The sequence below is a fragment of the Ambystoma mexicanum genome, chromosome 3p, assembly GCF_040938575.1.
Source record: "Ambystoma mexicanum isolate Mex_15411 chromosome 3p, UKY_AmexF1_1, whole genome shotgun sequence".
Classification (NCBI taxonomy): domain Eukaryota; kingdom Metazoa; phylum Chordata; class Amphibia; order Caudata; family Ambystomatidae; genus Ambystoma; species Ambystoma mexicanum.
The window spans coordinates 295619104-295691192 of NC_090925.1; positions in this window are offsets into that span (position 1 = coordinate 295619104).

The following is a 72089-nucleotide window of genomic DNA, read 5'->3' on the forward strand; positions in this document are numbered from 1 at the left end:
CACGGGCTTAAATGTGGGGTAGGCTTGGCCTGGGGGAAGAGAGGGAGAAATGAAAGGAGAGGACGGAATGATCGCTCCAGGAGAGAGGCGTCGTCAGAGGGATGGAGAGGGGGAGGTCATAGGAGATAAAGATATCAAGTGTGTGCCCTGCAGAGTGAGTCAGACCAGAGGGGAGGGTGGAAAGGGAGAGGAAGTCGCAGAGGTCACAGAAGAATACAGAGGAGGAGCAAGGAGAGTCAAGATAAATATTGAGGTTACAGAGGAGGAGGAGTTGAGTGGTAGAGGCCAGGAGGGAAGAGGAGAAGTCTGCCCACTCTGAGAGAAATTAGGTGATTTGATCAGGATGCTGGTAGATAGTAGCCACAGTAAAAGATTGGCTAGGAGAGAGAGCCTGCAGACAAGGCATTCAAAAGAGGAGTATGTCTGTGTGGGAATGAAAGAGACAGGAATCCACTCAGGAACAATCAGGGCTACACCCCCACAGGACCGTAAGGATTTGGGTGTGGAGAGGATCTTGTAGCCATCACGGAGGAGAGTGTCAAAGCTTGTGACAGAGATGGCCGTGAACCATGTCTCAGTAAGAGCAAGGACATCGAGGTCAAGTTCTTCAAGGAGGTGGCAGATGTCAGAGGAGTGTTTGACAGCAGAGCAAGAGTTCACAGGGGCAAGATGAAGAAAGTTGCCAGCCTTAAAGACCTTCCGGGGTACAGATCAGAGGTACGCACTGCAGAGGAGAAGGTGCACTAGGTGGGGCAGAGGAGGAGGAGAGAGAGAGGACAAGTTAGCCAAGGTGGGAGAAGGAGGGACAGCAGGAGATGAAAGGAAATTGATGAGGTAAGGGAAGCGTCTATCGAAGAAGAGGAGATTGGCCTGGGGCCTTGGACCATGACCATGGCATTAAGGTAGACATTAATGATGACTTTAGAGTAGTCAAAGGAAGACATGAGAACTTCCCTGCTTGTGCCACCATTGATGGGAGAGGAGGAGACAAGACAGAGCACAGAGTTCATATGAAGAGTCCATAGATCTGGCAAAGGAACCACAAAGAGGATGTCAGTGAGGGTCTGTCAGGAGGAAGCGTTGGAATATGTGTTGTGGGCTACAAGTAAGGCTGTTGCAGAAATCCCCTTCAATCAAAAAACCACATGGAAATAAGGCAGAAAAACTGCTGCACTTTTCGTTCCTTGGCACAAATATGTGACGGGCACTAAACACAAGAATGACACCAAAAGAAGTGCTCAGCATTGTTTTACCTCCATTTGAAATCATTTGAAAATGATCTACATGCAGAACGACACCACATTTGTTGTTCTGTTTTCTGAATATTAAAGCTGCACACATGACATCCAAGACTGCTTTGCAATGTTCTCTTGATTTCATTTTAAAAATCACAAAGTTGTGCCCTTCATTAGAAAACCAACCTGGCATGTTTTATTTCTGCTGAGCACCAAGATGTGAGGCAATACATTTCCAGAACAGCTAATGTACTGGGAAATGACTTGAAAGGCAAAGAATTTGGTTTTCCATGTAAACACAGATTGTGTTTTCTTTTTCTATAAACCATCGCACACAAACTGCTCTAAATGAAAGAAATAACACAGTTGGGGTCATTACGAGTCGGGCAGTAGAGGATACCGGGCACCGGTAAGGAGACCAGTGCAAGTAATCCCCTACCGCCCGATTCTGAGGTGCCCTAACGGGAACCCTTACGGGTCCTGTTAGGGGACCAGGCCATTAATTACGGGCCTGCTATTAGCATGCCCGTAAATAGCACCTTCTCCATTCCCATTGAGCCCTATGGGGGCTCAAATGGGAATGGGGAATAGTTGGTGCAATGGGGACTTACCGGTCCTGCTAGTTTCAGACTGGACCGGTAAGTCCCCATTGCACCACACCGGACTCGGCCCCGTTATTGGAGGCAGTCATGGCGCAAATAGCGCCATGACTACCTCCAATCTCGTAATGACCCCAGTGTTTCTTTTTCTCATGTCAATTTCCAAGAAATGTTTGGCAAAATATTTCTTTGTGTCATGAAACTGACCCTATCTGTAAAAGCATTCTGGAAGGTTAATTAATAAGGAACTGTGTGCTGCAAAAACTGCATTGGTAAACTCAAAATTAACTGAAATAAACACACATGTGAATTTGCTCTTCTGAAAATCAGGAAAATGGTGTTCAAAAGTAAAATGACAAATGACAGTGTTGTTTGCATAGAAACAGTATTGTATATGTGGGGCTTTACAGTGACATGGCTACCTAAAATGTACTTTATATTTATTCCCAAATAGACTTGGTTTCTGTTAAAAGAAAGAAAAAAAACCGTGGAAACCAGCAGTACAGGTTGGCCTAGGCACCTACTTCAAAGTTGTCCTGCCTTCCATGGGAAAAGAATTACCTCCACAAATGAACCAGCCCCCATGGGCACATGAAAGGGTCAAAGTGTGGGAGTTTGCAGCCTCGTCAGACTGGCCAGCATCCCTACCAAAAGGAACAAAGAACCCAAGGGGAAGCAGCATTTTCACTGAGAGGTGTGATTTTCTTTGACACCCCTCCCCAGCCCATCTGCCTGGCTTCAAAGGGCGTCATGGAAACCCTGTGTTTAGGCTGACCCAGGGGAAGTCAATTTGGTTGTGGGGGTGGCAGTAAATCCCCCTCACTGACAATGAAGATATTTTTCCCTGCAATCTGAATAAGCAGCAATGTGATATTAGGACAATTTTCATGTGATTTTTAAACAAGTACAATGAGAGCATGTGCATCCTTCTGGCATGTGGTGGACTGGAATGGCAGGAAAAATGCATTTCTAACTGAATTATAAATGGCACAGATATTAGACTTGATGAAAATATGTGAAATAGTACTGGGCATATGTGTAGCCATTTGCAGAATTTAAATATTATGGTTCTCATGGAAATGGTGAAATGGTGCCAAAGGGCGATGCAACATCACACAGAATTGGCGTTTGGACTGGCATATGCATATCTGCTTTCTATGATGGTGACTAGTATAGATTTGAAGTTTTGCTCCATAACTCATTTTTGTAAAAAATAAGCTTGTGAGACAAGGGGGGTCATAAAATGCACACACATAAAATGATGTAACTTCCCCTGAACCAATCAGCTTGGAGGGAGGAGTGGACACCAGTAGCCTGGCCTATCCCAGTAGATGGTAAGTTCAGAGTACTTCCCATCAGATTGTAAAATTCTATGATGCCACTCTGCTATATAAGGGGGAGACAGTGAGACACAAGGGATTTTTTAAATATTCAAGATTCCAGATTCAAAGACTCAAGAACCAGATCCCGAGGCAGCTGATTCTATCCAGGCAGGACCATCAAGATCCAGGCAGAACCACCCGTCCAGGTCCAGGCATACCCAATAATCAAGAGAGAAAGGAGGATAGGCAGCTGATCCCATTTAGGAGGATCCAGTGACCAGAACCTTTGCCCAGCTGGCCCATCCTGCCATCCACAGTGACCAGACCTTGCCCCTTTGACCCCATTCTGGAGAGTCCAGCTGTCCCAGTAACCAGATCTTTTGACCCCACTTCCCAGTGACCAGATCCTTGGCCCTGCTGTCCGGAAAACCTGTTGGCTGTCCAAATTACCAAACTCAAGGTTGCCTTGTACGTATCCTATCACCCAGTACCCAGAAACTGCATATCCCACTCTTTTACCTTTGCATCCTATTAAAATCCTATTAAAATCCCACTCATATCCCAAATTGCCAGAATCCTCTGTTTACTCGTTCCTTAGAAGAATCTGTGTTAGCCTATGTGCGTTAGTGTATTCCTGTACTCATTCTTTAAGTTATCTGTGTAAGTCCCTAGTATCATTTGAAATAATACATTCATTCCCCTATAAAGAGATTCACAGTGAGCTGGTTGCAATTCATACTCAACCACCTCATAACACGTGCCTTTCTTTAACAATTATAGTCTTTAAAATATAGTCTCAGTAGAACTAGTTATTGTGCGAATTTGCCCGTGTATTTTGCTTTTCTTTAAAAATCTGATTTGCATTTCCTATAGAAAGATCCTTACCATCATCCTATAAAGAGTCATCCTGTCCCATTTCTCATTTTGCCAGCTAAGCCCATTTTCTTAACTGCTTGTCATTTTAAAAACCTGTGTAAAATAAGAAATTGCAATTCTGCCTCGTGTGTTTTCTTGTGCATTGTTTCCCTCCCAAAACTAATTTTCTCACCTGTGTTCACATTGCTTTGGTGTCCTGCCCAGTAGCCTGTAAGCTTACTTTTCTCATCAGTGCAGCAACACACATTTCTGTCATAGCTATCCTACCACCAGTGTAAATGATCTATTAGTAACCAGTAAAATCTGAGTATGCCATTTTGCTCATTTTGAGGGTTTTCAATTTCGTTTCTGGCCTCCCATTGTGGGGTGGTGGGCTGAATCTTAAATCTGATTTTCCCTCTTCATTCTGACTCCTGCCACTGCTTTCCATCCACAAAGAATTTAGTCAGCAGGTGTTTGGGGGAAGTGTTGCAGGGGGAGTGCTTAGCCTATGTTCCATCTGTGAGTGTGAAGAAAAGTGATTTTGTTTCCATTTCTATTAAAGGTCTATGTAGATTATTTTATAACTGTGTTATAAGATTTAGCATTTGTATTGCCACGCTGTGGTGGCTGCTGCCCTAATTTTGTTTTGCTCTGATTTTTCATTTAATTCTAAAAACAAATAAATATTTCATTGTTCCACACCGGCCTGGTTCATGGTCCATTGTGACACAGGGTATTTGTTGTAGGTGGGTGTGAGATGGATTTGGGCCTACTCAAACCAAGAATCCAGGAATAAAATAAAAATAAAAACATTTTTATTGTGCGCTACCGTCAATGTCAGTGGAAGAAGTCCCTGACTGGAGTGTGCCGTGTCATAAAATCTGTTACAGTGTCAGCGATAGGAAGACCAGGGTTGGAGGCCAAGATATCCTTTTTGAACCTCTTCCTACAAGACTTAGTGAGAAGGGAAGGATATTCAATGGAGAATCAGTTGGAAAAGTTAGGAGAAACAGAAAGCACCATGGGAGTGGTAGCGAAGAAAGGATTAAGAAGTGAAAACCAAAGCAAAAACAGCAAAATTTGACTTTCAAACCAAAAGCAAAAACAGCAAAGTTTGTCTTTCGAACCAAAAGCAACAAACAGCAAAGTTTGACTTTCAAACCAAAAGTAAAAATAGCAAAGTTTAATTTTCCAATTGGGTTCAGATGTTAGCAAAGGGTTTTAAGAAGCAATGCTAATCAGACTGTAAACATGAGAGAGCCGAGCAGAAAGAACAATGAAAGTAAAAGGTGGTAGCAGTGAGTCCAGAAGGAGGGAACTAAACCATAGTTCAGGAGGAAACGATGTCAAGGCAGTCCAGATTTCTTAAAGGAGTGAGGTGGCAACATCATTGTAGTTAAGGTGCTTGTGTGCGGAGAGGACACCAAGTAGCGTTCTGGTAACGGACAGGGAGCAGACAGGGATCCCACAATTTTGTCACATCTGCCCCTTCCTTTCATCTGCTGGGCTCCCTTCTGGTACTTACCCCACCCATGGTGACATCTTGGCTGCATGATGTGGGACAGATGCCATTGACGACACCTTGCCTATCATTTTCTATGCCTCCACTTCTGGGCCAAGAGTTGCACACCACCATCTTGCTCACCAGTTGCTCTGGTCAACTATGTGGAGGCCAAGGATGATCAAGTGCTACAGTGATGCAACAAGAATTTCAGTGTAGGCTGAGCTATGAAAGTGTGGCTGCAGAAGGTTCAGCAACTACTATAAGAAACTGTGCCTTTATGGGGAATTCAACCATCCGCATGGGGAGTGTGCGATCACCTGGGCGCTTTTTTGATTTTCTGGACATTAAAATGAATGATGGGAGATCAACCTCTCAAAATCTGTGAGGACGTTCCGCACACATTTTCCTTGCTCACTGCATGCATAGTCACGTGTTACCTGGCAGGACACAGCCTACAAGCGCTGTCCTCGCCTGTCATCTGTAGCTGGAATGTGACAGCCACTTGTACATCAATGCATCTCAAGAAGGGGGAAGGCGACACCTTCCTCCGGCCATGGGCAGCCTAATTCAAATATCAAAGGCTGCATGGATCTGACCCCTGGTACTTTCAATATATATACCTTCAGGGCTTTTGCACAAACAGGCCTCAGGCTGAGGGAGACCTCGACTCCCAGTGCTGCCGCCTTTCTGCCTATCAAAAAAGGAGGAAATTACAAAAAATAAATAAATAATAATAATAAGAAGAAGAAAGGGAGAAATGGAGGGACTTCCTGCTTAAGGACTTTAATGGACTCAAAGCTTTTAAAGGTACAGAAGCATATTTTTTTATAAGTCTTTTTCCACATTCTTTATGTGTATACAACACCTTGAAAACAGCTGTATTTTGGCACATATCTACAGACACTTCATTATATTAAGATTACGCTGTTTTTTTTCTTTCACAATAAGATATCCTGCATATAATGCTAACAGTGCTATTCATCATGCAACTAGGGGGATTTTTGCCCTTTCCTTTTCTTTTTATTCCATGCTTGGTGCTTCCATGGCATATATTTGAAGGCCTCATACTGCAAATCATCTTTTCAGATACTTTCTGCCTTTAATCACATATGTGGAGACTGCTTTGAAGGGGAAAAGGAAGGGGAAAAAAAGGAAAAAGGAGTTGAATGCATTTCTAATGTTGTTTGGCTAATAGCTCTTTATAAGTCTATCCTTGGTTTACTCCTTGTTATTCTTTAGTGTTCACTTTTAATCTTCTATCAGAACAACACTACATGAATAATATGGATGTAATCATTGTGAACTGAGAAATAATACGACTACAGGGCTGTCATTACTATTGTATATGGACTTCTCCACTGGCCTTCCTTTGCCCCACAAAATTACAAGTTTGTGCCTTATGCCGAAGACATTATAAGCACCGTTGTGCTTTTCAATTCATAAGGTTCCAGTCAAATACTCAGTATATCTAAATACTCTTTTATTTATCAACAATAATATGGCAATAAAAAAACATGACAACTGCAAAAGAGCCTAATATTTCAGCCTCTAACCTTAAGAGACCCAAAAGCGACTCACCACCCCCGCTGGGTATATCTGATCCTGCTATTAATGCCATATTGTCAGAAATCAGATCAATCAACCCTTCATCGAGACCACAAATCAAAAATTACAACAACTAGATGATAGATGGAAGGGTTTTGACAATAGAATGGATGAGGTAGAAAGAAGAGTTGGTTTAGTGGAAGAGGTCTCTCCCAAAGTGGCATTACTTGAGAAGTCTATCAAAGACCTCCAAAGGCATAATGAAGACTTAGAAAATCGAAGTCGACACAACAACCTTCGCATCTAAGGCCTGCCAGAGGTCTCTGAAGGAAACAACACCATTGCCTTTCTACAGAAGTTTCTTTCAGCCATGCTTCACTTGCTTTCTGATTTAATACTCAACATTCAACGAGCACATAGAATTGGTAACTCATCCATCTCTACCCCTCCTAAAGCACCGTCTAGAAGTTTGATTTTTTATCTTCTGGAATATTCCTAATTTCAGCTCATCCTGTCTGCGGCCAAAGCCCTCATTTAGAATGGCAATCGAATATACATATCACAAGATGTTGCTAAAAGCACGGCCCAGCGCAGGAAAATATTTCTATCCTTTCATCCAGCCTTAAAGCAGCTAAATATCCGGTATGGTCTATACCACCCAGTTCATTCAAAGTGACATACCAACCATGTTTGATGAACCCGCTGACCTTAGAGCTTTTATACGTTCCATCAAATCCGAAAGTATGGACACATCATCTCCAGCCAGCACCTCTACTTCGATCATTACATAATTAGATTCCTCCCGTATAAGACTTTCCATTATATACCTAATGCCATGATTATCATTCTACCATAACTCGTGGGATGGGTGTCCTCACATCGCCCATCTTCTATCCGGAGTCGTTTTTCTTACTTTTTCTTATTGAACGACTCAGCGGGCGTCACCCATTCCTGCTATTTCACTCACCTGTTGTCTCCCCTATCCAGTCTGATACTAATTACTGTTCTGTTATCTAATTCCTTATTTTACAGTCTTTTATGATCAGACCCCCTACATCTCTACCCTTTACCCTATGTGTCATCCTCTTGTGTCTCTCTATGAATATCTATGACCCAATGTGTTGTTTTTTGGCACTAAAGTTCTACATTTATTTGGTTTCAGGTAACGTTATCATAACATTTGAAATGGTACAATGATCTTTAAATGTGTCACATGGAACATTAAAGGTTGTAATAACCCCATCAAGAGATGTAAGGTTGTATCTCATATCAACAAATGTAACCCTTCCATAGCATGCATACAAGAAACACATCTCTCCAGCAAAGAGGCATCAATACTGACATCCCGCTGGGTTAGGGAAATCATTTCCAGTCCTGCTGTTGCTAAGAAAAATGGTGTAGCTATTTTAATCAGCAAGAAATTCCCCTCCAAAGTTCTTGACCAAGGCGCTGATATGGATGGGAGATGGGTTTGGGTCAAACTACGGATAGAATATACACTTGTTACCATTTTGAACATTTTACGGTCCCACCAATCCTGACCCCAACTTTTGGGTTTCCATTAAACAATTGATACTTCAAAATAATTTTACCAATTTAATTATGTGCGGGGATACAAATCAGGTCCTTAATCCTTTTCTTGATAGAAAATCTAGTTGCCTATTCAAAAACAACAAATCACGCAAATCTTTTTTGGGTTGTTTATCTGAAACCGGCCTTGTTGATACATGGAGATTATCTCATCCCACCTAAAATTGACTATACCTTCCACTCTTCTCCACATAACACCCTCTCCCGGCTTGATTACCTTTTCTCTGCTAAAACCCTTATAGGTTCTATTATTGACTCTAAAATAGAAAATATCATAATATCCGTTCATGCTCCAGTTTGTACCTCCTTTAGTCTTTCAGATGTGCATAAATCATCATCTCGTTGGAACTTTAATCATTTTCTTTTACAAGATCCTCAATTTATCCTTTCCGTTGAATCTTTTATCCAACAGTTTTATGCTGATAATCTAGACTGTGAAACATCGACAGTGAATAATTGGGATGCTTTTAAGGCGGCTCTAAGAAGACACATTATGACTTATTCAGGGAAAAAGAAAGCTCAACGCAAAAGGCACCGAGATGACCTGTACTCTCAACTTACCATAGCTGAACAACACTATTACAGTGACTCCAACCCTATTAATCTTCGGCAAGTATCAGCCATACGCTTCCTAATTAATAAGGAGATCATTGATCTTGCAGCAGGAACCATTCTCAAATATAAAACACAATTGTATCAAACATCCAATAGGGCTGGTAAAGCACTTGCTTCTTATCTAAAAACAAAAAAATAAAAACATTTAATTTCCCATATCAAAGACTCATCTGGTACTGTATCTCATCATCCTAATGATATACTTAATTGCTTTAGAAAATTTTACGCTAACCTATACACTCCGGAGAACTCAATTCCTCATAACAAAATTACATCCTTTTTTGATAATATTAACAGATCCTCGTACCCTCAATTGGATTTATCCGATTTGGACAATGAGATCACTCTTTCAGAAATTTTGGAGACACTTAAAGGCCTGAATAAAGGCAAGACCCCGGGGCCAGATGGTCTTTCCACTGAATTTTTTGATGGTTTATCTCAATGCCTAATTCCCAAACTCCAAAACCTATTCTCCTACTTTATTTCCCAAAAAGCCTCCTCTGGTTCCTTTTCAAAAGCCCTACTCATACTCATCCCCAACCCCGACAAGGATACTTCTCTCCCTGGTAGTTATCGGCCCATTTCTCACTAAATGTTGAAAGCAACATTTTTACAAAAATTCTAGGATAGAGTCCTCTCTTCCTTCCCTAATAAAACATGATCAAGTTGGCTAAGTTAAAGGCGCAACATTTCTTTCAATGCTAGTCTACTCCTGGATGCTCTCCACCTTTCAGCCAAAAATAAAAAAGATAAACTGGGTTCTGCTGTTTTAGCACTAGATGCAGAAAAAGCCTTTGATCGGGTCAATTGGGACTTCATGTTTCAGTCTCTTCGCTGGCACGGCTGTGGTGAAAAGTTCATCTCCCTTGTCAGATTACTTTACTCTTCCCCTAAATCTTCGATATTTATTAATGGTCTAACCTCCACATTCTTTTCCCTTTACTGAGGTTCAAGACAAGGGTGCCCCTTCTCACCTATTTTATATATCCTCTCACTAGAACCGTTATTAGAACTTATTAGATCGAACAAAAACATCCGGGTATACCTTGTAGCACATCTCATATTAAAATAGCTGCATATGCAGATGACATCCTCATCTTCATTAAGAACCCTAAAATACACCTCCCTTATTTACTCAATGCTCTATCACAATTTAGCTCAGTTTCAGGTTACAAACATAACAAAGATAAATCTGAAATCATGCCCCTCAATCCCTACTGTCTTAAACATGGCATTGATTTCTTTGGATTTAAATGGTGTAGTTCCTCTATTAAGTATCTGGGTATGCGTTTTGCTCCTACTATCCAGGATACTTTAAAACTCAATACTCAATACCCAATCTTTATTAGACAGATTAAAAGAATTAACATCTAGATGGTCCCGCCTATATCTTTCATGGTGGGGACGACTTGATACGATTAAGATGATGCTGTCACCTATAATTTTATACTATCTATAACTCCTATGTGTTCCGATATCCCCTTCCTTTTTTAAATCTATTTATTCTATCCTACTTAATTTCCTCTGGGGGGCGGGCAAAAGCCAAAGGATTGCTTTGGTCAAATTGAAGGTGACCTATGAAAAGGGAGGTGTTAGGTTTAAAGTATACCACGCTGCTTTTCTCTTAAAACAATCTAGATGCTGGTTTGCATGTCCCATAACATCAGATGTTCCCACATGGTGTACTATAGAGAAACAGTTGGTGTTTCCTGTAGAAATAACTGAACTTATTTATGTATTTAATCATTCCTCGTCGGCCATATCAGACCCAATTAGAGCCACAATATCCGCCCTTCAATTCTTTTTATTTCCTCATACAAAATTTCCCCAAAAAATCCTCTCCCCTTTCTTATGGCATAACAGTAAGATCCTGATCAATAATAGAACCCTAAACAGAAAATCCTGGTTGAAAAAAGGTATTAGATTTATACAACAAATCACAAATAGGTCCTCTATTCTTTCTTTTCAACAGCTCAAAAATCAATTCTCCATTCCCAACACAGATTACAATTTCTACAATAAATTAGTCAACTCCTGCTTTGATGCACTACATAGCTCCCCCAATGATATTTTAACTCTGGGGGCCTCTAGACTACTACAGTTTACAATGCTTATAGACACTAAAGCTTCAAAATTCTACAACATTCTTATTGCATCCCTTAAGATATGCAGGATCCGTCATAAATGGGAAGACGACTTTGGCTACATTTTAGATGATCGTACATGGTCTTTGCTTTTCTCTAGAATTAAACATATCTCTGCATCAGCAAATATCTCCCAGCATTTCTTCTTCTTTATACATAGAGCATTCATTACACCTACTAAACTACTTTCATCTAAGATATGTAACAATGATAACTGTTGGTCATGTGGCGCTGCCTCTGCCTCATATGTGCATATGTTTTTTATGTGTCCTTATACTTTCAAGTTTTGGTAAGTATGGAAATACCTTAATGCTATTTTTTTCATTCTCTATCTGGATCACTTCAATGTAACTACACATGAAATGTGACCGCATTTAATCTCTCAGACTGCTTAGATGCTCCTTGCATTTTTTAAATCTGAATATTACTCCTGATACTTAATGAATATTTTTATTATATGCTAAAGTGCCTTACTTCTTTATTTAGACCCCCATGGTTCCCCCCGCTCCCTTCTATCTCTTGTTTGTCTTATGTGCTTCCAGTGTTTGTCTCCCCCCTATTTAATCTATATTAATGCAGAAATGTTTCTATGCTAAATTGTGCAAAGTATATGGTTATATTTTCTTTTTGGTTATTTCTTATTTATAAGGTTACACTGTTCAAAATATGTATAAGCATAATATGTTCATAGTCCATTCTATTATCTGTTATCAAGAATCTCTATTGTCTAACTATAGCTTATACATAGTTTATACAGTGGATTACTGCATTATCTTTCGGATACAATGACTTTATTATTGAATACTATATTCTTCAATAACAACTATGAAAAAAAAAAAAAAAGATGAGATCGAAAGGGATACTTTGGGAAGCAAACCTCTCTTGAAGATCTCTGTATTCTTTTCATTCTTTGTCTTATCAGACAGCCCATCAGCCGAGTCCTCCTGAAAGAGTTGTGTGAGAATCTGCATCTCTAATGTGTTGGTGCAGTAATTGTGAACGCTTTTGGATATGGACGCAGTAGGCATGCATATTGGCGGTTTGCATTATGAGATTGCGATCAGCATTACTTTGACTTGTTTAAAGATGCCAGGTATGAGGAAAGTGAGTATTTCCTCACAACTATGGTCACATTGCAGACCAGATGCAGCACTGCATTCTTGGAGTCAAAATACATGGTGAACATATATTTTTAGAATGCTAAAGAACCTGTTAAGGTTACAGGACCAAGTAGTGTTAAATTCAATTTGGTGTTGCTTTTTTAGCATAGGCACACATTGCAATGTGGACACTATGTAGAGGTTGTTTGTATTATTGGTTTCAGATTTCTTGGACCTATCAGATTTCAAAGGTTTGGGGTATTTGAGTATTCAATAATTGGATGTGGTGTCACACCTTTGTCTATATTAGGACCTAGGGGTCGAAGTTAGTTGAGGATAGAAGTACATGTTGAGAATCTTATATGCTGCATGACTGTAAACTGAATGGTGAAATGGATCAGGTTAAGTATTCATTTTACCTTTTTGAGAAACATGTTTGTTTTAGATTGTTACGTGGTTGGTGATGGACTCTCGCAAGAGCAACATTGAGCACCTCATTTGTAAACCTTTTTGAAATATTGCCATCTGTGTGGGTATCACAACCATAGCTTTTTTATTTTCAGTAAATAAAATGATGCATGTAATTCTGTTGCTGTAAGAGAGTTCTGCTAATCGGACCCCCATTCATAATGCTCCAAGTCAAAATGGAAGTGCAAATGTATGCCTTTGTATAGAGTCTACAGACACCCGCAGCACCCGCTCTGCAGTGGCACAGGGCAGGTTTAAAGGTCACATGCGCTTTCATGATGGCTGCCAGAACGCAAAGTGACAGCAGAAAGAGGTGGCTTTTTCATCTTTTGCACCTCTGAGGCAAAATAATTGCGTACCTTAGTCAGTTTGGTGGCATGCAGATATTTGAAAATAACCTATGCCTGGTTGTGGCATGGTGACTGCTAAGAACACACAATCATCCAGCCACAGCAATTTGGTAGCATACAAGTATCAGCTCTGTGAGCAGGATTGCAGGTATTGCAGGGGTGTTGTGTATCAGCATCTGGTCTGGCTGTCTTCACTATAGCCACGTGGAACCATGTCCAGGTATCTGCCTAGTTGATCCTGCAGAGGAAGACTAAAATCATAATTCAGGGTAAGGCACCAACCCCCAGGAGTCTCTTTGGAACCAGTTAATTAAAAGAAGCACTGGTGTAAGAAATCCACACTCACACCAGGGTGTTGACCAATGGGGTCTCTTTTAAGTCAGCAGATAAGGGAAGCCAGAGGATAGAGGTAGGCTGAGAGAGGGGCCCAACAATCTTGGTTTCTGCTAGGGCTCTCTGCAGCTTCTTATGCCCTAATTCCCTAGAGGACACAACACTCTGACTATAATGTCAGATGGTAAAGAGCCCTTGTTAAAACAGCCTGAATTGGATCCCTTACAGCAAGCTTGCTTTAGATCAATCCCCAGTGACATTTTGCCATTGTAAGGAGGAGGTACCCTTTCATTCTTTTAATCATCTCTGGACACTCAGAAGAACAAGAATAATTCGCTGGACCTCTGTTGGTGTTACATTCTATCCAAAAGTCATCTGCCAGAAAGGTGAAAACAGAAGCCATCCAAGGCAGAGGCATGCTCTGTCCCCTAACCATCACCAGGGAACATTGTGCATGGATTTGCCTTTGGGCTGCTGCACACTCCATAAATGTTAATACATAAATAAATGAATGAATTGATGTGGGCAAATGTTGCTCTGCTGCCCATGGCATTGGAATCCAGATCCTACACAAGATGTGAAGTAACCCCTATAAGTTCTAGCCAAGCTCTTAGAGTTGAAGCTCAGAGCTGAAGGACTCATTTTGTCATGGAGACATTGGATTGGTCTCCCAGTAACCCAGAAGTCCTCCAGTACAGTTAGAATCCTGAGTGGGACCAAATTGATATGCAAATTGGTGTTTCTTCTCTGTGAAAGGTATAATGAGTTAAAAGGGGATTGTAACATTTTCTGAGTGGGAACCATCCCACAGAACAGCATATTTGGCTTTGTTCATTTTTTGGGTAGAGGGGATATTGATATTGATATTGATATTTTATTTATATCGCACTCGTACACAAGTGTCTCAGGCCATGACAATGCAAGGGAGGGGAACAAAGGTAAACAAAACAACGATCTTACTAGGCCCAGTGACATTGAGAACGTGCACGTGCATGGGAGAGGCCAGTGCATGGAAGGGGGCAGGGATGGAAAGTGCAGAGCAAAGGAAAAACAGATAAATAATATAATTAAATAAATAATAAAAGGTAATAAACAGTGGTAGTGCAGCCAGCAAGTGGCAAGTGCTGGGTTTAAGGCAGCAGACAGGGCATGTCTGATAAGTGCCGGAAAAAAGAAGGGGGACTGTATGGTTACTGGCAGCCAGTGGAGAGATTTCAGGGCTGAGAGATACGATCCCAGGGCTGAGGCCAAGGACAAGTCTTGCAGTTCTTTTCTGGATTAGTTGCAAAGGGCGGAGATTAGAGGCAGGTACATTTAGAAAGAGGCTGTTACAATAGTCCAACCTAGAGAGAAACAGGACTTGGGAGACAGTGAGCTTCTGGGGGAAGGAGAAGAAAGGCAGAGTACCTCTGAGGAGGTGCAGTAGGAAGTTTGACTTTTTAGAGACATCAGAAATGTGGGCAGAGAAGGAAAGTGTGGATTCAAAGAGGACCCAGAGAGTCTTCGCCTTGCAGTTGGGGGTAGGAGGAGGGCCGGGGGAGGCCGACCAGAGAGTGAGGGGAAAGGAGGGTGAAGGGGTGCCGATGAGAAGGATCTCCAGCTTGCTGGCATTCAGGCAAAGATCGGTGGCGTCACACCAATTCTGGATGGCAGTTAGGCAGTCAGAGATGAGAAAAGGAGAGGAGGTGGCAGAGAGAATCCTGAAAATGAGTTGAGTGTCATCAGCATAACACTGGAAATTGGAGCAGAAAATGGCAATGCGATGGGCAAGAGTTTCCAGATATTGGTTGAAAAGCCAGGGCGAGAGGTTAGATCACTGGGGAACATCACAAGTAGAAAGGGAGATTTATTTATTTATTTATTTATTTATTTATTACATTTATATAGCGCACAAGCAGCCCAGGGGCATTGTGGCACTGTTACTGGTAAGGAGACTTAGTTACAATGGGTACAGGTTGTGCCTTGGGTTATAGTGAGGCGGTGACCTTTGATCAGCTATCGGTGGTATCATACAACCTAATACATCATACATGATATTTATGAGGGCTTGGACATATGGTGTTGGTTAGATGAATAGGGTAGTTTTCATGGCTTTACGAAAGGCAGTCAGTGAGGGTTCAGAGCGCAGGGAGGTAGGAAGGGTGTTCCAGTGTAAGGCAGCGAGGTACGGGAAGCTGGAGCCCCCTGCTATGGCTCTTTTTACCCTGGGTACTGAGAGCATGTTGGCATAGGGTGACCTAGTGGGTCTTGTGGAGGAGACTGGGTGGATCCTCTGGGATAGGTACACTGGGACGGCGAGATGGACGCATTTGTGGGTGATGCTTAGCGCTTTGAACAGGATCCTTTCCTTTGGAGATGATAGGAAGGACCCAATTTGGACCTGGGAGAGTCAATCAGAGAGGAAAGAGGTCAGCCAGGCCAGAGCCTGATCAATGATACCCAGGTCGTCACGGAGACGGTTGAGCAGGATGGTATGGTAGACCGTGTTGAAGGCAGAAGAGAGATCAAATAGGTTGAGGACAGAGGGAATGTTAGAGACAAGGTTGGAGAGCAGATCTTCCAAGATGTTCAGGAGAGCAGTTTCCATGTTTCTGGCAGCTCTAATGCCAGACTGGTGGTCGTGGAGACAGCCAACAGAGTCAGAATGAAGGTTAAGCTGCGAGATGGCCAGCTTTTCCAGGAATTTGCACAGAAAAGGAGTAATGGATATTGAGCGATAGTTAGCCGGACAAAAAGGATCATCTGTGGGTTTCTTGAGAAGGGGATGCACAAGAGAGTGCTTCAGGGGGAGAGGAAGTCTCTAGAGGCAAATGAGATGTTGCAGAAATCGGCAAGTGCCGGAGCAAGGGTATCTATGTGGTCCTTGAAGGTTTTAGAGGAACAGGGATGAAAATGTTTTGATGAGGCCTTCATAGATCAGACTTGTCTAGCAACCACATCAGGGGAGAAAAGAGGAAAGAACGAAAAGGGTGGGGGTGGCTGAAGGAGGGTCAGTGTGCATGGAAGGAGAGAGAGAGGGGGTGGGGAGGAGAGGGTAGACAGGATGGCCCAGTTTATTTAGATAAGGTGAGAGGCAAGGGCATTGCAGAGAGCCTGGGAGGCACAGGAGGGGTAGAGACTGCAGCAGGGTTGGCCAGCTCCTTGCAGATTTTGAAGAGTTCAGCTGAGTTGTTAGATGCCGCAGAGACACGGGCTTAAATGTGGGGTAGGCTTGGCCTGGGGGAAGAGAGGGAGAAATGAAAGGAGAGGACGGAATGATCGCTCCAGGAGAGAGGCGTCGTCAGAGGGATGGAGAGGGGGAGGTCATAGGAGATAAAGATATCAAGTGTGTGCCCTGCAGAGTGAGTCAGACCAGAGGGGAGGGTGGAAAGGGAGAGGAAGTCGCAGAGGTCACAGAAGAATACAGAGGAGGAGCAAGGAGAGTCAAGATGAATATTGAGGTCACAGAGGAGGAGGAGTTGAGTGGTAGAGGCCAGGAGGGAAGAGGAGAAGTCTGCCCACTCTGAGAGAAATTAGGTGATTTGATCAGGATGCTGGTAGATAGTAGCCACAGTAAAAGATTGGCTAGGAGAGAGAGCCTGCAGACAAGGCATTCAAAAGAGGAGTATGTCTGTGTGGGAATGAAAGAGACAGGAATACACTCAGGAACAATCAGGGCTACACCCCCACAGGACCGTAAGGATTTGGGTGTGGAGAGGATCTTGTAGCCATCACGGAGGAGAGTGTCAAAGCTTGTGACAGAGATGGCCGTGAACCATGTCTAAGTAAGAGCAAGGACATCGAGGTCAAGTTCTTCAAGGAGGTGGCAGATGTCAGAGGAGTGTTTGACAGCAGAGCAAGAGTTCACAGGGGCAAGATGAAGAAAGTTGCCAGCCTTAAAGACCTTCCGGGGTACAGATCAGAGGTACGCACTGCAGAGGAGAAGGTGCACTAGGTGGGGCAGAGGAGGAGGAGAGAGAGAGGACAAGTTAGCCAAGGTGGGAGAAGGAGGGACAGCAGGAGATGAAAGGAAATTGATGAGGTAAGGGAAGCGTCTATCGAAGAAGAGGAGATTGGCCTGGGGCCTTGGACCATGACCATGGCATTAAGGTAGACATTAATGATGACTTTAGAGTAGTCAAAGGAAGACATGAGAACTTCCCTGCTTGTGCCACCATTGATGGGAGAGGAGGAGACAAGACAGAGCACAGAGTTCATATGAAGAGTCCATAGATCTGGCAAAGGAACAACAAAGAGGATGTCAGTGAGGGTCTGTCTGGAGGAAGCGTTGGAATATGTGTTGTGGGCTACAAGTAAGGCTGTTGCAGAAATCCCCTTCAATCAAAAAAACACATGGAAATAAGGCAGAAAAACTGCTGCACTTTTCGTTCCTTGGCACAAATATGTGACGGGCACTAAACACAAGAATGACACCAAAAGAAGTGCTCAGCATTGTTTTACCTCCATTTGAAACAGATTAACTGAAATAAACACACATGTGAATTTGCTCTTCTGAAAATCAGGAAAATTCTGTTCAAAAGTAAAATTACAGATGACAGTGTTGTTCGCATAGAAACAGTATTGTATATCTGGGGCTTTACAGTGACATGGCTACCTAAAATGTACTTTATATTTATTCCCAAATAGACTTGGTTTCTGTTGAAAGAAAGAAAAAAAACGTGGAAACCAGCAGTACAGGTTGGCCTAGGCACCTACTTCAAAGTTGCCCTGCCTTCCATGGGAAAAGAATTACCTCCACAAGTGAACCAGCCACCATGGGCACATGAAAGGGTCAAAGTGTGGGAGTTTGCAGCCTCGTCAGACTGGCCAGCATCCCTACCAAAAGGAACAAAGGACCCAAGGGGAAGCAGCATTTTCACCGAGAGGTGTGATTTCCTTTGACACCCCTCCCCAGCCCATCTGCCTGGCTTCAAAGGGCGTCATGGAAACCCTGTGTTTAGGCTGAACCAGGGGAAGTCAATTTGGTTGTGGGGGTGGCAGTAAATCCCCCTCACTGACAATCAAGGACATTTATACTTTAAGATATTTTTCCCTGCAATCTGAATAAGCAGCAATGTGATATTAGGACAATTTTCATGTGATTTTTAAACAAGCACAATGAGACCATGTGCATGCTTCTGGCATGTGGTGGACTGGAATGGCAGGAAAAATGCATTTCTAACTGAATTATAAATGGCACAGACATTAGACTTGATGAAAATATGTGAAATAGTACTGGGCATATGTGTAGCCATTTGCAGAATTTAAATATTATGGTTCTCATGGAAATGGTGAAATGGTGCCAAAGGGCGATGCAACATCACATAGAATTGGCGTTTGGACTGGCCGATTCCTTGTGAAATATGGGATATGCATATCTGCTTTCTATGATGGTGACTAGTATAGATTTGAAGTTTTGCTCCATAACTCATTTTTGTAAAAAATAGGCTTGTGAGACAAAGGGAGTCATAAAATGCACACACATAAAATGATGTAACTTCACCTGAACCAATCAGCCTGGAGGGAGGAGTGGACACCAGTAGCCTGGCCTATCCCAGTAGATGGTAAGTTCAGAGTACTTCCCATCAGATTATAAAATTCTATGATGCCACTCTGCTATATAAGGGGGAGACAGTGAGACCCAAGGGATTTTTTTCAATATTCAAGATTCCAGATTCAAAGACTCAAGAACCAGATCCCGAGGCAGCTGATTCTATCCAGGCAGGGCCATCCAAATCCAGGCAGAACCACCCATCCAGATCCAGGCATACCCAATAATCCAGAGAGAAAGGAGGATAGGCAGCTGATCCCATTTAGGAGGATCCAGTGACCAGAACCTTTGCCCAGCTGGCCCATCCTGCCATCCACAGTGACCAGACCTTGCCCCTTTGACCCCATTCCGGAGAGTCCAGCTGTCCTAGTAACCAGATCTTTTGACCCCACTTCCCAGTGACCAGATCCTTGGCCCTGCTGTCCGATAAACCTGTTGGCTGTCCAAATTACCAAACTCAAGGTTGCCTTGTAAGTATCCTATCACCCAGTACCCAGAAACTGCATATCCCACGCTTTTACCTTTGCATCCTATTAAAATCCTACTAAAATCCCACTCATATCCCAAATTGCCAGAATGCTCTGTTTACCCTTTCCTTAGAAGAATCTGTGTTAGCCTATGTTCGTTAGTGTATTCCTGTACTCATTCTTTAAGTTATCTGTGTAAGTCCCTAGTATCATTTGAAATAATAAATAAATTCCCTTATAAAGAGATTCACAGTGATCTGGTTGCAATTCATACTCAACCACCTCATAACATGTGCCTTTCTTTAACAATTATAGTCTTTAAAATATAGTCTCAGTAGAACTAATCATTGTGCGAATTTGCCCGTGTTTTTAGCTTTTCTTTAAAAATTGGATTTGCATTTCCTGTAGAAAGATCCTTACCATCATCCTATAAAGAGTCATCCTGTCCCAATTTCTGATTTTGCCAGCTAAACCCATTTTCTTAACTGCTTGTCATTCTAAAAACCTGTGTAAAATAAGAAATTGCAATTCTGCCTCGTGTGTTTTCTTGTGCATTGTTTCCCTCCCAAAACTAATTTTCTCACCTGTGTTCACATTGCTTTGGTGCCCTGCCAAGTAGCCTGTAAGCTTCCTTTTCTCTTAAGTGCAGCCACACACATTTCTGTCATAGCTATCCTACCACCAGTGTAAACTGATCTATTAGTAACCAGTAAAATCTGAGTATGCCATTTTGCTCATTTTGAGGGTTTTCAATTTCGTTTCTGGCCTCCCATTGTGGGGTGGTGGGCTGAATCTTAAATCTGATTTTCCCTCTTCATTCTGACTCCTGCCACTGCTTTCCATCCACAAAGTATTTAGTCAGCAGGTGTTTGGGGGAAGTGTTGCAGGGGGAGTGCTTAGCCTATGTTCCATCTGTGAGTGTGGAGAAAAGTGATTTTGTTTCCATTTCTATTAAAGGTCTATGTAGATTATGTTATAACTGTGTTATAAGATTTAGCATTTGTATTGCCACACCATGGTGGCTGCTGCCCTAATTTTGTTTTGCTCTGATTTTTCATTTAATTCTAAAAACAAATAAATATTTCATTGTTCCACACCGGCCTGGTTCATGGTCCATTGTGACACAGGGTATTTGTTGTAGGTGGGTGTGGGACGGATTTGGGCCTACTCAAACCAAGAATCCAGGAATAAAATAAAATAAAAACATTTTTATTGTGCGCTACCTTCAATGTCAGTGGAAGAAGTCCCTGACTGGAGTGTGCCGTGTCATAAAATCTGTTACAGTGTCAGCGATAGGAAGACCAGGGTTGGAGGCCAAGATATCCTTTTTGAACTTCTTCCTACCAGACCGAGTGAGAAGGGAAGGATATTCAATGGAGAAGCAGTTGGAAAAGTTAGGAGAAACAGAAAGCACCATGGGAGTGGTAGCGAGGAAAGGAGGGAGAAGTGAAAACCAAAGCAAAAACAGCAAAATTTGACTTTCAAACCAAAAGCAAAAACAGAAAAGTTTGTCTTTCGAACCAAAAGCAACAAACAGCAAAGTTTGACTTTCAAACCAAAAGCAAAAACAGCAAAGTTTAATTTTCCAATTGGGTTCAGATGTTAGCAAAGGGTTTTAAGAAGCAATGCTAATCAGACTGTAAACATGAGAGAGCCGAGCAGAAAGAACAATGAAAGTAAAAGGTGGTAGCAGTGAGTCCAGAAGGAGGGAACTAAACCATAGTTCAGGAGGAAACTATGTCAAGGCAGTCCAGATTTCTTAAAGGAGTGAGGTGGCAACATCATTGTAGTTAAGGTGCTTGTGTGCGGATAGGACACCAAGTAGCGTTCTGGTAACGGACAGGGAGCAGACAGGGATCCCACAATTTTGTCACATCTGCCCCTTCCTTTCATCTGCTGGGCTCCCTTCTGGAACTGATCCCACCCATGGTGACATATTGGCTGCATGATGTGGGACAGATGCCATTGACGACACCTTGCCTATCATTTTCTATGCCTCCACTTCTGGGCCAAGAGTTGCACACCACCACCTTGCTCACCAGTTGCTCTGGCCTACTATGTGGAGGCCAAGGACGATGAAGTGCTACAGTGATGCAACAAGAATTTCAGTGTAGGCTGAGCTATGAAAGTGTGGGAAACTTGAAACTATTTATCCTCAGAGTAAAGCTAATCAATCAGCCAGACCAGGAAGACATATGTGACATATTACTTGCTGTGGATGCATGGTAGGGTGAAAGGCAGGAATTGGGAGGTTCTGATAGGCTTTTACATTATCACAATGGATGGTGAGATGGGTCTGCGTGGAACAGGAGGCACATAATGTGAATATTGACTCTGACAATTAGGCGGGCGATGGGCCTCATTACGAGGTTGGCGGTACAACCCACCGGTAGCCGGCAGGTTGCCGCCAACCCTGAAACACTTTTTCTGCCATCTGACATCTCGGTGTTACCGGGATATCATAGGCGGCAATGAAACGGTTATTTACCATTCTTATGGAGTACCATAGGACTCCATGGAAATGGGAAACCAGTAGCACGGTTAGTAACGGTGCCGGTGCTTCAGGGAAAAGCATGCTGGTAGGGGCCTGTACTCCTGGCAGGTCAGGCATGCCGGGAGTTCTGTGCCCCTAGCGGCAAACATACAGTTTGGCAGTTTTGAAAGGGTGTCTGTACGTTTCTACCGGCACCTTATTTTCCAGACCACCAAACTCATAATGAGGGCCCTTGTGTAGATATTACTTAAAGCCAATGGTAATAACACTTCCTATTGCTCCCAAACTGCCTGTGCCAAGTGGTTTTAAAATGGGCATTGGCCCAATGGGGTGGCCATTGAGGGAAACCTGGTGAACCAAAACTAAACCAACCTGTCAAGCCCAGCGAAGAGCAATGCTAGTGCTGCTGTAATCATCAGCAAAACCATTAATTGAACCCCTATTTAGCAGGCCTGCCTAACTCAGCAACACTCTGCAATCACTAAACCAATTGGATCAGGTGCAGTGGCTGCAGAAGGTTCAGCAACTACTATAAGAAACTGTGCCTTTATGAGGAATTCAACCATCCGCATGGGGAGTGTGCGATCACCTGGGCTTTTTGATTTTTTTGGACATTAAAATGAATGATGGGAGATCAACCTCTGAAAATGTGTGAGGACGTTCCGCACACATTTTCCTTGCTCACTGCATGAATAGTCACGTGTTACCTGGGAGGACACAGCCTACAAGCGCTGTCCTCGTCCGTCATGTTTAGCTGCAATGTGACAGCCACTTATACATCAATGCATCTCAAGAAGGGGGAAGGCGACACCTTCCTCCGGCCATGGGCAGCCTAATTCAAATATCAAAGGCTGCATGGATCTGACATCCTATTGTCTAAACTGCTGGTGCAGCGCATACTAATAGGAGTTAATTGGATCAGGCCTGTGTCAGGCTTGATCACAGAATGGACAAGAGGAAGGCAGGACTAACACCTCTTGGATATGCATTGTGTCAACTTGAAGCTAGTTCCCACCCCTCTGTATGAAGGACAGTGAATGGCATGTTTGGGTCCACTATTTACCATATGCAACCCCTGCAGAATGGACTCCTTTCAGAGGGACGAAGTATGTGATTTGAGGGAGACAGAAGTCTGTTCTCACAACAAACTTCAAGGAAGACCTGTGCTTTGATCAAGAACCAAGAGGGCTCAGTTAACCAGAGAGACAGTTTGATCTACAACAGACCGGAAGATGGGTGGAACTTAGGAGCACATTTTGTCACCTCTTACCTGTCCTGTTGCAAAGCACTTTGGCCCTGACCTCACGCATAACAGAAGGTTGTTGATCGGGACCCTGGATTGGTTCCTTAAGGTAGGCTTAGCCTGCATCAGTCACTGGGGCCCATTTGGCTTTAAAAGAGGGCTGAGCCCCTCACTTAGCAGATCATCCGACGACTTTGAAAGGAGTAAGAAGAAGGACTCATTTGTACCTGGCTTAAGGTACAGTCTGCCTTATAGCTTCTGCAAGTGAACACAGGCCAGGATTTCCAAGGAGGAAGCCCAAACCCTCCCATAAACATCTCCCAGGAAACAAATGGAGATACCGGACACAGAAAGCCCGTCCAGCAGCTCCTGAACCAGTACCCATCCAGCACACAGCATGCCCTGCTAGGTTCTGCAAGCAAGCTTCCTAGGTGAGATGTGCCATAGAGTCTCTGAACAAATGACAAGGCAGTTGCTGGCAAAAACTCTTCTCAGCTTTGGACCATCCATCTTAAAGGATGACACAAGCCCTGCGAAGAAGCTAGGAGGAGTTCCACAACAAGCATCAACCAGCACCCATCTTTTAGGGACATTTTTGAGGCAGTCGAGCCCTCGAACTGCAACCTGCTGCACCACTGACTGTTGTCACGCTGCAGTCACTAAAGACGCCTGAGACACCTCGACCAGCATTCCAGATCTGCCAGCCAGAACAGAGACAATGATTCTTGACCCTGAGCTGCCGTATAGGCCAGACTGCAGCCATCCGTCCAGCCTCACTTGCCAAACTGCTTGTCGCCTGACAGCTGCAGCTGTCTCCCGTCTTGAGCTGCAAAGCGTCCTGAAACGGACTTGATGCTGTCAAGCATTAAGATAATCTCAAGCACCAGGTACATTGTGGTTCTGTGCCGCTGGTCCTTCTCTCAAGGCCCCTAGTGACATTTACAACCCCTTTCTGCTTTGGTGCTGAAACCAAATAACCTTGAACAGTTAAGACTGATTGCTTTACCGACTACCCTCCTGTCAGTATCCAGAATATATCCCTTTCCTTCATGAAACTGTCTGTCCTCTGTGTTCCTTTACAGTGTGGGTTATATTTTGTAGTGTGCTAGAACTGTCTGTTGTAATAATAATGAAGTAGATATTTTTATACAACCTTGACTGGACAGTCCCTTTTATCAATGGGTAATTGTATTTTCGCTGTGTTGAAACTAACCAGCGATCCACAACCTTGTAGTGATAAACCTGCCATTCCATCCACGTTACCAACATTGGACAAAGAGGTTTATAATTGACTTGTGTTTCTAATCTGTTCGGATCCCTTCTGGTGTGCTAGAGGTGTATGGCTGATTGATGGTTTAGAAACCAATATTCATTCCTGGACCACAGGTGCCTCGGAGGTTGATTCGTCGCAGCCTCCCCATTATTTACCCCATTAGGGCGAAATAGGGCTGTAAGTAGAAGGACGGCAAGTGCAAAATGGAAAAATGAGTGGTATGAATGCCCAACTGTCCTCAGTTACATACGTTCTAACTAACATTTGTGTACATGCAAGATATGTGTGGATAGCCACCATTCACATATTTGATATACAAAAACGTTCCACACCAAGATGGGCAAAATATGTGCAATGCGTGCCCATGTGTGTGCGTTGATGAGTAATTGACATCTTCCTATGAATTTTTAGCAAGTGGATCATTGAACAATAGGTGGCATGTGTGCCCCACTTTTTATCATTGAATCAGTTACATATGCTTTATTTATACATGCAGGACCTTTTCTGTGTTTGATGCAATCACCTATATTTCTTAGAACTGTTCCATATTCCCATATTCGTTTGTGAAAGAAATTTGGAAATAAGAGTGATGCATGCCAAACTGTCCACGATTTAATAAATTGCATAACTTAATTACAGTCAAATTAACTTAATTATTGTTAATTAAAAGGCCAATACATTTCTCAAAAGATCAAAGGTAGAACTCCCAAACCACTCAGTTCAGTGGCCTTTGATGTGCCACTGTGTGACTAATATTATTGGCCTAATGTGCTAAACGCATAATTTGAACTATGTTTACCAAATATTATTAAGGCAATAACCCTAAAGTCCCAATAAAGTGTACTTTAAATCCTACATGTTTTGACCAGGGTTAATGATCTTGCGTGTTTACAAATGTCCCATTTGCCACTCACATTCATTGTCAAAACTTAACTTAATCTCAAATTTACATATAAACAATTGCAAATTCACTTTGCCCAGACATAAACCCTGATTTACTGTTAATTGCTGAACTATAACATTTTCTTTTTGTAATATTGAATGTGCTACCATTATGTGGATTACAATAATGTTTCCATCACTTGAATAACAATATGCTCCACTGAGATACGGCTGTTGCTCCCCATTTCATGTGATAATCATTGCTCACAAACAAGTTGGTGCCCTCTGAGATTACAGTAAACTTTAGTCATCATGTCCTCTTACACGCTTCCTACCATCTGTGCCTGACTGCTGTTAGAGGCCAAAACCGAGGCACCACCAGTATAGAGGTGTAGACAGGGTAGGGCATGAGCTGGCATGGCCCACCCAAAATCTGTAAATGCCCATTCAGCAGCACTGTGTGGTCATTTACAGATGTTAATGTCACTGCTGTGGGCGCAACTACATTAGCTTCTGGGACCACTTGTTAGACAATCCCGGCTACACCTCTGCTCCAGGGTTGGACTCGGAACCCAAATAGGCCCTCGAAATAATGTTCTAAGTGGCTCCATATTACACATTTTCAGCAAGCCCAACCCTTTTCCTATGGAACTAAAATAGGTTCTCAAACAAAAGAGGCACAGGTTCCAGAGGCCAACGGGAAATCGCCAGTGTTCCCTATAGGCCAGCCCACCCCATGGCACCTCTCCTCTATCTGCAAGGGCTGAAGGCCATGCCCCCTCCCCTGCGCCCTTGCTGCCGACTCATTGCTGATGAGTTGTTACACAACACAACCTAAGCAGGATTAACCCCGGCTCCTCCCCTGGCCCTTCCTCCTCCGCACCGAACAGCACCCTGACACCTTCAGGACAGTCGCTCCTCCATAGGCCCAACACCCACTGAGGGAGCAGTGACCACATACGGTCACCTATGCCATAAAAAACTCCTGCCCAATCCTCTGCCACTGTGCGGGCTGTGCCATTCGCCCAAATAACCTTGGGGGTGGACTCGTCTATTTTTCCTGGGGATTCGGGGATCTCTCTTGTTTCCAGTTGTATTTCCCTGCAGGGACTGTCCATGCCCACCGTAGACCTCCACTGAGTGAAGTTAATTGGCAGAACTCAGATTGCATGGATACATTCAGGTGTCCCTTTAAAAGGCCAAGATTACAATACCAAGTCACCTGATATCTGTAGGACCAAATCCAGAGGTCCAAGCCCCCACACAGGCAGGGACACCCTAGGCCAAATACAGGGTACAAAGAGAAAGACCACACCCTGTCTCACATCAAGACCAGGGACATCATTTGGGGGTCGCCAGGGTCACAATTGTGACCACTGAGGGCCACAGTTGCAACCCCTGGGACTCCCTTGCCAACCCAACAAAAAATAAAACGGGTGCTCCTGGTGTAGCGGGCCCTCTTGCAGTGCACAGGGACCTGCCAAACCAGATCTGGTGGGTCCCCGGCCATGTCCTCACCCACCGGGTGAAGTCTGGGCAGGGGAGGCACTAAGTAAGGGTTGGAGCTGATTGTGACATGTGGCACATGTTAAATTCCAAGTTCAGCTCCAACCCCTTCTCCCTTGGCTTCCTTGCAGCTTACATACAGCAGCTTCCTGGTTGTTGTTTGTGAGCAGCATGGAGGAGCTGAGGGGGGCTGGAAGGACGGACTGAAGATGCAAGAAAAAGGTAAGAAGGCTTTTTTTGTAATATGATCTGTGTTTCACATGTGTGAAGTGCGTGCCAGATATATGTATGTGAAGGGTGGGGGAATGAGAAGTGATGTGATGTGTGTTTTTGAATGTTCTGGGTGGGTGGGTGTGTGCCTTTGTAGAGAATGCAATGAGTGGATGTAAGAGAAGGTGTGAGTCACTGGTGGGTGAATTAGAAGTTATGTGTTAAGGAGAATTCTAAAAATGTGCTAATTCCCTCCACCTTAGAGACCCCTAGCAACTTTGCTGGATTTTGAGGACTTGATATTCTTTCACCTGGAGAGAGTGAGAACCTTTTTCCCACTCTCTCATGTATTTTAATGTGATTTTATACACTTTGTTTCCTTTTGGTTATGGAATCTAACAAACTCCATAGGCATCATCTTTTACAATTGTGTCACATAGCACCTTCAGTGCAGTGGCACAGGGAAGTCTTTTAGATTTCCCAAGGTTTAAATACCTTCTCTGGGATAAACTACTGTTTCCCAGAGCAGTAAAGTGAAATTGACTTTACTTAGCATTCTACTTGCTAGACCCAGCACACCCTATCCTACAATAGGGTGCTCGAGTGGTTACCTAATATCCCCTGTGTCTAAATGCTCATGTAACATTTTGTATGTTATCCTTTCCTTAATTGACTGGCTGGCGGCAGTGGTTTCATTTTGTACTGCCAATGTTTGCATTTACCACGACCGTTCGCAGACCCAGTAACGTTCACCGTGGGAGCCATCTTTTTCAAAATGGCATCCAGCCATCCTTGTTAAAATGGTGCACAGTCATCTTTTTTCGCCATGTCTTTGTGGAAAGGTCCTTCTAGGATTTTTCTCTGCGTGTCAAACCAGGTTTGGTCGATTTGCTCATTCGCCTTTGGCGGGCTCCAGGAGTGAAACCCGCCTCTGATTTCAGAGTGTCTGGGGTAGGCAGGAAGAGAGGGAGGTGCCCGAAACTCCCTGTGCTTAGTCTCCTAAGAGACCCAAATGCACTCTGTGGTGATTGGCTGGCTGACTGTCCGGCAAGGACAGGCACCCTGCTGGGTGAATGATAGCTAGGCTGTAATGAATGGGAGACAACTGAATAAAAGGTGGAGTCTCTTGGCTTGGAAGGCAGAGTCTACCACTGGATGAAGGAACCGAAGAAGAGCTTGAAGAGGACGCCTGCTGTAACTCCTGGACCGTTGGTTGCCCCGGTGAATCCCTGCTACATTGACTACTTGCCAAGTTTGCATCGACAGCGAAGCCCCTGCAAGACCACTTCTCCCTTTGAGTTGGTGGGACCAATCAACTCCCAAGTAAGCCACCTGGACACCCATCTCAGAGCTGGTTGAATTTCCTCAGAGTTGCTGCAGGAAACCATAGAGCCAGGGTGAGGCACACCAGATTGTGTGCGTTGCTTGTAAGCTGGCCTAATGCTTTTGGAAGATCCTCCGGACTCCCATGACGCAGGACTGACCAAGCCTGACACCCCCCCCCTCAGTCGAGTGCGGGACCTCAGATGTGAATAAAGTCTACCTTGACAGCCAGGAACCGTGTTTATTTCTACTTGCTGTACCACAAGGAGCTGAAACTCGAACCACCCACTGAAAGTAAAGTTTGCTGTTTGCCAGCTTTGATGGTGCCAGTACAGTGCAGGAGTCCCCCGACGTCCTCCCTTTTGTCCCCACGACTGAGGCTCAGAAACAGTCAGATCTGCAGAGCTGCACAGGACCAGAAGTCTTCAGCTGCAGCTATTTTTCTTTACCAAGGTACTGTAAAACAAGTCTAAGAGAACTTATCTCTTACCGTGCTGCATTCTATGCAAAGACTTTGGCCTAGCCTATTGAATTGAATGACTTTTCTAAGTGCTATCTGAAAGTATTTGCTCTGCTTATGAAAATGTGTAACTTCTTGTGTTCTAATAACCTTTGCCTTTTACTTACTTTTTAAGAGTATTCTGAATGCCAACAGTAACGTATTAATGTCCCCAGCACCCTTGTTACTGAAGTCAACTGTGGGTGTAGGTTGTGTCTGTGGGTCATCCCAAAAGGGCATTGTCTGATTCAGAAACTCAAAGTGTACAATATTCAAGTATATTTGTGTGTTAATATTCTATTGCTCCCTTCTGAAGAAGGGTTTATATCTGACTGATAAATACATTATTAATTGTTTATGCAAGAAACCTTGAGTGTAAGAGTTTATTTGAATACCTGTAACTGTGAATCTTTGTGTACCTCCACTACAGCTCACATTTCCCCTCTTGAGATAAGCCTGGCTGCTCAACACGCTACCAAAACTGTGTAGTACAAGCTTATACCAAAGGTTGGGTTGCATATACCTGTAGTCATAGTTGTTTGCAGTGTTCCCAGAGGGTACTGCATTCAAACTTTGCCTAACATGATGTGATGTGTGTTTTTGAATGTTCTGGGTGGGTGGGTGTGTGCCTGTGTAGAGAATACAATGAGAGGATTTAGGAGAAGGTGTGAGTGACTGGTGGGCAAATGATATGTGATGTGTGTTTTTGAATGTTCTGGGTGGGTGTGTGCCTGTGTAGAGATTACAATGAGTGGATGTAAGATAATGTGTGTGTGAGTGACTGGTGGGTGAATGAGTATGACTGTGATGGCATGTTTTTGAACGTTCTGGGTGGGTGTGTGCCTGTGTCGAGAATGTAATGAGTGCATGTAAGAGAGAGTGTGAGTGAGTGTCTTGTGGGTGAATGAGTATGAATGTTATAGTGTGTGTTTGAATGTTTTGGGTGGGGTTTGGTGTGTGCATGTGTGGCGAATCGAGTGTTAGCGAGTGCGAGAGGAGATGTATGGGTGAGTGACCTGTGGGTGAAAGGGGTTGCAAGTGTGTGTAAAGCCCTGGGAGACTGGGGATCACTGGGGCATTTGTGCCTCATCCTTTATTGACTTTGCATGTTTTACTGGTATTTCTGTGTAAAAACAAGTTCATGTGTGCCATTCCCTTGCTAGACTTGCATTTTGGTGCAGTCAGTCTAGCCATTGTTTATGGTGGCATCAAATGTATTACTCAGCATCTTTAAAAAAACAAGCATGATAAGTAGTGTTACTGTTACGCTCACCTGATTCCCATGGGGGTGTCGATCTGGACTGGCCCGCTGTTGCTTCCACCAGAGTAACACGTAGAGCCGAGATGACAGACTGGACAGACCCACTTAGCTTCGTTTGTTGGACTCGTACGAATATCTTTCTGCAATGGAGAAGGGGAATTAACCTCCCGTAATCTGAGCGTTAACCCGCCTTCCCACTCCCCTTGTCTGCCCACAGAACACTACTGAAGTCCCCTCTTAATCTCACCTGATGATTTGGAAAGATGAGCTCTCCATCCTGCGTCGAGCGCAGGGGCGCGTAGGCGACCAGTTACTTCACTGGCGTGGAGGAATTGGCGAGTTCCAGTATTGACTCTAAAGTCCAATCGTTCGTAAGAGTTCAAAAGTCTGACCTTCACTCTGCCAGATTCCTTGCAGGTTGCAGATTTAAACCACTAGAAGAGTTCCAAGTGGCAATTGATAAGATCCTGGTAAGTCTATTGTGGATCTCCCCTTTGGGGCCGGGGTACAGCGATGATGCATTAACTGCGCCGACCCGAAATGAGGTGAGTACCCCCCTGAGGTAAATCAGGTAAGTCTTTGGGGTTAGGTTGTATTGTCCTTGTTTTCCCCTTAGGGGCTGGGGTGCGGCGGTGATGCAGAATTGACTGCGCCGACCCGAGATGAGGTGAGTACCCCCCTGTGGTAATCAGGTAAGTCTTTGGGGGTAGGTTGTATTGTCCTTGTTCTCCCCTTAGGGGCCGGGGTGCGGCGGTGATGCAGGATTGACTGCGCCGCCCCGAGATGAGGTGAGTACCCCCCTGTGGTAATCAGGTAAGTCTTTGGGGGTGGTTTGTATTGCCCTTGCTCACCTGTTTGTTCTTGTCTCCCCCAGGTGTTGAAGGATGGCCTGGAGATGCTGGGTTCGCGATGGAGTAAAGGAATGCAGCCCCGGATGGTGAGTTCAGCGTGGCGCTGCGAGGTGCGTGGCAATGCATCTGTGAAGGCTTCTCTCTTCCAGATCGACGATGTGCTGGATCAAGGATTCAGGTAAGGGTTTTGTTCTGATCTCTTCTCCTTCTCCTTTTCTTGTTCCAGGTGTTCCAGGGCTGAAGTGGGCGTGGCTGAAGACTGGAGCTGCTGAAGACACGGTGAGCGTTACGCTGCAGCACGCAGAATAACGCGAAGCACGTTTGGCTGTCCGGGTGTGGCTTAAATAGCCTTGGAAGAAGTCCCAGGTAAATATTCTTCCACAGCCCCACCCGAGAGGAAAGGAGTCCCTGAGGTAAAATAGTCCCTCTAAGCCTCATTTGGCTTGTGGCTTTGTGTAGCATGGTCTGCATCGGGTAGGTATGCAGCATGGTCTGCATCAGGTAAGTTTTCTGTAATGAGCCTGGCGCCATAGGTGCCAGGACTGTAGCCAAATAGCCCCTAACTGGGGTTTTTGGGCATGCTTCAAGTGGCATGATGCCTGCTTCCGGGGTTGCTGGGCCTGGTCTGGCTTTCCGGGGGCAGGCATTGTGACAGCACTCCCCCTTAAGGCCCCTCCCAAAGCCGTTCTCCCTCTCGGCCTAGGTTTGTCTGTAAATTCTTGGTGGAACCTTTTCACTAATTGAGGTGCATGCACATGGTCACTAGGCTCCCAAGATCTTTCTTGCGGACCATAACCTTTCCAATCAATGAGATAGAAGAGTTTTGATCTCACCCTTTTAGAGTCCAAGATATTCTTGACTTCAAATTCAGGTTCTCCGTCTATGAGGATAGGTTCAGGTGGGGTGGTTAGCCTAGTTCCTGGTTGCACAGGTTTCAAAAGAGACATGTGAAAAATAGGATGAGCACGCATATGACCAGGCAGGTCCAACTTGACGGCCACTGGGTTAATTATAGCCTTAATAGAATAAGGTCCCAAATACATGGGGTTAAAAGTCTGTGTTCCCTTGAGTGGTAAGTACTTGGTGGCTTACCATACTTGGTCCCCTACTTGGTATTGCGGTGCTTCACTCCTGTGTTGATCAGCATCCTTCTTGTATTTATCCTTAGCCTTTTGTAAATGTGCAGTCGCCTCTTTAAAGGCTTGTGTGATAACAGCGTGGAGATGGTCCACCGCGGGCATCTCTAAATGCTGGGGAGAATCTAGATCTGAGGTTTGAGGATGGTGACCATATATGGTAAAAAAAGGGCTTTGTTTAGTTCCTGAGTGTACAGAATTATTGTATGGATACTCGGCGATCCAAAGAATGTCTTTCCAATCCCCCTCAGATTTATGTAGCATACAACGTAGGTATTGCTCAAGAGTCTGGTTGGTTCTCTCTGTTTGTCCATCGGTCTGGGGATGGTGGCTGGTTGAAAGCCTAACATCAATTTGTGCCAGCTGGCAGCACTTCCTCCGAAAATGTGAAATAAATTGACTTCCCCGGTCCGAAATTAACACGGAAGGAAAGCCATGTAGGCGGACAACATTTTCAAGGAACTCCTTGGCCAGGATTGAAGCTGAAGGTATTCCTTTTAAAGGAATGAAATGGGCCATTTTAGAAAAAAGAACTACAATAACTAGAATGGTGTAATAACCATTGCACGGGGGTAAATCCGTGATAAAGTCTAATGACAAGGTATGCCAAGGAGTAGGTGGTATGTCTAATGGTTGTAATAATCCAGCGGGTTTTTTCTTTTCCCCTTTATTTTGAGCGCAAATGCCACAAGACATGACAAACAACTTGACATCTTTTCGCCAGGTGGGCCACCAAAACTGTTTCTTGATTTTGGCTTCAGTTTTTGCAATGCCAGGATGCCCTTCCATCAAGGTGTCGTGGTAATGAGAAATGACAAGTTTCTGTAGTTCCTCTAGTGGCAGAAATAGCCGGCCTTGGTAATAAGGTAGATTGTTGGTGACAGAATACTCTGGACCTTTCCTTGCCCAGCCCTGTAAGGAATCGGAATTAAAGACTTGATGGACCCTTTCTTCAATGTCCTCCAGAGAGTGTATGGATGTCAGACCAAGGATCCTCTGTTCGGGAATTATGGGTACAGGTTCTAAAGCTCTTTCTGTTTCTCCCATTCCAATTCGGGACAGGGCGTCAGCTTTTCCATTTTTACAACCTAGTCGATAGGTTATTACAAAATCATACTCGGCGAAGAACAATGCCCAACGGAGTTGGCGTGAAGATTGGGCCTTGGCTACTTTTAGGTATTGTAAGTTGCGGTGATCAGTGATGACCGTAATGGTATGTCTGGCGCCCAGCAGATAGTGCCGCCAAGCCTTGAAGGCAGACTTGATGGCCAACAGCTCCTTGTCGGTTATGGCATAATTTAATTCGGGAGCCGAAAACTTTCTTGACCAAAACGCCACTGGGTGCAGCCGGTTAGTTTCGGGATCCTTTTGGGAGAGCACTGCTCCCATAGCTGAACTGGATGCATCTGTTTCCACTATGTAGGGAAGCTCTGGGCGCGGGTGTCGTAATACAGGATCGGACGTGAATTTCTTTTTTAACTCTTGGAAGGTGTTCTCGGCTTCTTCTGTCCATGCAAAGCATTTATTCTTTCGCAATAGTGTTGTAATGGGATGTACAATGTGTGAGAAGTCCGGGATAAACCTGCGGTAGATATTGGCAAAGCTGAGCATGCTTTGAACTCCTTTGACTGAGCTTGGTGAAGGCCAATTAAGAATTGCGTCCACCTTACGTGTATCCATCCGGATTCCTTTCGGGGTCAGAATAAATCCAAGGAACTCTACTTCCGTAGTGTGAAAGATGCACTTTTCCAGTTTAGCATATAACTTATACTGGCGTAACTTCTCTAGGACTGCTGGGACGTGCTTTACATGATCGGATTCTGATAGGGAGTATACTAAGATATCGTCGATGTAAACGACTACACAAACATCGATGAGCTCTCGGAAGACATCGTTCATGAAGAACTGGAAGGCCGCTGGTGCGTTACACAGTCCGAAAGGCATCACCTGGTACTCAAATAATCCGTACTTGGTGCGAAAAGCAGTCTTCCATTCGTCACCCTCTTTGACGCGTACCAGATGATATGCCCCTGAAGGTCTAGTTTTGTGTATATACAAGCGTTCTTTACCTGGTCTAGTAGTTCGGGGATCAAAGGCAATGGGTATCGATTCTTGATAGTTATCTGATTTAGCGCGCGGTAGTCAATGCATGTTCTAAGGTCGCCTTCCTTTTTAGGCACGAAGAACAAAGCGGAAGATGCAGGGGACTTGGAGGGGCGGATGAAGCCATTAGCAAGATACTGGTCTAGGTACAGGCGCAAGTGGAGATTTTCAGGTTCCGTGAGGGCATAGATTCTGCTGCAAGGTGGTTGTGCTCCTGGTATGAGATCTATTTGACAATCATACGATCTGTGCGGTGGTAAGGTGTTTGTCTGCTCCTTTTGAAAGACATCCTGAAAGTCTTGGTATTCAGCAGGTAATTGTATGGCAGCTGGGATTATTGGGGCCAGTACTGAATTTAAAGTTCTCTTTGGGTAACAGGTGTTAGCACATTCTGGGAAGGTTAGTCTCTTCTCTCGCCAATCAATACAGGGGTTGTGTTTTTCCAACCAAGGGATTCCCAGTATCAGTTGAAACGGTGGAGCCTTGATTAAATCAAACACCATAACCTCTCAGTGTCCATCCTGACCCAGCAATGTCATCTCTGCAGTGGAATGAGTTACGGGCCCAGAGGCAATTTCAGTTCCATCAACAGTGGTGACAACATCGGCAGTGGTCTTTCGGGTGAGAGATAGATTCATCCTGGAAGCCAATCCACAGTCCAAATAGTTTCCTATGGCTCCACTATCTACGTACGTCTTTACCGGGGGATGCTGGATGGCTGCTATGGATCTATAAGGACCATGGGTATGCCGGGCGTGGTCGTTTCCCGAGTCAGGTTTCAAGTGGTTTTTGTCTGCTGCTCCTATAGTTTTCTTGGGTGGTTTTACAGGGCAGTTCCGAAGGAAATGACCAGTAGCTTCGCAATATAGACATAATTGCTGTTGCCGTCTTCTTTCTCTTTCCTTTTGGGTTAAGGGTCCTCTAACCCCCCCGATTTGCATGGGTTCTGAGGCATCTACCCCCTTAGAGCTTACGTAGGTTTTAACCAAGACCCTGTTTTCAAACTTGGTTCGATCCGCCTTTCTGGTTTGAAGTCTGTGATCTAACTGGACCACAAAATCTATATATTCAGCACAGTCTAGAGGCGGGTTCACGACTTGGGCTAAAACATCCTTGAGTTCTCCCCGAAGCCCTCGATGGAATAATGTAATTCGCTTGGCATCAGGCCATTCGGTTTCCACAACTAATCTATTGAAAGTTGCAATGTAAGATAAAAGATCCTGATTACCTTGCCGTAAGGATAAAAGTTTGTTATCCAAAGCCTGTCCTTGGGAATGTCGGGCGAACAGTCTTTCCATGCTTGTTCGAAAACCTTGGAAATCTCGAAGAATCGGATCATCCTGATTTACTAGCGGAATGGACCAGTCCGCTGCACTGCCGCTGAGATATGACAGTACAAAAGCTACCTTGGCTTGATCGTTTGGGAAAGCTCCAGGTCTACATAAAAAGTGTAAGCGACATTGATTCATGAATATAGCAAACCTTTTTGGGTCTCCGGCAAAGCGTTCAGGCGGAGCCAAGGGAACGGCTCCAGGAAGGTTTATCTGCACCGGGTTACTCGGTGGCACCGGAGCTGGGCTGGCCCCGTGTCCAGGTAGAGGTGTTTGTCCAGCCTGGCTTTGTAATAGCTGTCTGGCCAAATCATCTGTTCGTTCTTTTGATACTATCAATTCCCTCCTGAGGGCATTGGTTTCCTGGCGGGCGGAATGCACTTCGGCCCTTAGTTCTCCTAATAATTGGGCCAACTGATCAGTTTCCGAGGTCTCCATGACGCCCAGGTGGGTATTTGTGGGTAGGCTTCGCGTTCCGTTATGCTCACCTGATTCCCACGGGGCGTCGATCTGGACTGGCCCGCTGTTGCTTCCACCAGAGTAACACGTAGAGCCGAGATGACAGACTGGACAGACCCACTTAGCTTCGTTTGTTGGACTCATACGAATATCTTTCTGCAATGGAGAAGGGGAATTAACCTCCCGTAATCTGAGCATTAACCCGCCTTCCCACTCCCCTTGTCTGCCCACAGAACACTCCTGAAGTCCCCTCTTAATCTCACCTGATGATTTGGAAAGATGAGCTCTCCATCCTGCGTCGAGCGCAGGGGGGCGTAGGCGACCAGTTACTTCACTGGCGTGGAGGAATTGGCGAGTTCCAGTATTGACTCTAAAGTCCAATCGTTCGTAAGAGCTCAAAAGTCTGATCTTCACTCTGCCAGATTCCTTGCAGGTTGCAGATTTAAACCAATAGAAAAGTTCCAAGTGGCAATTGGTAAGATCCTGGTAAGTCTATTGTGGTTCTCCCCTTTGGGGCCGGGGTACAGCGATGATGCAGAATTAACTGCACCGACCCGAAATGAGGTGAGTACCCCCCTGAGGTAAATCAGGTAAGTCTTTGGGGTTAGGTTGTATTGTCCTTGTTTTCCCCTTAGGGGCCGGGGTGCGGCGGTGATGCAGAATTGACTGCGCCGACCCGAGATGAGGTGAGTACCCCCCTGTGGTAATCAGGTAAGTCTTTGGGGGTAGGTTGTATTGTCCTTGTTTTCCCCTTAGGGGCCGGGGTGCGGCAGTGATGCAGGATTGACTGCACCAACCCGAGATGAGGTGAGTACCCCCCTGTGGTAATCAGGTAAGTCTTTGGGGGTGGTTTGTATTGCCCTTGCTCACCTATTTGTTCTTGTCTCTCCCAGGTGTTGAAGGATGGCCTGTAGATGCTGGGTTCGCGATGGAGTATAGGAATGCAGCCCCGGATGGTGAATTCAGCGCGGCGCTGCGAGGTGCGTGGCAACGCACCTGTGAAGGCTTCTCTCTTCCAGATCGACGATGTGCTGGATCAAGGATTCAGGTAAGGGTTTTGTTCTGATCTCTTCTCCTTCTCCTTTTCTTGTTCCAGGTGTTCCAGGGCTGAAGCGGGCGTGGCTGAAGACTGGAGCTGCTGAAGACACCGTGAGCGTTACGCTGCAGCACGCAGAATAACGCGAAGGACGTGTGGCTATCCGGGTGTGGCTTAAATAGCTTTGGAAGAAGTCCCAGGTAAGTATTCTTCCACAGCCCCACCCGAGAGGAAAGGAGTCCCTGAGGTAAAATAGTCCCTCTAAGCCTCATTTGGCTTGTGGCTTCGTGCAGCATGGTCTGCATCAGGTAGGTATGCAGCATGGTCTGCATCAGGTAAGTTTTCTGTAATAAGCCTGGCGCCCATGGCACCAGGACTGACTTTATTCTTATGAGCCTGGTGCCATAGGCGCCAGGACTGTAGCCAAATAGCCCCTAACTGGGGTTTTTGGGCATGCTTCAAGTGGCATGATGCCTGCTTCCGGGGTTGCTGGGCCTGGTCTGGCTTTCCGGGGGCAGGCATCGTGACAGTTACCTCAGTAGACTGATGTTTTGGTGTAGCGGCCTGTATATTCTTCACTGTAGCATGACTTTTTATTAACTGAGCATGTATGATGAAGCAGGCAAGATACGTGTTCTTATGGGTCTAGACTGGCTTACATCAGAACCAGTTTGGACAGGTTTTCCTATTGTGACATGTCACTTTTAATGACCAACCAAAGGGAGTATCTACTTACATAGGAGCACTGGCATATATTGGCAGAGCATGTTTTGTGCCCAGTGCCAGTAATGATACTATAGAAAAACATCTTAAAATGAGCATAAGTATGGTTTTTTATGGGAATACTGGCATATGTTGGTGGAGCCAGCATGGAAATGTATGGGCACAGAAGCATACAAATGTTTTTTTTATACTGGCATATAATGCAGGGACCAGCATGGTAATGCATTCAAAATGCCCTGTGCACTTTTGGTGACTTACTTCTATTGTACTTTTTTCATGATTTACCCTACACCCTACAGAACCGATTGTTGGCCTTTTACCCAAATTTTCCCAGAAAGGGTGCTTTGTAATGTACCATTTAAACCCAATATTCAAAACATTTACTCTGAGGAGGGAGAAGAATCCCCCCATTTCCCTCAACCCATTTGTTAGGGCTCACTAGCTATGCACAGCTGCAATCACATACTTGTGGCAGATATTTACACCCTTCAAAAAACAACTCAACAGCCACCATTTGTGGACCAGACCCCGCCCCCTTCTCTCTATTTTACATTAAAGATTTAAGCTTTGATTGAAAAACATATTTACTTCTTTCACTTGCAGTAGTGTATGCCCCTGCAGCAGCATAATCATCATGGCCATTCTGCAGTCTGACAAAGGAGTAGTGTGCAGAGCCCGCATTGAAGTCTGCCAGTGAGTCCCTTGGTGAGAAGCAACTTGTGGGTGTTTTCAATTTTAAATAACTGTGTGGTGCTATGAATTTATGTGTGCAGCAATGATATTACATTAAATGTTTTTTTTTAAAGTCCTCAGGCACTCAGTGTTACGCTTAGATAAAAACTATGGGGGGATCTTGGGTATATTGAAACAAACTTTCCCAGGTACATTATCAGGTGCACTCCCCTCTGTGCATGCAGACCAGTCTAATAGGTTTAGTCTATCGTAGTGGTAGCTGAATCATATATACATTTATAAACAGGGAATTTTGTTGATACTAAATTCTAGTCAATGATTTAATGTTCAGGCCTGGCTTGTGCAGAATTTTTCTCCTGGTTAAACAGCAGCGCACGCCTCCCCAGGTCAGGCTGTTTAGGCTTGTTTAACACAGCAAAGCCACAGATAGCACATACTTCTGTGTCCATTGATCTATAGATGTTTCATACACTAGCTGTAGTCTGCTTTACAGTTTTCGGTTACCCTGTTAGAAATACTGCATTATGTATGTTGTACTTAAAGACCCCATGTCAAATCTGGAAAATGGCATTCCCCAAATGTGTAATCATTGACAAATCATGCCTCCCTCTGTGCCTCGGTGCTTATATCTGGCTGAAATGAGAGTACCTGGAAACACGGGTGCTAGATGCATCTAAAAAATCTGAAGTTCGTTTACCATCACTGCCTGTGATGTGACATGGGGGCAGGGTCAAATTACATCACTTCCTGTGATGTCATCAGGGGGGTCAAGGGATGTCACTTCCACTACCCCATGCCTTTGGGTGAAATGACGACCCTGAATTCAGGACCAATGCCTGTAAGCAGGCAATGCATCCACACAACATCGCCTTCCTCATCGTGGGGCGAGGGCAGGAGCCCCCCCAGCACCCCCAGCCCAGCAGAGGAACCACACGCCGAGCGGGGAACACGGACAGGGCTTGCCTGACCCTGTCCCCACACGGCGCCTGACTCGCCCATGCCGGGCGCAGCGCGGCCTGAAACCGAGGCTGAGCCTCAATTACATCAGCTGGAACCGCCGGCAGGCGGATTATGCCGGCGGCCAGCTTGAAGGCCATTCTAAGGCCTGTTGGGTGCCTGCTAACCCCCTCACTCCACTCTTCCTCATCGTGGGGCGAGGGCAGGAGCCCCCCCAGCACCCCCAGCCCAGCAGAGGAACCACACGCCGAGCGGGGAACACGGACAGGGCCTGCCTGACCCTGTCCCCACACGGCGCCTGACTCGCCCATGCCGGGCGCAGCGCGGCCTGAAACCGAGGCTGAGCCTCAATTACATCAGCTGGAACCGCCGGCAGGCGGATTACGCCGGCGGCCAGCTTGAAGGCCATTCTAAGGCCTGTTGGGTGCCTGTTTGGGGCCGTAGGAGCCAGGGGCCAGAATCTCTGCCCTTTCAACTCCAGGATCTTTCACTATCAGAAGCTCGCATCCGGAGCGCGAGCCGACCCACGCCGATGCCCACCTACGGCACCCAGCCACACCACGACGTTCCGGAGAGCCATCCACCATGGTAAGGCTCCCATGCCCCTGAGCGCCTTTGCCTGTAGAAAGACACCCGATTTTGCACAAGACTTTGTGCACGGGACCACGACATCGCTTTGCCTGACCTCCTCTGCCTGACCCTATGATGCCGGGCGCAGCGCGGCGCCATATCGAGGCTGGCGCCTCGTTGCTAGGCTACTAGCAGCCTTTGAATAGGCCACATCTGCCGGCAGGCGGAAACGCCGGCGGCCTCACCTGAAGGCCCCTGTTTGCACGCTGGAGCACGCTACTCTGCCCGTGCTCATACCTGCAGTACGATCTCTATGCCACCATCACAACCGAAGGCCGGTGGAGCAGGAGATCCCGCAACCTATTGCAGGAGCAGCAGGTTTCAGGAGCGTCGGTTACGAGCCCTGCCAGACGCAAGGTAGGCCATATGCCTCCCCTAGTTGTACTCCAGATTCCAGCCACTTGCCTGTTTTTTTCTCTTTCCTAGAACGCTTGGGCACCCATATGGGCCCTCTCTAGCATACGGCATCCAGCCTGTTTACCATTGCCACATGTAGAAACAGTACATGTATCTCAACTTCTACATTGTGCCCTATGGTCGCTAATAGACCACTCTTGACTTGCATTGTGCCCCATGGTCGCCATATTTGACTTACATTGTACCCTATGGTCGCTAATAGACCATGGTCGCTAATAGACCACACCTGCTCTGCATTGTGCCCCATGGTCGCTAATAGACCACACCTGCTCTGTACTGTGCCCTATGGTCACTAATAGACCACACTTGCCCTGTACTGTGCCCTATTGTGCCCCATGGTCGCTAATAGACCACACTTGATCTGTACTGTGCCTTATGGTCGCTAATAGACCACATTTTATCTGCATTGTGCCCCATGGTCGCTAATAGACCACATTTGACTTGCATTGTGCCCTATGGTCACCATATTTGACTTACATTGTACCCTATGGTCGCTAATAGACCACATTTGCTCTGTACTGTGCCCTATGGTCGCTAATTGTCCACATTTGATCTGCATTGTGCCCCATGGTCGGTAATAGACCACACTTGACTTGTATTGTGCCCTTGTGCCTTGACACTGTACCCAGCATGACAGCTGCATCTAGCCCGCCTGTTCTTGGCCTTCTCAAATTGCTACTGAAACTGCACCTAGCCTGATAGCTGCATCTAGCCTGCCTAGTCTTAGCCACCTCAATTGCCACCGAAACTACTCCTATCGGATTATTATCCAGTCACTTAGCATGTACTCCCTGGGTCTTGCCTACAGGTCACCCTGGCTACCACTGTATATCGCCCTCCTCATCACATTAGGAATACATCCACCTAAAATAAGCACCAAAGTTAACACTCTGAGTCCTTGCACCACATCCTATTCCACCCATTGCACCTGCCATATCATGCTCAACACACAACAACCCAATACTGGACTTAAAATGACCCACTATCCAGATAGCACCACCCTACAAAGGCCATGCAACACTGTAGACAGAAACCTTAGACTACGTGCTCGCCTGTCCAAACTGCATGAGCTACCAGCCAAGAAGGCTGAACTATCAAAATCCCGAAACAAAATACAGTTACCCTTGAAGGGTATTGCGGAACCTACTAGGAAACAGCCTAAGCCCAACAGACCCAAAATAAATAACTCCAAACAGGCAACTAAAGGTAGTCAGAATACCACCAGCCCTAACTTAGCTGACCACAAATCATATCTCAAAGGTGCACTTATAAACGCCAGGTCGCTAGTCGCACACGCCACAGAGATCTCAGATATCATTGCTACAGACAACTTAGACTTTTTGGCCATCTCAGAATCCTGGCTACATGATGCGGCTGGCCCAGCCTTATCACTAGCAGTCCCAGACAACTATACAATCCTACGTGCGAACAGACTTACCTCCCGAGGTGGAGGTCTAGCAATCATAGCTAAAACTAGCCTGGACATGAGGATCATCACTACTACCAATATGCAATCCTGTGAATGCCTCACGGTCAAAATAACCATCGCCAACTCCCAAACCCTAAACATCATCCTCATCTACAGACCACCAGGTCCTATCGGAACCTTCTCTGAGGACATCTCGACATCCCTGTCCAATAACCTAAAAAATACATCCCAAACAATAGTGCTAGGAGACTTTAATCTAGGCTATAATGACAATAAGGACACCCAATCGTCAGCGATTGCTCTGACCTTGAAAGAGCTGGGATTCATCCAAAAAGTTGAACTACCCACCCACAACAAAGGTCGCATCCTTGATTGGATAGCAGAACATAATTGCAAAGTAAATATTACGGATTCTGTACCGCAGATCTGGACTGACCACCACCTGCTATTATTCTCAGTGACAACCCACCGGGTCACTGCCCCGTCCTCACTTGCCCCACCCTTGCCAACGAGAAATAAAAAACTAATGACAGTAGAAAATCTAATGCCCGTTATAATACCTAAATTAAACTCACTACCCGACTGCATGGACCCCAATCTGTTAGTCGAACATTATAATGCAGCCATGTCCTCAGCCCTGGATCACATAGCCCCGCTCAAACTAAGAAATAGCAAACCTAAAAAACACCTCAATTCTTGGTTCACGCCCCACCTAAAAAATCTTAGGCTGGCCAAAAGAAAACTTGAAACTATTTGGAGACTTTCCCCATCAGCCAAAAATAAACTCAACCTCTCCAAAGCCTCCTCCCAATACAAGAAAGAAATATTATTAGCCAAACAAGAAACCTACAATACTAGAATATCCAACTCAAAATCTAGTGTCAAAGAACTGTTCAGCATTCTGAAAGAATTGGAAACACCCATTGTACCCCAAGAAAACTGCACCAAGGATAAAAAATGGTGCTCTAGCATACAACTTGCTTTAACAAACAAGGTAGCAAACCTACAAACCAAAATTGCCATCAAGAAGGCATCACTAACACCACACATCCCTCAGAGCTCAGCGCCACCGCAACAGCCCAAGTTGGGAACCCGTTTCTGCTTCTCTAAGGTATCGCCCATAGCGGTAGAAAAGGTCATCCTGGGACTCAAACCGTCTAACTGCAAAGGCGACCAATGCCCAGCACAACTCATCAAGGATGCTGCAAGAGAACTGTCGCCATTTATAACCAAACTAATCAACTCTTCCTTCACCTCAGGTTCAGTACCGATCAACCTAAAAGAGTCCTGGGTACTGCCACTACTAAAGAAGCAAACCCTTGACCCTACCATTCCGACTAACTTCAGGCCCATCACGACTGTGCCCTTTCTCCTAAAAATTTTAGATAAAGTGGCTTACTTGCAAATTCAAAGCTTCCTAGAGTCTAACCACCTACTTGGAATCCATCAATCAGGATTCCGCCCGCAACATGGGACCGAGACAGCGTTAATAGATCTTAAGGCCCAAATAGACGATTGCAGAGACAATGGCCAAGCGGCCCTACTTCTCCTCCTGGACCTATCAGCGGCATTCGACTTAGTGGACCACACAGTCCTCTGTAGTCACCTCGACTCGGCAGCCCACTTCTCAAAAGAGGCCATAATTTGGATCAAGTCATTCCTGAGTAATCGGACCATGAGAGTCTTCGCTCCATCAGCCTCAGCAGATCCAATCCCTATAACATGCGGTGTTCCACAAGGGTCTTGTGTGTCACCCACCCTCTACAATGTCTTCACGAAGCCTCTCTTTGATGAAATGGATCATCTGGGTATCGCCTACACTAACTACGCAGACGATACCCAGATCCTCCTCCCGCTCTCAGGAGACTACGCCAAGGACCTGGCCCTAGTGAACAGGATCTATAGCATCGTTCAGGCATGGATGGCCACACACGGCCTATGCCTGAACGATGATAAAACTGAGCTTATCATCCTGGGCACCACTACCTATATATCCAAACTCAGCCCCGATTACGACAACTTCATTATTGATGGGAACAACATAAAAGTAGCTCATGAAGTAAAAACCTTAGGATTCTACCTAGACGCCACCATGAACTTTACCAAACAAGTTAACTCTCTAGCTTCTGCCACCGCATATACATGCAAACTTATCAGAGCGAGCAAACAATTCCTCTCCACAGATAGTTGCATTACACTTGCCAGAGCCTTGATACTGTCCAAATTAGACTATTGTAATGGACTTTACATTGGAGCTAATAAACAGACCATCCACAAAATTCAAGTGCTCCAGAATAATGCCTTGAGAGCAGCACTCAAGATTAATAGAAACGAGCATATATCCTCGACAAGAAGAGAATACAAATGGCTCGCCACCATAGACAAAATTCATCTCAAAATCGCTTCCCTCACCCACAAATGTATCAACAACAAAGCTCCACCTTACCTCATGGATAGATTACGCAAAAGGACTTCTTCCAGACCTACCAGAATAGCCAACGCAAACTGCCTCCAAGTCCCGCGTTTCAAACTTGCCACTATAGGAGGAAATAGCTTCCCGGTCAAGGCTGCGCAGTTATGGAACTCCCTCCCGCATGATGTCAGAGAACCTCAGCCTTTCGCAAAATTTAGACAAAACCTCACTAGGTGGCTGAGAGCCAACGACAGCTAACTAGTCCACTTGTCACATTGTACATTACTGTATATAACTATATATTACGTGAACAGGAGCATGCTCCTCGCTCCCCTGTCCTGATCTCTCCTTGCTCCCCTGTCCTTGATCTCTCCCCAACGACAGCTAACTAGTCCACTTGTCACATTGTACATTACTGTATATAACTTTATATTACGCGAACAGGAGCATGCTCCTTGCTCCCCTGTCCTTGATCTCCCCTTGTTCATATCTGCTTGCTGTAATATTGCTGATGTCTATGTCTACACTTCCTGCCTTTTCCTGTATTTGCAATTAGCCGAGCATATCTGTAACCAAGCTCAGCGCATCTCTGCACCTTCATCTGATTTCTATGTACCTGTAACCAAGTTGAGCATATCCTTGTCTGTTTGCGCCCTGATACTCCAGGGTTTGGCGCGCTATACAAATAATAAACTAAACTAAACTAAACAACAGGATGCCTGACACTCATTCCCTGTGTGTCATTCCCGCCCCCCGCCCCTACCATCCCGCCACCTCCAGTAGCATTGATCGTCGCCCCTGCATCCTTGATTGGGCTGGAAGCGGCTCTTCTCGGCTCACGCTTTCTCTTGGGTGTTTGGTGGCATTAGATGTTATCTTGATGCATTTTGTTAATGCCTTACAGCGTTTGCACAAAGACGGCCTTGCGCTGGCAGACTGCCCTGTGGGGAAATCAGGAGAAGTGTTGACAAGCCTGGCTTCTGACACGACGGGCGCAGAATGCCTGCCAAGCAGCCGGCTCTACCACAGTCCTATCGACCTGCGAGAAATCCTGCGGATTTCACAAGAGCCGATTTTATTAGCTGAACAGAGCGCCTATTATAGTGCCCGTCAATATGGAAACCTAATAGTTTCGTGACATACCACCTCTTGTGCACACTGTACCCTAAAGAGCACAGCTTTGAATCCACTGAACTTTCCATCCTTTCAATTTCAATAAAACGAGCACCGCTTTGTTGGGTAATAACACAACTTATCAGCGCCTTGAATTATTCACGTAGTAGAGGATGCTGTGTAAATGTTATCATTACGGTTCAATAATAACATAGCTCTCAACCTTTTTGGTCCACACCGTGGGTGGAAACACCTGATTTTCTTTTTGGGGGTGAGAGCTTTATTGAAGTGACTGGGCGTGTGGGGGGCTTGGCGGATGACTAAAATGATTACAGTGCGGGTGACACCTGCCAAAAGCGTGTGAGTTGCGAGTTATGTCTTAACATCCCATCAAGCAAGAGTCACCTGTATAGGTTACAGTAATTTCAACTCAGAAATGTACAGGGAAAAGCCAGACCTCTGCGGTTGCACCTGGATGCTCTTCCGGGAAGGCAGAATCCCAGAAGTTGGGTGATCATGGAAAGCCATAAAAGTGTACACTAGCTGTACCCAACAATTCATTGCTATGATGCCTGATACATTATGTGATGTCCCTGTGGTAATGATGCCTGATACAATATGCTTGTCCCTACGGGAATTATGCCTCAAACCCCATGTGATACTCCTTCTGCAATGATGCCTGATACATTATGTGATGCCCCTTTGGTAATGATGTCTGAAACCCCATGTGATGCCCCTTTGCAATGATACCTGATAATGTACATAATGTGATGCCCCTTTGGTAACGATGCCTGATACATTATGCAATGCCCCTTTGGTAATGATGCCTGATACATTATGCGATGCCCCCACATCAACACACAATACCCATACACAAAGAGCAACAACCACACGCAAAACCAAACCAACACTCACAACATCCTCTGTCCCTATAAAGGGAGCACTGGTTAATGCCAGATCTCTAACTACACATGCACTGGATATCACAGACATCATCACCACACATAATCTTGATTTTCTTGCGATATCAGAAACCTGGCTACACTCTGCTGCGGGTCGGGCATTAACTGTAGCCATTCTACCCATCTACACTTTTTTCAGGAAAGACTAATCACACTACAAAAGGGGAGGTGTAGCCCTGACTGCCAGAGACTCACTAGTCATTAGAGATTAACAATGGCACACCCAATGCCAGTGAAGTGCTGTCCCTCAAAATCACCCTCTAATATCTAAACATTAACCACCCACATAATATACAGAGCACCCAAGCAAATATGTACCTTTGAAGAAGACATCCTACAAGTCCTCTAACACCAAGCCCTCTTCACAAATTCTTCTCCTAGGCGAACTGAACTTGGTATTCAACAACGCTAATGACAGCAACACCCTCTCCCTTACCTCCCTTACCAACGCTCTAACTGCACTTGGACTCTTTTTTTAATTGTATTTTTTATTTTATTGGTTTCAATACAAACCTTACACAAAACAAAACAAAACATGGACAGTTGGACTCTCCCAATGCATCTCCCAATGCATCCACAGCCCCACCCAAGCCAAAGGACGGATACTCGACTGGATTGTCAAAATGAACTGCCCCATTACCATTACCTCCAGCTAATCTTATCCGTGATCAGACCACAACATGATAACATTCACCCTTCCCACATAGAAGAACCCTCATAACACTGGCAACTGCAAACTCCCCAACATCTCGTGCAATTGAAAAAAACATCACGGAAACAAATATCCTTCCATTACTATCTGATATCACCACCTACTGAGCAACCATGCCAGACAAATGACAGCCCTGACTGACATCTACAACTCAACCATGGCACAAGCCATCAATACTGTGGCACCGCTCACTCAATGGAAAGCCAGACCCCTCTAGCACCGCAACTCCTGGTTCACTCCAGACCTAAAGCCTAAACTCTTTACTATTCTACGCAAACTAGAAACACCATCCATCCCCAAAGACAAGATGAAGCAGTTTGCATCAACGTTCAAAACGCACTGCTTGGCAAACTGTACTCTCTTCAGAAAAAGATTCAACAAAATCAGAACTCCCTTACCTCAACCACCCCTACTAAGACAACACCACCTCCACCTGCACCCTTGGCATTCCACTATAAGCCAGTCTCACAACAAAAAACCATGAGCATCATCCAAAGCCTGAAACCCACAAGATGTCAAGTCAGCACCTGTCCAGCTACTGTAATTAAGGACTGTGCCCTAGAACTGGCACCCTTTATCAGTGCCCTGATCAATGCTTCCTTCACCACCTGTGAAGTCCCTGCCAACCTCAAGCATACATGGGTCCTCCCCCTACTAAAAAGATCTCTTTAGATCCTGACATCCCCACCAACTACCAACCCATCACCATGGTCCCATTCTTACTCTAAATACTGGCTAGAGTAGTATATCTCCAAATCCAATCCTTCCTGGAAGCTAGCAACCTCCTGGTCCTAAGATAATCAGGATTTAGACCAGCACATGGCACAGAATCAGTTCTCCTGGATCTAAAAAAACCGATGGCCGAAGCCAAAGAATCTGGCAGGGTCTCCCTCTTATTTCTTCGAGACCTGCCAGCAGCCTTCGACCTGGTTGACCAATGCATCCTTTGCCAGCACCTTGCCTCAGCTGCGCATTTCTCAGAACAAGCCACTACTTGGATTTCATCCTTCCTGTCCAACAGATCCTTCAGAGTCATCTCTGACATAACCCCTGCCCCACCCGCTCCAATCTCCTGCGCAGTCCCCCAAGGCTCCTGCATTTCTCCTACACTATATATCATATTCACGAAATCACTATTTGACAGCCTAGACAGTCTCGGAATCTCATACACAAATTATGTGGATGACACGCAAATACTTATACCCATCTCAGGCAACTATACTACCGACTCCACCGCCCTGAATTCCATCTATCATACAGTCCAAGTATGGATGGCTGCCAACATGCAATGCCTAAATGACAAGAAAACTGATATCCTCCTGACAGACTCACAGACCTCCCTCAACAAACCTCACTACAAGTATAAAGCCTTCACTATCGACAGTATCACCATACCGGTATCCAGCATCTTAAAAACACTGAGAGTATACCTGGATGCCACTCTGTCCCTAAACAGAAACATCAGCGCTATCAATTTCTCAGTAGTATATACGACAAAACTCATTCATGCCTCCAGACCGTTCCTGTCCCAAGACAGCTGCTTCACGATTGCCAGGGCCGTCATAGGGTCCAGGAAGGACTACTGCAATGCACTCTTTGCAGGGACCTCCAAATGAAACCTCAACAAACTCCAGGTAATTCAAACAACGCCCTCAGAGCCGCACTAAATATTCCAAGATGTGAACCCATTAGGCAATGCTTCCTTTTAAAAACACTAGCCATCACACATAAATGCATAACTAACACAGCACCAAGATATCTATAAAAAAATAAAAAAAATAATGCAATCTTCTAGACCCACCGGATCGATCTACTTCAACCACCTAGCCATCCCGCCCTGAAGACTGAAAAATGCTGGCGGTGCCAGCTTCCCCGCCCTCACTGCATGACATTGGAAAAATCTGCCACACAAACTGAGAGCAGAACCCTCAGAAGCAGCTCAGAACCTTCTTGTTTTCCCAGGACGCCATAGCCAAATGAAACCTAGACACTGGCTCCCACCCTCACCACCCACTCTGTGCTGTGTACTCTGAGACTGCTGCACCACCACAGTCACTCTCCCTGCACCCGTACCTCTGCTTATGCACCTGTATATCTGTAATTGTCTCTCTCTACATCCTATTCATGTAACAAGCTCCCTGATGCCTCAGGGCTTGGCCCGCAATAGAAATGTTAAATAAATAAAGATTAAAAATATGCATAGCTAACTCTCTCATTGAGCTCTCATTCTCTGTTTGTGTCTGTCTCATACTCTGTGGACGGGAACTGTGTTGTTAAGTGCAACCGTTGCAAACTTTAAAAGTAGAATGAGAACAGCAGCAACAGAGGAATACCCTTAAGAGGCTACTGACCAGGTATTTGGAGATATACCTTGTCAGCATACCTTGTCAGCATGTGTCACCTGCAGGAATGCCGCCATCACATTAAGGGTGCTTTGTCTATGCAGGGCGAGGTGATGGAGAAGTGCATAGGCTCTGTGGGTGGGGTTCTGACAGACCTTGTAAGGGCCCAGAGGAATAGGCTGCGGTGTCCACATTTGTGATTATTTTCTATTGTTTGTCAATTATGAGTGTTTTTGCATCCTGTACCAAATGCACATGTTCAGCAACATTTCAAACCAGTCAGTGGCCAGCATGCACGATTGGTGCTGTGGTACTCACAGAAACAAGAGATGATTAGTTTTGATCTGAGTGTGGTCCTTTCCAAGAAGGAAGGACATTTTACGAGAAATTATTTACATCAAACACTTTATTTAATTGTGCTTACACTCTAAATTGTCTCTTTTTAAAAAAAATATGCAATGTTAATTTCTAATGTTCACTTTCGGTATATTTTGTAGTCATAACAGTAATGATACACTTGCATAACAAACACATTATTGTGCATGCACATTATCAAAGCCTAAAATAATCACATGTATTGTTTTCTGATACAAGGTTATCATTAAAAGATGAATGTTCTAATATGCTCTTTTGTAATACCCTTATGAGAAAGTGTAAGGGGACACAAATCACCAATTAGGGTTCCTGGCTATGAAATCAAAGATCATTTGGGAAACGGAAACTAAGGATGACCACATATATTATTTGACAAGTATGCATGCGCTAAAAAGGGATGTATTGTTGAATTGCTAAGTATATAGTGCACACTGTGCTTGGTGTTCATTTCAAATTAAAATGTTCATAACTATGAACCATACATACTTAGTCGCACAACTTTAGAATTCATATGTGAGGATAACATGGGCATGACACCGTTAGGCACTGCTTGAAGAATTTTAGAAAAAGAGAGTGTGAGAGGAGAAACAAGGCATCACAGTAAGTATTGCTCTGCACTTTCCCAGTCCCCCCAGGCAAATTCATCTTTAGCGAATTATATATTGAGCATCAGGGGAAATAGATACAATTCCTTACAGCCTCACTCTGATTTGGTAGTAAAGATACCGCAGGGAAACACTGCTGCGCCACATGTGCTGGGCTATTCTCCTGCTGCATGCCACATATCAAGAAGAAAGTGCTACAGCCGCGTGCAGAGTTCAGGTATGTACAAAAATGAGAAGATTATTTTTGTACACCTGATTCATGGAATTATTTGGGTGTAAAACGGGGAATTGCGTGCAATTCTGCCTGCAAATCATTACATCACCATGCAAGCATGCACGTGCGATGAAACATGGCAAAAACAACACACGTGGCGCCTGCACTGCAGCAAACATGGCAGGACGTGCCAGCGAACGACACAAGAGTTACTAGCCATGACAGCAAGGGATAGCCAGCCTCTCCTTGGGAGACCAAAATGGTCCCACTGGCACGATGACCCTGAGTTTTTAACGTGTTGCGCTGCCATGCTTTCAGGTTTTTCCCCGATGAGTCTTAACCCCAGGACTCAGCAGCAACGCAAATGCTGATGGACATTTTGAGGTACTCAAAGGTGTTCATTATCACAGGGGCTTCCTGGATTGGACCTGTTACCAAATAAGTGTCATTGACTTGGCAGAAAGGACTGCATTGCACCACAGCAGCGACGATTACTCCCTAGTGACTGTACCATCTTCCCCACATCCTCTCATGGGTAGAATCGAAGCCCAAGAGTCCACTAGACACTGAGTCCAAGTTTGCATGCAAATATTTGGGTCATTAATAAGTAAAGTTTCTGCGCCTCTCCCGCAGAAGACCATAACCACTGCCAGTTGCAAGTAGCTTTGTCTAGATCCCAGGGCTTCAGTACCTAGACAATGCTTTGCGCTCTACACATTTACTGCAAACTCCTTAAATAAATGGGCCATATTTAAATGATGCCTCCCCTCAAATGTCCCTATAATTCAGGTGAGGAATGTGTTACCCTTTATGACAATAATCCATTCCACTGTAAGAGCTAGACCCTGATTGCTCGGTCAAGTCGGGCCAGGGGGAGAAAAGGAAGCTAAGGAACAGTCTGCCTTGCCCAGATAGGGAAGTGAACCCAGCTCATAAACTAGGACCAGAGAAAAATCCTGACACTCCTGAACCAGGGAGAAGTGTGGTCCAAGGATTTACGACATGTCATACATATGGATTCTGTACAATTAAATGGCCATGCATTGCCATTTGTGTCTACAGCTGTATGTACATGTGTGCACTCAAGGCAAACGTTTTTATGGTTGAGGTGCTGATGCTAGTGGGATTAAGGTGTACCTCCTATAGTCTATCAATATTTGCATTCATTCATCTTAATAGTGTTATGTAGTCTTTTTTGTTTCCTAGGTCTGCATCATGATCTTGAGCCACTCATGGTCATTCATTGAAAGTGGCAGTGCTGGAATCATTGTGAGGAATCCGACCATCGGCACGGTAGGTGTGCGCTCACCATGGCTTTTTTGAAATTGCATATGAAATTCAATGATGGTAGATCAACATCTGGAAAATGTGTGGGGCTAATCTACACACATTTTCCTATGTCACTGCAAGACATACTCACAGACCTGTATATTCTGGGTGGACACAGCATACAGGTGCAGTTCTCCTGGACAGAATTGAATGTGACATTCAGGAGTACATAAAGGCATCTCAAAAGGAGGAGGGGGAAAACCTTCCTCCTGCCATGGTCCACCTAATTAAAAAACGAAGGCTCCATGGATCTGCCCTATCCTTTTTTGGCCCTGCAGGTGGCAGTGACACATACTGATGCTATTAAATTTAAGCAGGCACTCGAGAGGCCTGGTCACAGGGCTAACAAAAGACAGGAAACCCCAACACCTTTGATATGCATCTGTGTCAACCAGAAGCCAGCTCCGCCTCTTAATATCAATGACAGTGAGATGTCATGTCTGGTACATGTGTTTACAGCAGGCAACGCCTGCAGGGAGACACATTTCAGAGGGTAGGAGTATGTGATTTGATGGTGACAGAATGTCTGTTCTCGTACAACTTCAAAGGACACCTGCCTTTAATCAGGAACCACAGAGGGCTCAATTAACCAGAGAAAGTCTTAATTCACAACAGACAGGAAGATGGGAGGGACTTAGTATTACATGTTTTCATCCCTTTACCTTTTCTATTGAAAAGCCCTCTGGTTATGACCTCAAACATACAGGAGATTGTTGGTGGGGACCCATGATTGGTTCATTAAGGTAGGCTTAGCCTACACCAATCACTGGGCCCATTTGGCTTTAAAGGGAGGGCTGAGCCCCTCTTGAGGAGTGATCCTCTGAAGAATTTGCAAGAAGTAACAAGAACTCATTTGGACTCTGACTGAAGGTACAGTCTGCCTTACAGCTTCTGCCAGTGAAAGAAGGCCAGGATTTCCAAAGAAAGAAGCAAGACCCCTCCCCTAAACATCTCCCAGGGAACAGAGGGAGACCTGGTGTCTCATTAAGCATTCCACAGCTTCATAGTATCTAGATTCTCATCTTGCTCAAAATCTCAGATGATATTAAAGAAAATGGCATTTGATTGACGAACTGAGAGTGAATTGTGAATACTGTTTTGAAGCTGTCGATATGAGCAGTTAGAATTGCTCAATACCGTAGTTAGAGAAACTAGATGGCATATTCGACTGTCTCCATAATAGGTGAGCCACTTCATAAGTAAGTGTGGAGGATTAGTTTCCACTAGTCGAAAAGGGTGAGCAAATTAGTGTCACAGATGGGCGGTTTTCCCTTTCATAATGGAGGATAGCACAGGGGCAACGTGCTGGTCTTGGAAACAAAACCACACAGAGCAACGCAGGTTCAAATCCATGCTTAGAAACTGAACTCTGGTGCGGTATTAGGCACGTTATAAAAAAAACAATTAAATAAATAAACAACGCATGTCATGCAGCATGAGTAACACAGCGGGATATCACCATGGTGTATTGTTAACAAGGCGGTCCAGTTACGAGGTCTGTAGTTTTGGGGTGTGGTGAAGGCGAAGGTTGCAAGGAAACACCTGATTGGAAGAGGTGTTTTAAGAGAAAGGGGTAGATTTGATCGAAAATATTTTAACTAATGGAGAAGTGACCGAGTCAATTTTACCGAAAATCGAAATTAACTTCTTACTTTAAAAAAAATGTTTTAATGGTGACGGGGACCCAAGTGGCCCCCCTTACCCCTGCCTACCCTAACATTTACCCTTACCCCACAACCCACCTCTTATGCACTACACATTTACCACATTACCTACCATTTTCAGCCAAATAGATTTGGTCACTTCTTCTTAGGTAAAATCACATTCGGTTAAATCTACGGTATCGGTTTCAAGGTGCTAGTTTGCAGGCTGCACTAAGGTAGCATGAAGAGACAAAATTATCGAATGCCATGTGTCATGTGTGACATAAAAAAGTGAATATATAGCATATGTTTGTCTGCTTGCAGAAGAGCAAATTAAAGGTTCCTGTATGCGAAGAAACAAGTGTATATAGAACTAAGAAGACTGTAATACACGTGAAAGATTAATGTATGCTGACTGAAAAGGAAACCTGTATGTATCATATAACGAGTGGTGCAACACTACACAATGATGGCTTTTAGACAAGCACGCATTGTGCGTTCAAACAGCACCCTACTGTGCTATATAAAGATTTTTTCAAGAAAAACAACCCCTGAAGAAGTTGTGTTGATTAGTCCTCTAGCCAAAGAGTAACGAAACATTTGGGCAGGCTTAGAAATGTGATATGTGATATGCATTTTTAATGAATGAATGAGCATGAGTGCAGTGCGTCAAACAGCCTATGAAGAGTTATGCTTTATAGGTTCTCTTTGTCACAAATATAGTGCTTGATGGTCTTATGGAATACAGTTAGGGTGTACAAACTAGAAGAACAGCAGAACATTGATTTTTTACTGATAGGTTTTTAGGAATTGGACATAAGGCATTTGTTAAATTTGATACATTCAATAAATGTATGCAATACTGACATAGGCGGTGAATTGATGGTTTCATACATACGGATTGTTTTGTTTATAGATAAGTAAATATCAGGTGCCCCGTATGTTTCTTTCCCTGGTGTCTCTGTTGATTGTATGTTTGGGCGTTATGTGATATGATATACCCTACCCACATGGTCATGCATTGTAGAAGGTGTTAGTTGATGGGATCTTCTTATGAGTATACCCTCATGAACAATCATTGGAGAAGGGGTTGGGTGATGACATATTCAAGTGATACCATAAACCCTAACAACAAGACCATTCACTGGAGAAGGTGTTTGATTATGTAATAATGTGATATTGTAAACTATCGAAATTCATTGAAGAAGGTGTTATGTGATATAACAAGTAATACGATATACCCCACCCACATGGTTATGCATTGTAGAAGGTGTAAGGTGATGGGATCATCTTATGAGATAGACCCTCATGGACAAACTTTGGAGAAGGGGCTGGATAATGACATATTCTAGTAATAGCATTAACCCTAAGATCAAAGCCATGCACTGGAGAAGGTGTTAAGTGCTTGGATACTCTGATGTAGTACACACTCGTCGCCATGCATTGGAGAAGGTGTTGGGTGATGGAATCATGTGACAAGGTATACCATACCGCCATGGTTGTGGATTGGAGATGGTGTTAGGAGACGGATCATATTCTGATGTACACTCTCATGGCCAAACTATTCTGATGGCTATGTAAGTATGTACATACGTATGTATGTATACCTGTATGCACAGGAGTTATAAAGCACAACCCTAGATGCGAAGCAAGGGTATAAGGAAATATTATCCCCATATATATGGTCGCCGTACATAATATCGCCGGGAAAAGGTTGTGGCGATATTATATGGGTGACCATATATATGGGGATAGGGGCAGCCAAAAAAAGGGTTTGGGTTTGCAGGGGTGTCCCCCGCATGTTCCATGCAATAATGTCCCCACAAAAAACTGCAATTTTTCGGCGATATTTTTGCATGGCGATATTTTTGTGGGGGACATTATTACATGGAACCGAAGCAAGAGATCACTGTACACAGTGGGGGCACCCAAAGAGTTTCAGGCTAGGCATGGGTTTTTGTAGAGGATTCTGACAAGCGTAGTGACAGCAGGAGTTGGGTGGACTCTGGATGGGGGACCATTGAAGTAAGGTTCAGTGGAGCAATTGTCTTTTGTTGCCGTTACTCGTGGAGTGGCATGCACTCATCACATTGTAATGTACCTTAAACCCATTAACCTTGCTGATGGTATTTGTATCTTGCAGGTCATGTTGTTTGTTTCGTTAGAAATATTTCATACAGACCCAAATCACAGTATTGTGCAACTTATCTTGCTCTTATAGTTGTCCTCTTTGTAATGCAGTCTGCTTCCAGGTGGGGCTCACATTTTTATCAGATTAGAAATGTGTTGCTGTTCTTGTCTATTATGCTTGTAATCATCCATATGGTGTTACCACATGAGCTACTTTTCAAAGGAGAATTACAGTAGGCACTTTGTATTTTTAATACATTTGTTTATAATACATTTATTTGCCATCTGTTAATGGCTTTTTAAAAATGCATATTAAATTAAATCAGATTAATCTGACTTTTTTCCAGATGTAAAATAAGCACAAAGAAAGGCATAGATAAGTTGATGAGTTCTTTATGGACGTTTTGGACTTATGTTTGGGAATGTCGGAAGCGGTTGCTAAACGGTGTCAGGCAGTACAGCTTGACGAGTCTCGTGCTCAATGACTTGTACTCTAATATCCTGATCAAACCTCGATTCAATGCAATAGTTCCAACCATCTGCGCTGAGACAGCATCCACCCGCAATCCACCAGTTGCCTGGGGACGTTTGGAAGGGCACGGTAAGGCACTCCACAGCTGCACCTTAGTGCTCGCTGCTGGTTGGTTGCTGGCCGGCTTTAGTAGGCAGACGGGAATGCCGAGCCGGGCACCCGAGCCCCTTGTTTCACTAGGAAGCAATGAGTCCGAAAACTGTGCGCAGAAAATTGTGACTGCACAGAGATGGTTGAAAAAAGCTGAAATGGCAGGAGGGAACAGCAACTGTAATTTACACAGTAAGGGCCATATTCATGGAATTATTTGCTTGCTAAACAGGGACCTTGCATGCCAAACTGAATGCAAAATCCCATTTGTCGATTCATGGAATCGACTGAGCAGGACTTTTTCGTACTTTGAGGGAACTTCACTCAGGCTCGGCACGTTTCTGCGAGCACCCGAGTGCCTTGAGCGAGACACCACGCAGAGCTGGCTGGTGCAGAGAGCAGAGAAGGGGGAGGAACTCGTAAAATGAGAAAGAACAAGGGAAAATATGGGTCTTACGAGGGATGTCCCGTAGGTAGTCCATCGCAAAGGTAAGATCTGGTGTCGAATGTAAGGGTGCTTGCGTGCAGCCGGGGTTCTGATCTAACTTAGGCGTGCGCGTGTGCAGTGTAGCGGGGAGCAGCAATGGTTTATGGGGGTTTGAACGCATATTTTCTGAGTTTTACCAGAGGGACGATAAATTGTGTGAATGTTTTTGGGGTTCCGGTAACAGTTACGGGGGACCGTGTGCAGAGTCCCCAAGATGCAGGCCTGCTTGCGGGGGACCCCATGAACTGTTTTCTGGGTGCATTTATATCTGCCTGGAGAGCACGCAAAGGTAGCTGTTTCTGACTATTTTTGATTTGCATGGGGGCACGTCGGGGGCGTGCTGGCTGCTACTTGCATATACGGTTACTTTACGTGAACAATTCCATGAATATGCAGAGTGCGCAGAAAAACTTCTGCACGCAGGCTCGCACAGAGTCGTTCTCGATGAGCAGGCTTTGCGGGATCTCTGAATCCAATGAGTAAAACCTCTAAATCTGAGTCTGCTGCACAGTCAGATCATCTTATTGATTCCGCCATTCACCCGACTATTCTCTCAATCTCTAGATAGGATCGATCACTTCATGACAAGTAGTGATTGAAATTACCCTCTATATTCCTGATATCAATTTTAAGGGCATAAAGGGGAGAAGCAAGTGAAAACAATCAAAGTAAATGTGTTATTACACCCAAAACAGGAAAGAAAATATCAGACTTTTTCCCTCTGCAGGGAGCCAGCACTGACATAGGAACAACTCTGTTAAGAAACTCTAATCTGTTTGCATGAAATCAGTATGTTCGAACTTGATGAATTGGACATTATGATTGCGCCTGAGGAGTCCATGATCTTAACCACTGATGTTTCGAGGTCAATAATTACTGAAGGGAGAAATAGTGAGGAATCTGTTTCAAGTTCAGCCACTTCCTCTAAACTAATAGGACAGTCCCAACTAACACAATACTTTTTGGGATGCAAACAAACAGATTAAGCTCTAGGGACGTCCCTTGCGACCTCGACAATAAAACCTCCCAAAAACAAAACATCTCTTTTTTTTTGTAATGCAAGCTCCTGGGCTGTGGCCAGCACCATGTAGCTCTTTACTTCTGGAGTGGCTTGCATTCTTGTTCAGGCCCCTTAAAAAAAAAATAAGAAGAACAGGAGTGCCACAAGTCTAACACTTTCAGCAGTGACCCTAAATAAGAAAGAATAGGAATACCAAATAATGTGTCTTTCTGCAATTCTGTACACTAATTGCTAGACTCATTAAAGGTTTATTTCAGGCACACTTCAGGGGGTGAGCCACTAATTTAGTCTGTTCTTAAACGCCTCAACTCAGCCTTTCATCCTTCTGAGGTCGATAAATGAGTACCAATACAGGTTGGGTGATATTGGCTGTGTATGTTTTCTATATAAAGCGCTTAAGCGTAAGTGCTATATAATAACACATCATTATCATTTGGCCATGGATGTCTGCTTGCATTCACAGTAATTTGGTAATATGGCCTATACACACTGATCTTAACGATACATATGGCGATCCATTCTTGTATGAAATATACATCACATTATAGTGATATTGTAACCATATTTTTCGTAGTGTAAAATGCTATGTGAGTCCACTTCCTGTTTTTTCAACGGGTGAAAGATCGTGTTCCATCGCTTCCCGCGATATCACTTCGGGGTGTGCTCAAATGACATCACTTTCTGTGATGTCATCGGGGGGTCAAGGGTCGTGTGATGTCACTTCCGCTACCCCTGGCATTTTGGTGAAATTACGTCCCTGTTAAGCTCACATCTCTGACAATATCAGCATTAAATGTTGTTTTGAAGGCATTTGTAAATCTCTTGAGTGAAATTAAACTCATGTTGGAAACTTGGATCTCGCTACCATTAAATCAAAGGTTCCCCACTTTCTCCGGTAACCCGTCTACAGTTATGTCGCAGAATTCCAACAATGGGCAAACTGATTAAATTTCTATATTGGAGGATTCGATCAAGCGCTTGACCGCAAACGAAGTGACACAGAAACAGATGACCATCGAGGTAAATAAGAATGTCATTGGGGAAGATGTGAGAACAGCAAGTGAGAAAAAAAAAGAGGCAAGTGGAAGAAAGCGAAGAAGGTGACCAAAGCACCATTTAAGAAATCTAAAACCTAACCAAAGAAAGTGGAAACAAGTAAAACTTCACAACATGTGTTGAAGGGGCACCATTTAACTGAAGAAGCTGCACATCATGCAGTGGAGACTTCGAGCTTACTCTCCATGACCACTAAAATGTATAAACAAATGCAACTCACTTTCATTACAGTCAATCAGGAGGGAGATGAAAACGTGGAGTGTCGGAAGAATGAGGTTAAACAAGGTAAAGGAACCTTGCATCTGAATGTAACCAGCAAACCTCAGTCAAGATCAGTACCCGTGATCAGGTTGCACAAATCTTGCAAAAAAGGGCAACAAATAATGACCATAAGGGAGTTATCCAGGTCAATGGTGTAAAGAACTTACAATTAAGACAGGACGTAGTGGATACCAGCCCCTGCTGCCATGCTTTGTCTAAGAAAAGCCTGAAGTCAGGCCCCCATACATGTAGTGCTGTGCATGTGCCACCCAAAATTTTGAACCATGACAAAGACCCTAAATATAACAATCACAATATTTCATCATTTCTGATCTTGGCATCTATATTTTGGACTCAGTGTTCTATCACGTTGAACCGCTCGAACATCTTTAATGAAGTATCTCCGTATTCCGCTGCATTACCGCACTGCCCAACTATTAGTTTGGCAAAAAGTTGAAGGAGCTGTAAACTGGAGTTAAATCCACCAACTTTCTGCCCGATTTCGGCAGAATTACTTCTGGAGTAATTCTGCCAAAATGCCCCATGGAGTTCAATGTACTCCAATTAAATTGGGACTAACATCGCCACCACCACTTGTAATCCAGCTGCAATACTAAGTGGCAGTAATTCCATTCCTCCCTCTGGAACAGCCTCCCTGCCTCTCTGAAACTCGAGGAGAGCCACCTCCAGTTCCGGAAGCACCTCAAGACCTTCATCTTTGCTTCTGCCTTCTCTCTTCCTCGCCCCTGCTGATTTCCTGTCTGATACTGCACTGGTCACCTGGCTACCCTGTGATTTCAGGCCCAGGTCCTTACCCGCCCAATTACACACCCGCACTGCCTCCCGGTAACCCTTGTTCTTGGGTCTGTATCTATAAACCTACAGTCCCCCTATCTGCACTTTTGGACACCTGCTGTCTGCACTTACCCTTGCACCTGCCACCTACTGGTGGCACTTCTTATTATTGTTTTGATCCCCTGTACAGTACTGTGCCCCCTTCCATTTCTCCTGGCACTTTTCCCTGGCACTTTTCCCCTCCGCTCTACCCTGCACTTGCGGGATCTCAATGTCACTTGGCTTAGTAAGATCGTTGTCTCTGTACTCCCTCTGTTCCCCCTTCTATGCCTCTTTGCACCTTGAAACACCTGGGTATCGATGCGTTACAAATGCCATATCATATCATATCATATCATTGCGACAAGAGGAATAGATTACATTCGAAAGATTCCAGGAGACAACACCTGCAGATTCTGTGCTACCATGCACAAAATAGAGACCCTCTAACACATTTGATAAATTGTCCCGTGCTACAAATTCAGAGATTGTCAACGTACACAAGATGTGTCTATGAATAGAACAGGTTACATACAGATGAATTCTGGGATCGATGGGAGAAATATTTCTCTGACAATATTCGTGACATTTTTAAGAATGTTAAAATTGATTATATTGTGAAGAAATGTACAAATATGAAAGAAATTAATATAATTGTAAGGATTGTGTTACTACTTACGGTAATTTAATTTAATTAATATGTAATGACTGGATACTTTAATGGACTTATTTAGAATTCTCTTTATTCTTTTTTTCAGTCCTTTTGTATAAGGTTTGAATAAACCAATACAATAAATAATTATTTTATAAAAAGGCACATCAACATAACACCAGGAATTTGGTTAAATCTCAATATAGGTGCCATTAGTAAAATCAGTTAAAAATCTCTCCAGGAAAAGTAACAAATCTAGTTAATTTTGTTTTAGTGTTGTCCATGGTAATGATGTTAACACATGACGGCAAAGACAACACTTCCAATCAATACCATCACTGTTTTTTTGTATTTTGTTATTAGCAGGCAGAGCTGCATTGGCATAGCAATATTCTGGAATTGCAGTGTGTGCTGCAGGTCAGGCTTGAGGTTCAAAATATACACCATTTTGGAAGGCCCTCTTCTGAGAATGAACATGGTGCAAGTAGGCTGTTCTATTGAATGTTTTCCATTCACGAGGGTCTACAACTATGTTGTAGCTCACTGCACCCTTCACAGAGGAGAAATATCCATTTGCATTTCAGTCACAAGCCACAAGGGCAGTCCAGCAGCAAACTTCTCGGCAATTCTTCACTGATCAAGCGTACCGTCAGCAACCCCAGACCCATGTTTAGCCTTGTTGGGCCTCATCAGTGAGGTGACGCTCAGCCTCTGTTAAGCACAGCGAGCAACGGGTCCACATTTAACTTTCCCCAGGTTACTTAGTGTAAAACACCAAGTTTTACAAAACTAACAAGAGTGTGGGGAACCTCTCTAATGATACCAATTGTACTGCTGATGGTACTTTTGTTCAGAGGAGAATTGCCTAGCATTTCGGTGCTGGACTGCCCCTGTGGGTGGGACAAAGACTGATATGCAAATGCATATTTCTCCTTTGTAATAGGTGAAGGGAGCTAAAACATGGTTGTAGACCCTCCTGCGTAAAATACATTCCATAGAACAGGTTATTTGAACCATGTTCATTCTCAGTAGTAGGACTCCCAGAATTGTACATATTTTGACAGGCTCGAGGTTCAGTGCTATTGTGGCATTCTCCTTTCTTCCTCTGTGTGCTTGTAGATGTGTGTGTGTGAGTGCTGTGATGTCATGAGTGTGTGAGATCACCCAAAGAGTGTTTCCCCTTGAGGCTTCCAGGAATGTCAGAGTTGGCTACCTGGCACGTGGGAGATAGTGGTTTTTCCATCTCCCTTTGTACTTAAGATGTACCTGTAACTATGAACTTAATACATGTAACTTAAATCCAAGACATAGTATGTTTTGTCACTACTACTGGAATGGCAGGGGGTGTTACATGTCAGGACTGATGCGATTTAGCACAGCTGCGTCAGCCCCATAGGGAACTTGTGGGGGAACAATGTGATGTTGCAGTAGGCCACGATTCCGATTCTCTTTCAGAGTTCGACGCAAAATCAGACCCATGTCAGGATTGCAACGTATCACACAGTTGTGTATGGATTCTATCGAATATGTTAGCAGCTATTCCCTTTCTGAATGCTGTGATGTCATGGCAAATGTTATGGACTTCATAATCAACTGGTGTGACATAATGGCAGATGGATACATCATTTTCACTGTCAGTGTGACAAATCAACATCCGAGAACCAATGGTCCAGGGAAGAATATCGGTTTCTAAACTATCAATCATCCCCACAACTCTAGTACACCAGAAGGAATCCGAACAGATTGTAAACACATGCAAATTATAAACCTCCTTGTCCAACTTTTGGTAACGAGGACGGAACGGCAGGCTTATCTCCAAAAGGTTGTGGATTGTTAGTTGCAGCACAGCAAAAATACAATTATTACTCAATGATAAAAGGGACTGTCCAGTCAAGGTTGTATACAAATATCTACTTTATTATTATCACAAAAGACAGTTCTAGCATAATTATGAAATACCACCCACCCTGTAAAGGAATGCAGAGGACATACAGTTTCCAAGAAGGAAAAAGCATGCACTCTGGATACTGACAGGAGGATAATCGGTATAGTAAATTATCACAACAGTTCAAGGATGCTTGGTTTCAGCACAAAGGGAGCAATGCGTCTTAAAATGTCACTCACGGCCTTCAGAGAAGAACCAGGGGGACAGAACCACAATGTACGTTGTGCTTGTATGTCGACAGGGTTGAGTCAGTTTCATGGTGCTTTGCAGCTTCTGCAACACATTTCAAGATGGGAGACAGCTGCGGTTATCAGGTGGCAACCAGTTTGGCGAACAAGGCTGGTCGGACGGCTGCAGGTTGGCCTACACAGCAGTTTGGGGTCTGGAATTGTTGTCTCAGTGCTGGTGGGTGGTTCTGAAGCACTGGTTGAGGTGTCTCAGATGTCTTTAGTAACGGTAGTGTAACAACAGTCAGCAGTGCAGCTGGTTGGAACTGGAGGGGCCCGACTGGCTTGAAAAATGTCCTTTAAGGTGAATGTCGGTAAATGCTTGTCCATGCACTTCTAGCTTCTTCACTGGGCTTGTGTCATCCTTTAAGGCGGATGTCCCAAAGCTGAGGAGAGTGGTGCAGGCCACTGCCTTGTCCTTGGTTTGGTTCAGAGACTTTCTGGCACTTGCCATGTATGAAGCTGGATGCAGAGCCTAGCAGGGCACTCTGTGTGCTGACTTGGTATCGTGTTCTGGAGCTGCTGGATGGTCCTCTGGATTCAGTATCTCCCTCTGTTCCCTGGGAGATGTTTAGGGAAGGAATCTTGCTTACCTCTTTGGAGGCCATTGCCTAACTTCACTGGCGGAAGATATAAGGTAGACTTACCTTCAGCCAGGATCCAATGATGAGTTCTTCTTGCTATTCCTTGTAAAGTCATCAGATGATCTGCCAAAAGAGGGGCACGGCCCTAATTTAAAGCCAAATGGACCACAGGGATTGGTGTAGGCTAAGCCTACCTTAATGAACCAATCCTGGGTCCCCACCAACAATCTCCTGTATGCGTGAGGTCATAACCAGAGTGCTTTGCAACAGAAAAGGTAAAGTGGTGAAAACATGTAATGCTAAGTCACTCCCATCTTCCTGTCTATTGTAGATTAAAGGACCTCTGTGGATATTGGAGCTCTCTGCGATTCCTGATTAAAGCGGCAGGTCTCCCTTGAAGTTGCGGCGAGACCAGACTTTCTGGCTGAGTCAAACCACATACTCATACCTTCTGAATGGAGTCCCCTGCAGGGATGACTACTGTTAACAGGTAGTCCCAGGCATGACATTTCACTGCCAATCGCTACTGAGTGCGGGAGCAGGCATCGGGTTGACACAGTGCATATGAATGGGGGGTTGGGGTTTCCTGTCTCATATATTAGCCTCTGCAGCCGGAACCCATGTGGGCCTATTTGAATTACTCAAATTAGTATGCAATTTGCTGCCACCAGCTACATGGACCAACAAAAGGACATGAAAAATCCATGGTGCCTTTGTTTGTTAATTAGACTGGCCATGGCAGGGGAGTTAGGTTCTGCCTTCCAGAGATGTAGGCTGTGTCCAACCAGAGTACACAGTTCATGCGTACATTGTGCTGTGAGCATAAGAATATGTGTGCGAACTAGCCCTACACATTTTACAAAGTTTGATCTACCATCATTCAATTTCATTTGAAATTTCAAAACAAGCCCAGGCAAGCACACACCCAGCATGCAGATGGTCACCACACAGTCAGGTATTTAATTTGTTGCTGTGGTATGAGGGGGGAGTGAGCATCGTAATTTATAAGTTTCATATAATTCCCTCATTACTCCGTTTTATACCCCCTGCAGTGCCAGTACATAAAGGACAATACATAACATAACATTTTAGATGGGTAACTTTCAACTATTGTGTGGATTCCTCCTAGCAGTTCCCAGTGACATCACAGTCACCAAGTGCTTTGCTCGCATTCTCTGTCAGATGTGACTCAGGACCCCAGAAGCCCCTGGAGTATTGTGTCCCCATAGTTGAACATTACCCACCTGCAACTATAAATATGACCAGAGTCGGGGACACCCCATGACCTCCTTTCAGACCAAAGAATGGAAGTGACCAAATGAAATAGGCAAGACACCAGAAATACAGTTCTTTGATGCCGTGCAAAACACGACGCTCACCCCAAAACCTATAGCGGGTTCTTTATATAATTGGGCATGAAGTGAAGCTGCTTCATAATTTCACTGTTTCATTCAGTGGCCGGGCTGCTGTGTCTCGTACGCCAGGATGCAGAGTCAGACATGAATCACGCACATCGCAGACTCTGTGACTCCCGGGAGCGAATCGCTCCTTATAATTCGAAGCAAACAGTTGTCGCACACAGCGAGCGATAAGTGGTCCCTAAGGAGAGGTAGCAATTTCCAGGGGCAGCAGCCTGTGTAAAATGTCGGAATGCTTCCTCGCATTAAGTCGGTGTCAATGCGTGACGGGAATCCTTCCTCCCTGCTTAGGGCTGAGATGTTTTGTATTATTTGTATTTAGGGGATAGTACCAGTCGTAACATACAACAGTAAGGACACAGGAAAGAGGTTCCTATAATTGGGTCATTTACTAAGGTCGGGCACAGGTTGTAAGGTTGAGAGGACTGCGTTTAGGAGGAGTGGCCTTGGAGATGATGAAAAGCTAGGAGAAAATGACCCTACGGTGTTATCCCTGTGGGATGTACTAAAGAGATCCATGGGGAAAGATTGGGGTATTGAAGGAAGGGTGCATTGAATGTAGGGAACTGCAAACCTGTGGATTTAGGGAAACTGAGGCTGAGACATCGGAATTCCATCCAGTGGCGAATGGCAGGGATGGTATTTCAGGGGTGAAGGAAGGACAAGTCGATGTGGGTGTCATCGGCAAACAGGTGTTGGGAGAAGCCAAAAATTATCCATTTGCAAAGTAAGGGTGTATATTGGGTAAAACAGAGCAGGTCAAGAATAACTGCAGGACTTCCATCTCCGTGGGGCGAGGAGGGTAGACGTCAGAGGTATCAATCTTCAACAAGATGTAGAAAGATCAGCCTGAGGGGTCTGAAGCAATCCCAATGAGTCCTTGATGCCTATAGCAGAGATTGTAAGAAGGATTGACATGCGGTCCACAGTATTAACGGAGAGGATTGACATGCGGTCCACAGTATCAATGGAGAGGATTGACATGAGGTCCACAGTATCAATGGAGAGGATTGATATGAGGTCCACAGTATCAATGGAGAGGATTGACATGCGGTCCACAGTATCAATGGAGAGGATTGACATACAGTCTACAGTATCAATGGAGAGGATTGATACGGGGTCAACAGTATCAATGGAGAGGATTGACATGCGGTCCACAGTATCAATGGAGAGGATTGACATGAGGTCCAAAGTATCAATGGAGAGGATTGATATGAGGTCCACAGTATCAATGGAGAGGATTGACATGCGGTCCACAGTACCAATGGAGTGGATTGACATGCGTCCACAGTATCAATGGAGAGGATTGACATGAGGTCCACAGTATCATTGGAGAGGATTGACATGCGATCCACAGAATCAATGGATAGGATTGACATGCCGTACACAGTATCAATGGAGAGGATTGACATGGGGGTACACAGTATCATTGGAGAGGATTGACATGAGGTCCACAGTATCAATGGATAGGATTGACATGCGATCCACAGAATCAATGGAGAGGACTGACATGGAGTACACAGTATCATTGGAGAGGATTGACATGCGATCCACAGTATCAATGGAGAGGAGTGACATGCCGTACACAGTATCAATGGAGAGGATTGACATGCGGTCCACAGTATCAATGGAGAGGATTGCCATGCGATCCACAGTATCAATGGCGGCAGATAGAGCAAGGAGGCTGAGAACAGAGGGGAGTCATGAGCGCTAGGCAACTGCGAGGAAGCTGGAGATAAGAGCCAGTGCTCTCCAGAGTGCCGAGCTTGCATAGGCCACTGCACCTCAGGTAGTCAGTGAGTCAGCAGTCCAGGACGTTATGTGTATTGGTTGGTTTATGCTGGAAGTAAATGTTCCAGCTGCAGTATTTCCATTCAAGCCCATACAGTGACTTAGCATGAATGGGTGTAGGTGGCGGGATAGTGGATGGGTGAGAGCAGTACAGGGGCAGGGGTGGACTCGCCTATAGGGAACTCTGGATATTTCCTGGTAGGCCTCTGCACCCTGGGCCTCTTTTGTGTGGTATTTCCACGTTTTCCCATAGGATAAGGGTTGCGCTTGCAGAAAATGTGTAATATGGTGCCACTTTGAAAGTTATTTCCAGGGCCACGTTTGGTTCCCAGTCCGACCCTGTACAGGGGAGGTCATGTGGGACGCCCCTGTAAAAAAAACAGATGCTGTAAGCAGTGTTTTTTCCACCAGCAAACCAAAGCAGCATGATCATGGGATGGAGAGGATCCACATCCTAGGGTCAATCACTCTGGTGCAGCTGCAATTAGCAGCACACCAGGGGCGGGAGGGGACAGGATGCAGGGTAATCCTACTATTAAGTGGACCACAACATTTCCATAAAGTAAAGGTAAAGTAAGCGCTCTCTCTTACCGCGATAGCAAGCGTTGGATGGGGTAAAGAGAATGGAGAGGGGGGCTCTGGGGCAAGATGCCAGTCAGGCTGCCCCTGAATTTGGAGATTTTCAAAAAGAAGTGCGGCCGCCAGTCATGACCAGAGAGCGAGAAGGAGACCTAGCGTAGGTGAGAGGAAGGGAGCAGCATGGCACGAGGGAAATGGAACAGCTAGCAGGGTGGGAGCATTGAGGTTTGTGCAGCAGATGGATTTCACAGGGTAAAGGGCAGTAGTGAGCAGACAGAGATTCCCTGTAGGAGATAATAAGGGCAGGAGAGCAGGGCCCCAGCCAGCAGTGCAGGTGAAGTCTCTGTTCTGAGATCTGAAAGCAAGGAGATGGAGGCATACATTGACAGGAATCGGATTGCTTGGTCAGGCTTATGTCAAGCAGTAGAAAGCCTATTCAGAGACATGTCAATGCACGGTGCCATTGCTATGGCGTCATTCACATCAATACACCAGTATACCATGACGCTGGTAGTACATCTGCCAACACAAGTCTGATGAAATTAGTGGATTTCGTACTATCTGTATAAAGACTCTAAAATGTCCCATGAGCCTGGACTCAAAAATTGCACAGGAATTGATGCCATATGACATTTGTTCCTCATGAAATTACAGGAAATAACTTCATCGATTTAAACAACAACTGACTTTCTTTATTTATTTTCACATTTATAGAGCGCACTCAACCTAAGGGCATCGAGGTGCTGTTACAAAAGCTGTTACACAAGTTAAAATTCAAATCAGGCCAGCATCGGGGTGATTTTTCAAGATTATATTAAGCAAAGGGCCCCGTTTTTAATGCTCTTCTAAAGACCGCGTAGGATTGTTCGGCTCGCAGGGCTGGCGGCAGAGCATTCCAATGTGTTGCTGCAATCGTTGGGAAGCTTCAACCTCCGACTATAAGAGAAATATAAATACAATAACAAAGTTACTAAAGAAGACACATATTTTAGCTACAGATTTTGCATTAACTAGGTATTGCCTTGATGTGCTAAGAGTGTAGGCATCAAATAAGAGGGGCACACCCAGCAGAGCCATCAAAGTCAAGGGCAGCACCACAATGTGCCAGTACAAGTCATATGGCATGTTATTTCCGCTTCATGTCAGTTATAGATTTAAATGATAGGGATATGATATGATATGATATGAAATGATTTAATGAGAGATGGGGTGGTAGTGCGCTTTACACCATTACAATAAGGCAAAACAATGATATTTTTATGTCACACAGGTCATCTTCAAGGCTGAGTAGTTAGAACAAATTAATAAACACAAAAACAGAAAGGTTTTTTTAAAAATACAAAAACAAACATATTTTCGATGTTGACATACACATCAAAATTATAAAGCAAAACAGTGTTGAGATAGGATACACACCATGAGAAAATAAAGATGACATTGTCCACAATTGCATAAAGAATTAAGTGTGTCACATTAATACATATTAACCAGAAAGTATTAAGACATAAATACAACAAAATGCAAATGTAAGGATGCATTGCATACCACGTGTCAGGTTGAGAGGGAAGAACAGAATTTGCGAAGGCGGTTGAAATAACACAGGAAAACAAGCAGAAATCACAATGAATAATAGTAAACAGAGTGGTATATTGACATATAAATTCCATATTAAATGGTTAGATATGGTATTTGCTATATTTCATGCTCAAATACCACATTAGTGAACTCGGTACCCTGCATTAGCCTATGGCACCGGAATCATCCCACATGCAATTCGAGCACTAGTCACCTAAAGAGAATTGTAGTGAGGATTACCTCCAAGAAAGAAAATCTGAAGCAGCAAAGGGCTGAATAAAAAGGAGTGCTGAGATGGCACTGCAACCATTTAGTGTGACAAGTGAAACAGAATTCTGATGAATAAGGTAGTATAGTGTGGCAAACAATAGGTAAACTACCCAGAAGAGGGGAACACTTAGAGCAGGTGCGAGTCAAGTAAGGAAGGGTAATATACTGTGGAACCTTACCGTGCACAACTATGGTTAAGGAAATCCTGAAGAACTCCTGTTTAGAAAACCAATACCATCAGATATCAAGTAGGCTAGGATAACAGTTATGCAAATGGGAAACAAATTGAAGGCATATACCTAATGGAGGGTCGCGTAATTGCACAACTCAATGAAAAAAATGTCGTACAAATGACAAGGAGAGAAAAAGTGAGGCTGTGATGGCCGAGTCAAATATATCGCCTGAAAGATAGTAAAAACAGAGGCACTCGTATAGTTCTGAAGGCTCTAAATAATATAGTCAAAACAGTTGTAATTTGAGAAGATGAACAGTCATTCAATGACATATACTTACTCGTATAATCGAGTAGCACCACAGTGAAAAGGGGAAATCCCAGAAACAACCACTCAAGGTGGCGTGTATTGTATTAAGGCTGCCGCGTACGTCACAGAAGTGACGTAGGCGGCGTCGCGAGCAAATTACGTCACGTTGATGACGTAAATAGTAAACAAATCCGATCCGTGAGTAGGACAGTAGATCTGGTGCTATACATAGGAAAAAAGAGGGGTAGCACAATATTGCGTGACAGAATAACGTGAATAGAATCAAAGAGAGGTTCAATGTAATTGCCGCACGGACGAGATCAACTCTGAGTGTGCATCACATTGCGGTAGTGACGTAAGTAGTAAACAAAGCTGATCCGTACATTGGAGAAAAGCATGGTAGCACATTATTACATGACAGAATAACGTGAATAGAATCAATGGGAAGTTGAATGTTGTTGCTGCACGGACGACATCAACTCTGAGTGTGACCCAAGTGAGTAGAGAAATGTAAATAAAAGAGTCCCCCATAGAGACATGTAAAAATGGGTATTAAACGACAATGGGTGTGCCTGTGTTATCCGATCATTGCAGGCTCCATTATATTTTGTCTTTACAAAAATAAGTATAGTGACTATGCGTCCTGATTAGATTCATTTTTGCACGCATGATGTTACATGCCACTTAACACTGCTCATCTGCCAGTCTTGAATTGAAGAATACTTCATGATTACTTTTTTATGGCTATCTTGCGCACTAGTAAGTATTAGCTTCTACCCATTGTCGTGTAATACCCATTCTTGCATGTCTCTATGGGGGACTCTTTTATCTATATTTCTTTACTCACTTGGGTCACAAGAGTTGATCTCGTCCGTGCGCCAACAACATTCAACCTCTCTTTAATTCTATTCATGTTATTTTGTCATGTAATAATGTGCTACCCCGCTTTTCTCCAATGTACAGATCGGCTTTGTTTACTACTTACGTCACTACCGGGATTTGCTCACGACGCCACCTACGTCACTTCCGTGACATATGCAGCAGCCTTAATACAATACATGCCACCTCGAGTGGTTGTTTCTGGGATTTCCCCTTTTCATTTTGGTGCTACTCGATTATACGAGTAAGTATATGTCATTGAATGACTGTTCATCTTCTCAAATTACAACTGTTCTGACTATATTATTTAGAGCCTTCCATAGCTCTCAACCATTTATGTCGCAAAGGCGGGTGAAAACACCCGATTTTATTTTTGGCGGGTGAGAGGCCCATTGAAACGAATGGGCGTGAAGGTGGCTTGGCGGGTGAGTCAGCTGTTTACAAGGCGGGTGACACCCGCCAAAAGCGTGTGAGTTGAGAGCTATGGCCTTCAGAATTATACGAGTGCCTCTGTTTTTACTATCTTTCAGGCGATATTTGACTCGGCCATCACAGCCTCACTTTTTCTCTCCTTGTCATTTGTACGACATTTTTTTCATTGAGTTGTGCAATTACGCGACCCTCCATTAGGTATATGCCTTCAATTTGTTTCCCATTTGCATAACTGTTATCCTAGCCTACTTGATATCTGATGGTATTGGTTTTCTAAACAGGAGTTCTTCAGGATTTCCTTAACCATAGTTGTGCACGGTAAGGTTCCACAGTATATTACCCTTCCTTACTTAACTCCCACCGGCTCTGAGTGTTCCCCCCTTTTGGGTAGTTTACCTATTGTTTGCCACGCTATACTACTGTACTACTGTATTCATCAGAATTCTGTTTCACTTGTCACACTGAATGGTTGCATTGCCATCTCAGCACTCATTTTTATTCAGCCCTTTGGTGCTTTAGATTTTCTTTCTTGGAGGTAATCCTCGCTACAATTCTCTTTAGGTGACTGGTGCTTGAATTGCATGTGGGATGATTCTGTTGCCATAGGCTAACGCAGGGTACCGAGTTCACTAATGTGGTATTTAATTTGCAAGATAGCAACTACCATATCTAAACAATTGATATGGAATTTATATGTGAATATACCACTCTTTTTACTATTACTCATTGTGATTTCTGCCTGTTTTTCCTGTGTTATTTCAACCGCCTTCGCATCTTCTGTTCTTCCCTCTCAACCTGACACGTGGTATGCAATGCATCCATACATTTGCATTTTGTTGTGTTTATTTCTTAATACTTTATGGTTAATATGTATTAATGTGATACAGTTAATTCTTTATGCAATTGGGGACAATGCCATCTTCATTTTCTCATGGTGTGTATCCAATCTCAATACTGTTTTGCTTTATAATTTTGATGTGTATATTAACATCGAAAATATGTTTGTTTTTGTATTAAAAA